Source organism: Telopea speciosissima, chromosome 4, assembly GCF_018873765.1.
Source record: "Telopea speciosissima isolate NSW1024214 ecotype Mountain lineage chromosome 4, Tspe_v1, whole genome shotgun sequence".
Lineage (NCBI taxonomy): Eukaryota > Viridiplantae > Streptophyta > Magnoliopsida > Proteales > Proteaceae > Telopea > Telopea speciosissima.
The window spans coordinates 58,978,911-59,050,999 of record NC_057919.1 but is presented as its reverse complement, the minus strand read 5'-3'; the positions used below and the strand labels follow the sequence as shown (position 1 = coordinate 59,050,999).

The window sequence follows — 72,089 nt, the reverse complement described above, 5'->3', positions numbered from 1 at the left end:
AGGCAGGTAACAATTCTGACCATCGTTTGACAGGTAGTTATGCCATATTTCTTGGGCCAAATCTCCTTTCTTGGCAATCTCGCAATCAAAAGACTGTTGCAAGATCGTCCACCGAATCTAAGTATAAGACCTTTGCGGATGCTTCAGCCGAACTTATTTGGCTCGAATCTCTCTTCAGTGAATTGGGATTTCCTCTCAATGGTCCTCATGTACTCTGGTGTGATAACATTGAGGCCACATATTTATCTGCTAACCCTGTGTTTCACTGCTGCACAAAACACAATGAAATTGGCTTCCATTTTGTTCGTGAATGGGTCATGAATCGACAGCTTACAGTTCAGTTTATTAGCACTGCTGATCAGCTGGCCGATACATTGACCAAGGCCCTGCCAATGGCACCGTTCCAATTTATGTGCGACAAGCTAAAGGTTTGCTCCGCAGGCCCTTCATCTTGAGGGGGTGTATTGACCGATATAGAGATGGAAATCTCTTATTCGGTATTTCCATTAGGTCTCCCATTAAGGCATGTGCTATCCATTAGGTCTCCCATTCCTTATTAAAATCAATCTCTCTAAGGCATGTGTTATCACATGCGATATCATTCTTGATCCTCAAGTATTGTATTAACGGCTAGGGCTGTAACTCTCTCTTGTATTTATATATTCTCCTATTGGAGATCAATCTCAATGAAGAAATAATATTCTCCAACAATGAGCAATATTGTAATCAATGGCTAATTCATTAGGGCTACTCTTAACCATGGTTATGAGAATGAGAGAATCAAAGGCAAGGGTACTGTTCAAGGGCCTTGGGATACCTTTACTTTTTTGTTGGACTTTAAAACTATGAGTAGTTGTTTTGACTTTGTAAATATTCTTAAGAAAGACAGGTGTATTGTCTCGACAACCTGTCACTTGGCTTTGCGAGTTTGGAAGGAAAAACTGTCAAAACATGTGATTAATGATGTATTATTTGAAGTTTTGTTTAGTAATTAATTTTTGGGTCGATGTTCTTTGTGGGGAAGTGTGGTCTCTGTATGTGCATAGGGACCAATGAGAGTGCACATTGGCTTAATGGGGGCAGGATTTCTGCCTTTCATTGAGACGCGGCAATCATTTCACCTCCTGTGTCTGTCTGGGTGTTAGATAAAATAGAACATTATGGATTGGTGAGGTGTAAAATTAGGGCCTGATTTAATCATATGACCCATATCATATTATCCTACAGCCCAGATTTGTCAACATTTTATAATCGTAATCATCATTTTTATTTATTAAATTTTGATATTTAGCCAGAATTATGCATTAAATAAGAGAGAATACAAAAAAAATTTAGCCCTACCTAATCGGCTTGTAGAACTCCTTCAATGCTGTCTATTTATAAACTCTGCACCTATTGAAAATGACGCGGCATATCTATTCCAATTCCCAACACCGTTTAAAATAAAAAAAAATATGTTACTTTATCTGACCAAAATACCCCTGCATATACTTATTATTTTTATGTTTCATCACTTTTTTGAAGGACAAATTTAATGGTAGTATCGATGGGACTTACTAATTTTCGATGTTAATGGGTTTCCATTTATTTTTTGGGAAAATTTCACGGACACCCCCTCAAATTATGGGCAAATTTCAAGGACACCCCCTATAACTATTCAAAATGACAAGTACACTCTAAATTTTGTCAAAATGGCAACCTTCCCCCTAATGTTAAGCAAGGTTAACCCCAAAATTAAAATGTCGATTTTACCCTCTTAGTAATTTAAATAAAAATTACTAAGATTCCATCATCTTCCCAAATCGAACTTCCTCATCATCGGCCACCACTGTCTCTCCGACCACCACTGATTTCACCCAGAAGCCCATAAACAGGAAAGCACGACACGGTGAGCAGTAGCACAGCCGGCGACGCTCTCTGCGACCGGAGAGAATAAATTCCGGTCACAAAAAACTCTCATTTCATTTCTTTCCCTCTTCTCAACCGCCATAGCAAATCAACGAGCTTGCGCACATCGTTTTAAAACTCAGATTTGGAATCAGAGTTTGGAGCAACATCACCAACAGTTAGAATCATCCGAACCAATCGCATTCTCCGACAACAGCCATGGAAATTAAACCAGAAAAAAAAAATTGCAAAAACCCAACAAAAATAAATTCAATTTTCTCTGTCAAAGTCTCTACCGAACCCCTCACAACCCTCTATGTCTACAGACAAAATTAGGGTTTATCTCTTCAAAAAAAATTCCTAACACAGAGACTACTTTTTCTAGACCGAGATTTATAAATAGCATTCCATCCAAGAGTGCCAAGATATGAAGAGAGAAGCAAAGAAAGAACAAATTAAACTTTAAGTGCTTCTTTTAGATAAGGAAGAAGAAAGCGAACCTCCACTCCCCCCACCTTCCGTTTCCTTCTCAGTTCTTCTTCTTCTCTGTAACACACTGGCTGAGGCAGAACCGAAACATGCCCAAACCATCACCCTATTGCATCTCTAGAGGCCATATAGGGTGTGTCAACTTTCACAAGGTGTTCTGGTGGACTGCATCTAAATTTTCTTCTGGTGTTTTATAAGCTTTTGCTATGTGTTGTTCCAAGTCAAAATAAGAATTCTTCCATGTAATTGCTAGCCTGGACAGTGATTTTATCTTTTAGCTATTAAAAAAAAAATTGGAGCACTTCTTTTTCATGTATTGGTTTCTAGAACTCTGATTGTGCTAGCAACGGACTATGGGCAGAACAATATAAGAATACAAACAATAATAAAAGCATAAACAGCAGTACGAAACAAGAGTATAAATAGTCAAATAAATATACGTACTTGTTAGTTGCAGGATATCGCCAAAGGAGACAGTAGGTTGGATCGAGTCGTATCTAGATGACACTCTCCTTAAGGTCTTTAATCGCCCCTTATTAGTGCAGACCGGGAACAGTGCGATTATACCTCCAAGATGAAACGATCCACTAATCACTAAAGGCGGCACACCCAAAGTGATTATAGAGGGGGTCCGAAAGCTATACTCAACACACAGAGACAGTAAGAACGGACAGAAACACTCTCTGATGAAAAACAGAGAAGAACCACTCCTTGAGAAGCAACAAAACAGGAAGAGACTAAGTGAAGTTACCCCTGCCAATACCCTTGTATATATAGAATATGTAGAGGCAGGTTGTAAAGGTACTATACGTATGCAGGCATCCCTGTATATGTACAGGTACTTTAGGTGTCTCCTTATGTACAGGTACTAATACACACTCGTATAGGTACTGTAGGTGTATGTATAAAAACAAAAATAAGATATTTATTTATACACACCCACACACATACCCGGACCCGGACCTGGACCGGGACTCAGACTCGGCTCGGCCTGGCCCGGCTCAGCTCCGCTCGGTCCGGCTCGTGTGCGCGCGCATGATGTAAAAGCTCCCCGGACCAACCCCCACAGAAGTGAGAGGACACACTTCTCTCTAAGGAACCCATGTCCCTTAAGGACCCATGAATACTTATAAGCAAGCTCACATCCTTGAAGCTAACCAATGTGGGACTAAGCAACATTGGTTCTTTTACAAATGCAACTCAAAATATGGAGGAAAATGAAAACTCAAATTTGAATAAGATTGGACAATGAAAAGACCTTTTAGACAAAAGACAAAGACCACATGTGACAAAGACCTTTTGAATCTTTAGTATAATGAGATATAATGAAATTGAATTGAATTTTATCCAACAATCCCCCACAAGATTCAAAATGTCGATAGAGTGACAAAAGTGTTGAGTATATTAGACATAATAGGACACATCGTTGCAGGTGTCTTTCGGACTTGAACCTACACTAGGTCTGATGAGCTTCCCTGCAGAGTACGGGTGAAGTCAGACTTCTTGAACCTTTTCTCATTGGTGTAGCCGGCAAGCTCACCACCCATATCCTATTAGTCGACTTTACGTGACGTACCCTTATAAATTAAACGGACATTTTACTCTGTTTTTCAAACAGAATCCAACCTTGTCCCATATCTTGGTATCATGGACGTTTAGAGAGTTCGCCTTTAAAACTCTCATCGGTAGGTGGCCTCGCCTCCTACATCCATTTAGGTCAACCCACAGTGTGCACCACAGATAACACACCCCCACATTTCGTGAGATTTGGTTTGATTAGGAGTTAGTAACTCAACCTCTTTTATTGTGGTGGTACTACCTTTCCATCTAACAGAATGAACAACCATTGGTAGTACTCATCAGATCATCCGGTGATTTCATTTGTACCCTTTGAACTTAATTTAGGAGTTAAACCTCTTCATAGGTTGGGTTTCCATCACATGGCCCATGTCACAGGCTTTAACCCCATTCCCTTAGATGATTCTATATAGATCTTTGTAGGCATTGGTTTTGTGAACATGTCTGCTAAATTACAGTCCAATTTCACAAAAATGATAGCTATCGTTCCCTCATTTATATACTGCCTTACAAGATTATATCGTAGACGAATATGCCTCCATTTTCCATTATAGACTCTACTTTTAGCTTTAGCTATGGCCGCCATGCTATCGCAATGAAGTGATATCGAAGGAACAGGTTTTGGCCATAGTGGAATATCTGCCACTAAATTTCTAAGCCATTCGGCTTCAGTTCCTGTCTTTTCCATGGCAATAAATTCTGCTTCCATCGTGGATCCTGTCCCATAGGACTATTTAACCGATTTCTACGAAATCGCTCCACCTCCAAGTGTAAATATATATCCACTAGTTGCTAACGATTCATTTGTATTTGATATCCAGTTAGCATCATAAAAATCTTCTAATACAGCTGGGTTTCCACTATAGTGAAGACCATAATTAATGGTACCTTTTAGATACCTCAATAGTCTTTCAATAGCATGCCAATGTTCGTTGCTCGGGTTATGAGTATATTGACTCAGTTTTTCCACAGCCAAAGCTATATCAGGTCTAGTGCAATTCATTAGATAAGAAACAGAACCAATTATCTATGAATATCTTTTCTGATTCACAGGGTCACCTTGATGTCGTTGTAAATGACATCCCATCTCAAAAGGTGTTTTGACCGATGATAAGTCAAAATATCCATACTTTTTAAGCATGTTTTCTATATAGTGAGCTTGTGATAAGATAATCGTTTTCTCCTTCCTGATGATTTTGATTCCTAGAATCACATCAGCCTCTCCCATGTCCTTGGTTTCAAAATTGGACATTAAGAGATTTTTAGTATGTCTCACTATATCTAGGCTAGTGCCCATAATCAACATATCATCTACATAAAGTAAGATGAACACACCTTTTTCGTGATGAAACTTACTGTATAGACACCTCTCGGCATCATTTATAAGAAATCCATTTGATATGAGTACCATATCAAGTTTTTCATGCCACTGCTTTGGCGCTTGTTTTAGTCCATACAAGGACTTAACATGTTTGCATACCTTATTTGATTGTCCAGGCACAATATAACCTTCCGGTTGCCTAATGTATATCTCTTCCTCTGAATCTCCATTGAGAAATACTGTTTTTACATCCATTTGGTGTATCACCAAATTGTAAATTGATGCAACAGCCACCATTACTGTTATAGTGGTGATTGTTGCTACTGGAGCAAAAGTATCAAAGTAATCATAGTTTTTCTTTTGCCTAAAGCCTTTGACGACTAGTCTGGCTTTAAATTTATCAAGTGATCCATCTGGTTTCAATTTCTTTCGAAATATCCACTTGGTGTCTAACACTTTGGAACCTTGTGGCAGGTTTACCAATTCCCAAGTATGATTGAAAAATAATGAATCAATTTCACTTTTTATTGCCTCTTTCCAGAAGACGGCATCTCGGGAAGTAACTGCCTCATTATACATAAGAGGATCCTTATCCATAATATGGGCAACCCAATTATATGATTTGGGATACTCGTTTATAGAATAAACAACCCAATCATTACCAAAGTGCTTAGCTTTCCTTTGCCTTTTACTTTTCCTCAAATGACTTTCTTCATTATCATTAGATATAGGATAAACTTGATAAACAGAATCATTTCTGTACTCTTTGATACAGCACCTTTGAAATTTAAATCACCACTAGCATTAGTAATACCCATTTCATTGGATTTATAAGGAAATACATCTTCAAAGAATTCTGCATCCCTAGATTCTATTATGCTATTTTCTTCACAAATACCATCTATGATTTTCAGAACCATAAAACGATAAGCATTACTATGCAAAGCATATCCTATAAAAATGCAGTCAAAGGTTTTAGGACCAAGTTTCCTTTTCTTTGACTCAGGTATTAATACTTTTACCAAACAGTCCCATACCCTTAAATGCTTTAAGTTAGGTTTTCTATCAAACCATAACTCAAAAGGTACTAAACCAATTTTCTTGTGAGGAATTCTATTTAAAATATAGCAAGCCGTTAGAATAGCTTCCCCCCACATATCAAGGGTTAACCCAGAACAGATAAGGAATGAATTCATCATTTTTTTTAATGTACGATTCTTCCTTTCGGCTATTCCATTGGATTGTGGTTGATATGGAGCTGTAGTTTCATGTCTAATACCATTCTCTTCAAAAAATTTATAAAGATTAAAATACTCTGAACCTCAATCGGTTCGAAGTCTTTTAACTTTACTCCCTAGTTGATTTTCAACTTCTCTTTTATAGGATATAAAGGCATCATGTGCTTCATGTTTTGATTTCAGTAAATACAACATAGTAAATCTTAAGTAATCATCAATAAAGGTAACAACATAATTTTTTCCACCTCTTGATTCATATGATTTAAAATCACACAAATCACTATGAATCAAGTCAAGGTGACCACTTTGCCTCGTTACTGACTTATGTGGCCTCTTTGTCAGTTTGGCCTCTACACAAGTAGTACATTTAGACACCGGTGGCTTTCCAAGGCTATCAATAAAACCTAACCTTGCATAATCTAGACAAATAAGGAGCACTAATATGTCCTAATCTATTATGCCACAAATTAAAAGAGTCAACAATATAAACGGAAGAAGCACTTGGCTTATCTTTTATTACGTTTAGAACACTGATTACAAAAAGACCATCACTTACATAACCCTTTCCAACAAAAACATCATTCTTCAACAGTACAAGTTTGTCAGATTCAAAGGTGAGTTTAAACCCAGCCTTATTGAGACGTGGACCCGAAACCAAATTTTGCCTGATGTTTGGAACATGAAGCACTTCCCTTAAGACAAGTGTCTTACCCGAAGTGAGCTTCAATGAGACGGTTCCTTTACCGATAACATTAGAAGATTGAAAATTTCCCATAAAAACTTGATCACCCGAATTAACAACAGAGTAAGTACCAAATGCATTGCGATCTCCACAAATATGTCGAGTTACACCCGTATCAAGTATCCAATCTTTTGGTTTTTCAACCAAACTTACTTCTATAATCATGGCGGTGAAAATGTCCTCCTCTAGTAAATTAGCCTTCACTTTCTCAGATTTCATGGACTTCTTATTCCGACAATCTCTCTTGAGATGACCATGCTTACCACATGTGAAGCACTTCACTTTTGACCTCTTGAAATTCTTGCCTTTCTTTACTTGAAGACCTTTTTTGAAATGACCTTGTTTGTTTGATTCGACAAGGTTGGCTTTGAGTCTTGTATACCCAGGAGGCTTTCCACCATTGTCCTTGTTCCTGTTCCTCTCCTCAATCTTGATTCTGATCACAACCTGTTCAAATGACCATTCCTTTCTCTTGTGTTTCATATTATTTTTGAAATCAGTCCAAGAGGGAGGGAGTTTTTCAAGGAGGGAACTTGTGACGAAAACATCAGGAAGAATAACATTTTCCTTAGATAACCTTCCCACCAAGATTTGAAACTTATCAATTTGGGAAGAGAGGCTTTCGTCGTCGGTCACTTCAAAATTCAAGAAATTTGCTACCACATATTTCTTGCTGCCTGCATCATCAAGAGTATACTTTTTGCATAAAGCGTTCCAGATCATATATGCATACTCGTATGAGTTATACACATTGTATAGATCAATGGAAAGCGCATTCAATATCCAATTTTTACACTAAAAATCAGCTTGAATCCATGCAATCCGTTTTACATCTTCTTCCAGAACCTCACTTTGTGGTGGTTTGGGATCCGACAATGCAAAAACAACCCCTATTTGGGTTAAAGCAAAAAGAAGCATTTGGCTCCATCTCTTGAAATTCTGCCCATCAAATTGTTCGATCTTATTGAACTCTCCAACAATACTCATCTTCTCCAATGTGGGTTGAAGAGTGGTAACAGTAGGGACCACATTAGTTGGAATGGGATCAACATTTCATGTGTCCTTTTGACCAAGTGTATCTTGTCCAGCCATAGTCTTAAATCTGTTTATAACAGTATTAAGATCCACTATTAGAAACAGTCACAATGTATTTAAAGACCTTAAGATTGTTAGCAACGGACTATGGGCAGAACAATATAAGAATACAAACAGTAATAAAAGCATAAACAGCAGTACGAAACAAGAGTATAAATAGTCAAATAAATATACGTACTTGTTACTTGCAGGATATCGCCAAAGGAGACAGTAGGTTGGATCGAGTCGTATCTAGATGACACTCTCTTTAAGGTCTTTAATAGCCCTTATTAGTGCAGACCGGGAATAGTGCGATTATACCTCCAAGATGAAATGATCCACTAATCACTAAAGGCGGCATTCCCAAACTGATTACAGAAGGGGTCCGAAAGCTATACTCAACACATAGAGACAGTAAGGACGGACAGAAACACTCTCTGATGAAAAACAGAGAAGAACCACTCCTTGAGAAGCAACAAAATAGGAAGAGACTAAGTGAAGTTACCCCTGCCAAGACCCTTGTATATATAGAATACGTAGAGGCAGGTTGTAAAGGTACTATACGTATGCAGGCGTCCCTGTATATGTACAGGTACTTTAGGTGTCTCCTTATGTACAGGTACTAATACACACTCGTATAGGTACTGTAGGTGCATGTATAAAAACAAAAATAAGATATTTATTTATACACACACACACCCACACCCGGACCAGGACTCTGCCCGATTCCGTTCGGTTTGGCGCGCGTGCGCGCGCGTGATTTAAAAACACCCCGGACCAACCCCCACACAAGTGAGAGGACACACTTCTCTCTAAGGAACCCATGTCCCTTAAGGACCCATGAATACTTATAAGCAAGCTCACATCCTTGAAGCTAACCAATGTGGGACTAAACAACATTGGTTCTTTTACAAATGCAACTCAAAATATGGAGGGAAATGAAAACTCAAATTTGAATAAGATTGGACAATGAAAAGACCTTTTAGACAAAAGACAAAGACCACATGTGACAAAGACCTTTTGAATCTTTAGTATAATGAGATATAATGAAATTGAATTTAATTTTATCCAACAGATTGTTCATTTCAGGAGTTCCGCACATCTTCGAGGAATATGACATCATTCATGCTCAAAAAAAAAAAAAAAAAAAAAAAAATCTCTCCTGTTCAAGTTTTGATTGATTAATAGCATCATGGCAGTTTCCAACTGCGCTAGGGTTCTTCCTTGTTCTTTTGATTGCCCCCCAGATCCCCATTTCACTGGCAACCTTCGCCCTAAGATACCCTCGTTATCTTCTAGCAAGGCCCGTTCGCTTCCTTTCCAAGGAGGATCATCGCCTTCCTATCCCTTCTTTGGCTCGGGTTTGCCTTCTCTTATCCTCAAGTTCCCTCCCAATTTCGTCCCTCAGCTCAGCAACAAAGCTCAGAGGAATTGCAGCAACATCGGCGTGGCCCATGTCGTGGCTGCTGCTTGGTCGAACAATCCTTCTTCTGCTGTACCTGCTTCTGCTACATCACAACCACCACCACCTCCTCTGCTTCTCCCAATTTCTAGACCGAGCATGAAAATGGGTCAATAATGGCATCTATTGTAGGTGGAGGAATTCTCTCTTCTTGCTTCTTCCACCTTCAGCCAAGCAAAAACGATGAAGAAAATCTGGTTTGTATTTGGGATATTGGGGATTTAACCTTAAGGGTATAATAGGAAGTTCACCTTATGGTAAGGGTAATTTCACCATTATAAAAGAGTTAACAACCACTTAACTGCACAGACCTAATGGAGTGGACTAAGTTGAAATAAAAATATAAAATAAGGGTAGTCTGTGCCATTTTGACAAAATTTAGGGTGTCCTTATCATTTTGAATAGTTATAGGGGGTGTCTGTGAAATTTGCCCTTATTTTTATGTTTCATCAATTTTTAGAACGACAAATTTAATGGTAGTATCGATGGGACTTACTAATTTTTTATGTTAATGGGTTTCCATTTTTTTTTGGGAAAATTTCACGGAGACCCCCTCAAAGTATTCATTATGTCACGGACTTACAAATCTTGGTCAAAATGGCAACCTTCCCCCTCACGTTAAGCAGGGTTAGCACCCAAAGTTAAATTGTCGATTTTACCCTCTTAGTTATTTAAATAAAAAATGAGTAAATGACACTTAAGACCTAACGTTTGATAAAATTATAAGTTGGGTATCCAATGTTTGACAAATTCCATTTAAGGTATTAAACCATCACCATTCACCACTGCCGCCGCCACCACCACACCCTCGTCTTCCCGCACGACCACCACCACCCCACCCCCTGCTGTCGACTACCCGTGACGCCCACCCAACTAAAATTGCCGTGTCCATGATTTGTTTATTCGTTTCCGTAAAGCCGCTCTACGATTCCATCCCTTCCATCCTTCAATTCGCTTCTGGAATCCAAAGAGTCAACAGAGATTGCCGTGTCCATGAAATTTCAGACATCCACCCCTTGAATTCCTTAAAATCAATCTAAAATCATCATAGTCCATTGTAAAAAATAACCTCCGATCTCCAAATTTCACCTGATTTTTCCCACTGGAAATTGTTGGAAGACCTAGAGGTTGGATTTCATACAATTTGCAAATTGATCCGATTAGATAACGTTAAGAAAAACAAAATGAGGTCGTTAACATCATTTAACCTGCAAAAACCAGGGAAAGAAGTGGTGGCAGGGGTTTTGAGTTGGGGTAAAGAATGAAGTGAGGAAGATGGGTTTCGTTTTGGGGGTTTGGGAAAGGGAGTGGGTAACGACGATGATGAAAATTTAGTTAATGGAAGGGAAATAGAGGTGAATTTTGAAGTTCAGTGGAGAGATGGGTTCGGTTATGGTGTATGGAGAATAATAAGAATAAGAAGAAGAAGAAGGGGAAAGAGAGGGTGGTTGGACGACGGCTGTGAACAGGTAATAAACAAAAAAACAAAATGGTCTTCAATATTGCTTCATTCTTATCTCTAATAATCTGTTTGATTTCTGATCTAAAATTGAAGAAATTCAAAAGCAACAAATAAAATCGCACAATATGGGTACCTTTGGTTGTGGAGGGAGTAGATTTGGTCAGGACAAACATTAGCGAGCACACTGTTGAATGCCATGGAAAAGGTATTACTGGGATGGGAAAAGAGGAAATCCTTGAGAATCTCCTCTGGAAAAGGTATTACTGGGATTAGTCTTTTCAGCACTCCTTGAAGAATCAGGGGTGCAGCTCCTTTGGTTGATGAGCTACTGCCTTGTTAAGATCGCCAATATCTTCTTCTTCTTCTTTGAGCTTGGAACAATCAAATTGAGATTCGAGAAACTAAAACTCGAAACAGGAACAGAGAAATTGAATGAAAATAAAAGAGGAATCGATGAATAGAAGAAGATGGAGATATGTAAAGTGTATTTATAGGTTGATAGACATGCGAGCCTGGGCATTGATTACAATGGTCCGTCTAGGTGCTGCCATGAAAGTCATTGACATTGGTGGTGGTCGGAGGTTGCAGTGGTGAACCAGAAAGAAACGAAGAAGAAGAAGAAATGGTGGGTCCCATGAAGAGAATGGTTTGTATTTGGGATTTTACCCTTAAGGGTTTTATGGGGAGTTCACAGGTAAGGGTAATTTTACCATTTAAAAAGAGTTAATAGCCACTTAACGGCAGAGAGCTAGCAGATTGGACTAAGTTGAAATTAAGTCATAAAGTAGGGGGTGTCTGTGACATTTTGACCAAGTTTGGTAAGTCTGTGATATATTGAATATGAATATGAATTAATCTTTCTCTCTCTCTACACTTTATATACACGTATTACGTAACACTGCCCTCCCCAAACAGAAAACTAACAACGAGATCAACAAGAGAGAGAAAGAAGAAGATGGGATCTGAAGGGAGAATAAACGAAGAGATGGGATGGAAAGCACCTGAAAGCCCTTCTTGCTGTGCAAACGGATGTGGTTTCTTTGGCAGACCAGTAACCCTTAACCTCTGCTCCAAGTGTTATAGGGACTTCTCTCTCCAACAAGCCAAACGCTGCTCTCCAATAAAAACTTCAAAAACGGTGCAACTGCAGCAGAAACACCCACAACAACTATCACTTCTCCCCTCATCGTTTTCGGGAAGTCCTGTTGAGATTTCTAATCCCAGTCCTTGCCGGTGCCATTATTGAATCATCTCCGGTGTTGGTGATGAAGAATATAAGTGTATGAGTTGCAGTAAGAAAGTAGCTAGGGTTACTAGGGTTCAACTGCAGGTGTGGAGGTAGTTTGTGCTCAAAGCACAGGTACCCTGGAAGTAGTTGTGGGTCAAGAAGCTATTGCTAAAGCTAATCCTTTGGTCAAGTCTGAAAAGATTGAGAGGTTATGAGTTCCAAGTTTCAACTTCTACATCTTTCATAGTTCATAGTAGATCTCATTATTTTCTATTTTTAGATTGTAGTTTTCTTTTTTGTTATCTACAGAGTAAGAATTTGTAATACGGACATTTACTACTATTGAAAAATTAAAGAGAGAATAGTACAATACATGGTGGTCACTATGATTTGAACTTTAGGAATTCTTGATTTGCTTGCTATAAGGAATTTCATTGATAAATTAATGAGAAAAGTTTGGCCAACCCATGATGGGTCATAGAGGATTGGGTTAACCGAGCAAATTTGGTGTGTGATGAGTTGTGGATTGGATTTGCTATATTACATCATATACCAGAATCTGTACCTCCTAAGAAACATATCAAGATAATCAATCTTATACATACAATGAGTATCAACAAAATATGACACCATGGTTGTTTAAGAAGAGGAATATATCTTCCCTTTCTTTCATACTTGTGACCATACCCGATCAAAACCAACATTTTCTCCTCTTTTTTTTTTTTTTTCTTTTTTATTTAAAAAAATCGAAACTGATTTTATTGATCTCTATAACAATCTTTTCTCTAGCATTCTAAAGTTGTGTTTTCTATGCATTCTTTGGAACTCTGGATCAAGAGTGTGCTCTAGATTATAAAAAAAATGTTGTTTGATAAACGTTTCATTCTCAAATCCTTGGTGTAGATTCAAGAAATATTTCTATTGCCTTAAACATTCTCGATATACAATGGTAGAGATTATTGTAGTTGGTAACCATTACAATGGAAGTTGGATCGGAATAGAAGTCTACATGTGATAATAACATAAACTCCATATAGGAGCCGAATATAGAGTTTCATTGTGAGAGGAGACTCCATATTGGTCAATACACCCTGTCAAGGGGAATAGTCAAAGCAGGAATCTTCAACTTGTAATGCATAAACTAAAAACGAGTAGTAAGTAGCACCTTGGTTAGAACAACGGCTTGCTGATCGGTGGTTGAGATAAACTGCACAGAAAGCTAGCATTTGGCAACCCGATCGCTAACAAAGTGAAAATCTATCTCAACATGTTTCGTATGGGCATGAAAGTCGGGGTTGGTAGATAAATATGTAGAGCCAATATTGTCACACCATAGGATAGGCGGCCCACGCAAGGGAAAACAAGTTCCTTGAACTAGGATTCAAGCCATATGAGTTTTGCAGAAGCATCAATTAGGGCCTTTTATTCAGACTCCATGGAGGAACGAGCCATAGTTTTCTTCCAAATAAAGTGCAAAACTTTTGGGGGAGTTTTTGAAGACTAAATTACATTCCATGCAACCTTGGATATTGAGCAGCTCTTGGATAATTAGGATAAGCTGGGACCCCAATCGGTAAGCTGACATCACAGAAAAAGTACCTTTAGTGTGGGGCCCCCAACAAGGAGAGTCCTGGTCTCCCTCAGAGCTCAGAGGGATCCTAAGGATGGCCTCCACTTCTAAAGGGGGGAAAAAGAGACCACAGCTTTGAAACATCCCATATTGAGTCCCCTACAAGCAAGTCAGAGACCAATCAAGAGAACAAAGAGGCACACAAAATGCGGATATCTCTACCATTTCCAACACCCCACAAGGTTGCAGGAAGGGGAGGGCCTGAATGGTTCGAGAAGTGCGTAGTTGAAGGTTGTTGGGAAGGAAGGGAGGAGGTTCTCACAAGGGTAGGATTGCAAGTTACAGTAACAGGACCTGTGGGAGGTGGAAAATGAATGGAGGTTATGGGGTTAAATTGATAATTTTCTTTCTGACCCATTCCAGTCCATGCATTTCCTTCCCCTCCCCATGATCAGGGCCAATTAGGGTTAACCCGGCCCGACCCAACCCTGAGGACAAGTAAGGATTGGATTTTTCTGGCCCTGAGTTAGGATTGGGTCGGGCCTGGGCCCAACTAAGGGGACTTAGGGTTAGGCTAGGGTTCTATAAAGCCCGGCCAAACCCGACCTTGTTGCAACCCTAATCATAATCATTATTTTTATTTATTAAATTTTGATATTTAGCTAGAATTATGCATTTTTTTTGGATGGATAAATAATTCAATTAACAAAGGGAGAAGAAAAGGGGGAGGGGATACAAGAAAAAGCCGCCACAAGCCCTACCAAAATCAGGGACAAGACAAGGGGCAAAGCCCAACCCAAAAACACATTCAAAAATAACAAGCCAGGCAAACCAAAGAACCAGAGAACCAAGTTGGGCTCGAAAAAGGCCAACTAACCCAAGACAAAAGGCTCATCGCATAGAGCATCAATCACCTAAATATAAAATTGACCTTCTTCCCATTCAGGTTGAAGGGAGGAATGGGAGGAACCACCCATCTCCCACTTTGATTCTTCAAAGCAGAGGAAGGACCATAAGATGGGCCATTGTCTATTGCTTCCGAAACAACATCAACGGGATTAACTTCAAGCACTACATGGATTTCACCACCTCGAGCCACAGAAACTTCATCGAAGTCTTTGGCATTGTGCTTCTCAAATGGCAAAAGCCTCAAGCTTGATTCGTTGGTGACCTGCAGCTGGCTTCCAACGTGGGTAGGAGTCCTATGAGTTCTTGGTTGACCCTCTCCAACTGGAAGGAACTGACCTTCAGCCTAGTAGTGGGGTGCACTATGTCCGATCACATTTGCAAATTGAAGCACCTTTGAGACTATGGTGATTACATTGGAAGGAGTATGCGGATCTGAAAAAGGGTCCTTCCCTCCCTTACACAAACTGTCGGACGTGTGGATGTCTGATTGGGAAGACAAATCCACTAGCAAAGGATCTTATCGATGCAACACTTTGGCAGTTTCAACGACAGGGTGTTGACTGACATCGACCCACTTCTGTAGCATTAATTCTGTATCAGTCACACCCTCTTCACACGCAAGAGTTGTAAACCTATTGTGGCTATATTCGGGCATGAGAACTGGCTCTTGGTTCAAAGGAGATGGTTGTTGATCCAAAAACATGCAAGTTTGGGCCTGCAAAGATCTGCATTCTTCCCATTGTTGCAGCTCATCCACCATTCCCACTCTCTCATTCGGCATCAAATCAGACGCAAGAGCTACATCAGCATCTTCTTCAACACTTCCTGCACATTGAAACGTCCCTGATTTCTCCGGCATGTGAGTAACACCTTCATCCCGCACAAGTTTCTCCAAACTATCGACTTCCAATCTCTTGGGACCAGTAGCCATCCAAGTCTGATGCCTATGCCTCACAGCGGGCTTTGAGAAACCCATTTCATTAGAGGGAAGATTAGAAGATACCCCCTTCTCATCGCAGCTTGAGAAGCAACAAGAGTAGATGGGCCAGTACGAGAGCACTGGTTGTTCCCATGCCCAAACACAAGACAGTGGGAGCAGCGAGACGGCTGCCAATCATAGAGCACCGATTGAGTGAAACTCTGGCCATCTTCATCGGCAATGGTTATGGAGGATGGAAGATCACTAGCCGCTGAAATTTCAATACAAATCCGAGTAAATGAAAGTCTTGCTTGTGATTTGGTCCAGTTATCCGAGTACAGTGGAGTTCCTAGAGTGCTTCCAATGATGCTTAAGGCTTTCTCTGTTCACAAGTGGAAAGGGAGATTAGGTAAATTTACCCAAATGGGAACAGAAGAACAAGAAATCTGGGATAAGCAAGAATGAGGAGACCATGGCCTAAGAAAGATTTGTTTCTTTTGAACGAACTAGGGTCCCTCCTCTAAGGCACAAATTTTATCATCTTTTGAGGTGAATTTGAAGATGAAGATACCACTCTCCAGTAAGAAGACTTCAACAGAACCTACAGGCTTCCATTGCCTAAGAAGGACATCTCGAGTAAGCATAAACGGCAATTTTTGGCCCAAGAAATAACCTAGGAGAGTGTTGTATCATTGGTTAGCTCCCTCTTGTAAGATATCCTTTGGGCATATTGCTACAAGCTTCCCTTCCACCGACGTAGGCGAGACAAAGTGGAGTTTAAATCCTCCTTCCACACCAGAGTTTCGAGAGAACAAGGAGGACCAGTTGTTTCCTCCACCACCAACAATACCAGACTGAGGGGAAGAAGGGGAAGAAGAAGCCAGCCCAGCCCTGTGCGGCAACCTCTCAGCAGATCCAGAAGCTCCCACCTCGGAAGACACCTGCTGGTTTTGAAAAGCATCACCCGCATCCCTCACCTCACTAATCTGAAGAGAAACCTTCAGAGGCTTCTTCACTTGATCGGAGGGAGATTTCGATGGAGCCTCTTTTCAGTCGCCGAAATGCCACTTCAAATTTTAGAAGCAAGCAAATAAGAGATGAATTATGCATTAAATAAGAGAGAATAAGAAAAATTTATCCCTACCTAATCTGCTTCTAGAACTCCTTTCTTCTGTTTATAAACTCTGCACGTACCTATTCACAAATGACGCGGCATATCCATTCCAATTCCCAATACCGTTAAAGTAAAAAACATAATTTCCGATTTTAATGGGTTTGCATTTCCAAATCCGAGTATGAATAATTGAATATGAATTAATCTCTCTCTCTACTTTATATAAACGTATTATGTAACACTCCCCTCTAATAGGAATACAGCTGAGTCTGTTACAGTTGCTAGTTGCTAGTTGCTAGTTAGTTTGTTCATTTTTCTGTTTCTGACATCATAATCCACTACATGGTACCCTAATGTCCACGTGTAGGCACCATATGTAACTTAAGCTATTTGCTGTTTCTATATAAATGAAAGCAGTTTGTCTTCTCAAGCTCTGCATGCATGTGTCAGAAACATTCCCAAAATCTCTGTGTCTTCTCATTTCCTCTGTGTCTTCTCATTCCTTGATACCCTCCCAAATAGAAAACTAACAACGAGAACAACAAGAGAGAGAAAGAAGAAGAAGATGGGTTCTGAAGCGAGAAAAAACGAAGAGATGGGAGGGAAAGCACCCGAAAACCCTTCTCGCTGTGCAAACGGATGTGGTATCTTTGGCAAACCAGCAACCCTTAACCTCTGCTCCAAGTGTTATAGGGACTTCTCTCTCCAAGAAGCCAAACGCTGCTCTCCAATAAAATCGTCAAAACCCCTGCAACTACCACTCCTCCCCTCATCGTCTTTTGGAAGTCCTGTTGAGATTTCTAATCCCACAGTCCTTGCCGGTGCCATTAATGAATCATCTCCGGTGGTGATGATGAAGAATAATAAGTGTATGAGTTACAGCAAGAAAGTAGGGTTGCTAGGGTTCAACTGTAGGTGTGGAAGTACTTTCTGCTCAAAGCATAGGTTCCCTGAGATGCATGTCTGTTTCTTCAACTACAAGGTTGTGGGTCAAGAAGCTATTGCTAAGGCTAATCCATTGGTCAAGTCTGAAAAGATTGAGAGGTTATGAGTTCCATTTCATGATTATATCTGGTAAGTCCCCTCATTTTGACCCTCGTTTTTATTTTTGCATGCTACATAATTTAAGTATGGGAAGGGGGGATTCATCGAATTGTAGTCTTTACTTTGGTTCAAGATCGAGTGTGTAGCCTTTTTAGTTTACTTTTCTGAAAGACTTTGAGAGCATCCAACATACCATGCACTTTCAAGTAATAAAAATTCCGCATTGAGGAGGGAATTGGAATATAGCGATCAAAGGGATTTTAAATTCTTTGAAAGTACACTGTCTACTGAGAGAGCCGATTTTGTTAGTCATCCTGTTTACACTATTTTTGGTTAGGTGCTAAGGTTGAACCATGATACACTTGCATGATATATATAGTTGATTGCCAAGAAAAAAAATTTATTTGCTCTTTGATCCAGTCTTGGCTTGTAGCATATTTAGTTTGAATAAGTAAGCCCGAGGGGTGTTTTACACCTAATTCCTTAAAGCCGTCTGGTTTGAGATTAATTGGCCTAAAACTCGCTACAAGAGCCACCTAGAAAGCTTAAGAGGTCAAGACATTGCACGGATTAGAGGAGAATAAAAGAAACAAAAAAATAAAAAAAATTTTGAACTCATGCTGCATCAATGTCTAAAGCCACAATGTGTCAATCAAATGATATATGCACTGAAAATCTATTCCAACACTACTTAGTAACTTGGGTGTCTGGTGCAAGCCCTGCATGTCATTCAAGCCAATTGTAGTGGAGGGACATTTGAGTTCAATACTTGGAAAAATATGGCAAGTAAAATCAAAGTGAAATTGAAATTGTGCATGTGTTTAAAGGTTCTAGCAAGGTTCCGAGCTGAAATCTTTTGTAGCCTAGATGACCTACTCGATCTAATCTCAAGGAAAAACAGCAACTCACCCTACCCCAAACCTCCCTAAGTTAGATGTATGACAGTTCTCCAACTCACAGTGGGATAATAAAGTTCAAGTGTGGGGAAATATCTAGAAATTCTCAAAGTAAATAATTTTGGAGTGGCCGCATTCTTTATCTTGGCCATAGTATTGATTTACAATAAGAATTTATTTGTTCTTTCATCCAGTCTTGACTTGTAGCCTATTTGGTTTGAGTAAGAAAGCCCGAGGGGTGTTTTACACCTAATTCCTTAAAGCCGTTTGGTTTGAGAGTAATTGGCCTAAAGCTCACTACAAGAGCCACCTAGAAAGCTTAAGAGGTCAAGATATTGCACGGATTGGAGTAGAATAAAATAAAAAAAAAAGTTTGAACTCATACTGCTTCAATGTCTAAAGCCACAATCACTACAACAAAATACACTTATAGCTACGGATACTTTACTGCGGTTTTTTAAAACCGCAGCTATAAATGTCTTAAAACTGCGGTTTCTTTATATGTAGTAATATGAGATACTTATTGCTGCGGTATTTAAAAACCGCAGTAACAGAGGACCTTGTAACTGCAGAAACAAAATTGCAGTTAAAAATTGTAGTAATATGGAACACTTATTGTTGCGGTATTTAAAATCGTAGTAATCGAGGACTGGTAACTGCAGAAACAAAACCACAGTTAAAAGCCGCAGTAATATGAGACACTTTTTACTGCAGTATTTAAAACCACAATAACAGAGGACCCTATAACTACGGAAACAAAGCCGTAGTTAAAAACCGCAGTGATATGAGATACATTTTACTGCAATATTTAAAATTGCAATAATAGAGGAATCTATAAATGCGGAAACAAAACTGCAATTAAAAATTGCAGTAATATGAGATACTTATTGCTGCGGTATTCAAAATCGCAATAAAACAGAGGACCTTATAACTACGAAAACAAAATCACAGTTAAAAAGTGCAGTAATATCTGGTACCTATTGTTGTGGTATTTAAAATCACACTAATAGAGGACCCTATAACTATGGAAACAAAATCGCAATTATATGGAATACTTATTGATGTGGTATTTAAAACTACAGCAATAGAGGACCCTATAACTGTAGGAACAAAATCTTAAAAATCGTAGTAATATAAGATACTTGATGTGGTATTTAAAACTGTGGTAACTACATCTCTCCCCCAACCTATGACCCCTAAATTCATTCTCACCCAAACCTACCTGCAAACCGTTTCCTTCGCTCACTCTCACTCTCCAATAACCCTGTTCACTCTAGACTTTCGATCTATTGCATCGACGACCGCGACGAAGGCAATCTCTCTCTCTCTCTCTCTCACACAGAGAGAACCCTCTCCCATAGTCATTACCTTCAGCCAGCACCATAGTTAGTAAAATCGTGTATAATATGCATACACGTACATATCACTAAAAAAAAACATTTTTTTAACCGGAACTGGGTGCAAGGGTGTGCATACGTGTATAGCTTTTGCCTAGTTGCTTAAGAGTGTCAAATTTGAACTAGTTTCGAATAAGCCAAACCGAATCGAATAAAATGTTTTCTTCAATTTGAGTATCGAATTTCATAACCGAATCCAAACTGATTTTGGATATTAGTATATTATAATGAATTAATATAGGGAGAAAGAATGCTACTTGGTCACGAATGGCGTGCAACCCCTATGCCGAGACACATAGCCGCACAAAATGACCGTCGTGTCCCATGAAAAGGCGGAAATCCTTGAGGGTGCAACGGTCATTTTGTACAGCTCTCTGCTTGGGTGTAGGGGCCACGCACTGGACAAGACAAGGTAGCGTTCTCTTTCCCATTAATATATTATAGTATATTAATATATTATAATACTAATATATTACAGTATATATATATATATATATACAAATACATATTTATATTACTAGAAGTATTTTTAGATTTTATATACTATACTATAGTATAATAGATTATATTATATATTATATATTATAATATATGGACCGAGTATAAGAACCAGCTGAACCGTATAAATTGAAAATTGAACCGAACAATTCAGCTTAAATTATAATTTCAAAATAAACATGTGATTGGCTCTGAGATGTACGTTCGTCTGCACGTACATGAAGATGATCGATTCTCAATATAAATTGTGTTGAATATCTTTTTCTTTCCCGCCTTAAACCCGAGCCCCATTCCCTTCCCGCTTCTTCCTACCAAAAAGAAAGAAAAAAAAATCCATTCCCGCTTCCAGTCACCTGTGCGCCCCTTTCTCAATCTCTCAAATCTCTCTCCCCGCCTTTACCAAAATTAAAAAAAATCTCTCTCCCCGCGCACCCCTCTCTAATTCTCTCAAATCTCTCTCAACCCTATCTATTCCCTTCCGCTTCCAATCACCTCCACGCCCCACTCTATTTTTTTTCGGTAAATCCCACCCAGATGCTCAAAACCCCCAGTGGCGCCTCGGAAGAGCTCAAGAACGAATCAGCCGTTGAGAACCATCATCTCCATGGATTTGTTGCTACTGAGAGAGATTGGTCCTTCGTAGTAGGCTTGAGCCTTCTCCTCAACCTCCCAGATAGAATCGAGGTAGAGATTCACGTCTTGATGGGTTCGATTCAGAACCTGATAGAGAGAACGCCACTTGTGACGATCCATATCTCGGAGGTTCTTCCGACCGTGATGGTAAGGACCCAGGGAAATGATTTGTGGGACAAAGGCCTTGTCGGCCTTGCCGTAATCGTCGCCCACACGGAGGTACTGTGGGACTCGGTAGATGCAGAGCTTGGCCCATGAGGCAGCTTCATGATCTTGATGGGCTTGCTCTAGCTTTTCTCTAATGGAGATCGCCCAATCTGATTCCATTGGATTCGTTACTTCTCTTTCTTCTTTAACATTTTTGTCGTCACCATTGATTAATGTCAAATGCGATTGCGAAAAGGAGGATTCTTGCAGCGTCAGCCGCTGCTGCTCCGGAGGTGGCTGTGTATGGGATTGTCGCCAATGCAGTGGTCCCAATTGAAGGTCACGTGAAGGGATAGAACCAGGTGAGTTTGCGATTCCAGCTTTCACTGTTTCCCTCAGTTTGAGAGTGATGAGATACCAACTTAAAAGCTCCTTATTAAACACTGCTACCATTTTTCTAAGACTACAAAAGGTTTTTATGCTTTGAAATCAAGTTTTTTAGTTTCTTTCAGGAGCAATAGAGATAGCAGCCAAGAAGAAGGGGTGGTGAATTAGCTTAAAGGGAGGGATCTTTGCCATGTCCGGAATGCCATTTTCTAGAAGATAGGTTTTCTGGATTGAAATCTGAAACCCGTTTGGCGATATCTCTCTACCTGTCAAACTTGAAATGTTTGGGTGATTATAGCTAGAAGAGAGTTTTCGTGGTAAGTGCTTAGAATCTTAGTATGGGTGTAGGTGTATAACATTAGCATGATTATTTCTTTTATCCTGTCCATAATATAAAAGAGCTAAATCTATTTAAATCTCTCTCACTCTCTCTTTGCACTTTCCTCTGCATTTCAGTTTTAGTGGGATTCTCTTCTTTTGCAATATAGCTTCATTTTATTTGTTGCCTTTCTTGGGCTCAAGACGACTCTTTAGTGCCAAAGGACATTTAGATTTTCTTTCCATGATGTCTTCATTGTCTGAAATTGAACAAATGCTTTAGATTCTTTTTGTAGGGGAAGCAAAGTGGCTTCCAGCACACTTTGACTGTTTTGGCTAGGTTTCATAGCTGCTTGTCTGAGAGTAGATTGATTTCCAAAGGTAAGTTCTCTAGTTGCTTTAGCTAGGATATAGAGCTGTTAATGGGAGCTCCAACCCACCCCCCCCCCCCCCCAACCAAAAAAAAAAGGAAAAAGAATAGCATTATGATGTTGTAGATGCTTACTGCAATGATACCTATAGATTGTTTGTTTCTTTTTCTTTTGTAAGCTTAAGGGATAAATTATAGTTTTTGTTAATTCCTCACATGAGGGTTGGATGACTAGTTGATTATTCATTGTTTTTCAGGTCATGTTTGTATGTGGTTCCGATCTACTTTAATCTTTTAACATCCCTGGAGCTTGGATCTATGAGCAGGTATGTTTCTTGGAAGTCATGTTCTCTGCTTTCACTAAGAAGTTGGTTAGTTGATAAACTAATTAATTTTGATCATATTGATTCTCAACTTGCAAAATTTGTTGAAGTTACAAAATAATATTTGCATGCTTTTATCCGTATAGTTACTGTCCTAAGTAGAATATGTTCCCCATCATGTTTCTGTTTTATACTGTGAATTAGATTAGTGGCTCATTGTCAGATCCACCGTCCCTCTAGCAGCAAGTGAACAACAACAGGTGTACTCTAGCATTTGGATATGAGTAGTTTTGTTGCATATTATTTTTTTTTTCTGTTCTACCTCAAATTTAGATTATGAAATCACTTAAATCTAATTTAGTAACAATGTAGAAAGTGAAATCTGAGTTCAGAATTGATATCTATCAAAATGTCAATTTGAGATTAGAAGATCTGAATTTTAACTTGGTGGAAGGTAATAATCAGAATCTGAGTAATAAATCCAACTGATTTATGTGAAATCAACACATAATCTGTTTTGGCCCCCTTTCCTTTTTCTCATTAGAAACTTTGTTGATCCCAATTCCCAAATGCTTACAACTTTATACATGTGGTAATGATTGTTGTACAGGTTATAGAAGTATAGTGAACAATTTTAATAGATTTTTGGATCAACTCTCTGTCCTTTTCCATGGATTTCAAAGGCTACTTTGTATTGATTGTCAATTTGAAAGCTTAATATACTAGATGCTTTTAGGGTGCTAGTCTTAAAAGTTATTTTTATATTACAGTTTTTTTTATTTCTATTATAATTTATTGGTCATTATTTTTAACTATTATTTATTTCGAGAATAATCATTTGTTATCTATATATGTGTGATAGGTACCTGATGCCTATACTGGTCACAATGAGTCAACACTACAAGGGAATCGCTCTTCTTTAGCTAGTCATAATGCTTCTTCATCTCAACAAGGTAAAGTGATATATAATTTATGGTTTTATCATGAGTATTTATTAAATAATTGTTTAACAATTAATTTTATTAATATTGATTATAGGAGGTATCCCATAAACTCAAAATATAGTCAATCAAGAAGGTGGTAGACCATTGTAGAGTTCCCCATCAGCATAGCACTTGGGAGGCTGAGACTCGATCAAGATCTAAACAACAAGGAGCACTCAACTACTAGTCGAGTCTAGTAGAGAAGTTGTTTTTTTTTTTTTTTGGCGTACAATATGAATTGTTGGGAGTTGAGTGTTTTTAGGATACTACTATTGATTTGTTAGGTATTTTGGATTTAAGTGATTCGGATGGTGAACATGATTTTTATTTTAGATGTATTTTGAATTTAAGTGATTTGGATGATAAACACAATTTATGCATTTATATATATTTTGGTGTTAAACAATTATGTGTATTGAATGGTTTTTTATTTTAGCCATATTAGGTGTTGAATGGATTTTTATTTTAAATGTATTGTCTAATGAATGGATTATGTGGATTCAAGAAACAGGCATAATCTAAAATTTTCATAACTAAAATCCACAACTATAAATTTTGTTGCACAAAAAGTTGCCGTTATAATTTATAGTTATAGATTTTGATGCACAAAAATCCGCAACTAAAATCCATAGTTACAAGTTTCCTAAACAAAATCCGTAGCTAATATCTGCAGTTATAGCCTTTAATGCACAAAAATTTGCAATTGCAATCTGCATCTACATGTCTATAGATTTTGTTGCACAAAAAATCCGCAATTAAAAAATGTAGCTATAAATTTTGGGACGCAAAATTGTGTAGCTAAAATTTGCAACTATAGATTTGTTGCGGAAAAATCCACAACTAAAAGTCTGCAATTAGATATTGACTACGAAAAAATCCACAATTAAAATCCGCAGCAATAGATTTACTACGAAAAAATCCACAGTTAAATATCCGTAGCTAAAAAATATGCAGCTATAAATTTGTTGCTAAAAAATCCACAACTAAAAATCCGCAGCTATAGAGTACCCTTTTCCTGCGGTAGGATAACCGCAACTACAGACTTAGCGACGGCACTTGTACCTGCAGATAAAAAACCGCAGGTAATCTATAGTTATAGGCTATTGCTACGGATTTTTGGGCCTATTACTGCGGAAAAAAATGCAGTTATAAGCCCTTTTTGTTATAGTGAATGTGGCAATCAAATGATATATGCACTGAGAATCTATTCCAACACTACTTAGTAACTTGGGTGTTTGGTGCAAGCCCTACATGTCATTCAAGCCAATTGTAGTGGAGGGACATTTTGAGTTCAATACTTGAAAACATATGGCAAGTAAAATCAAAGTGAAATTGAAATTGTGCATGTATTTAAAGGTTCTACCAAGGTTCCGAGCTGAGACCAGGGATTCTAGTCTTTTTTTTTTTTAGAGGTTGACCAAGTGCCACCTGTCTGTCAAAACGACCGACCCCGGACGTACCCACCCTTGTGGGGAACCGGGTAAACAAAAGCCGCGATTAGAATAAAGGGGGTTCACTTGGATTGTAGTTAATTTACCTTTCCAGAGGTGTTGGTTCGAGTCCAACTGGGGGCATGGCCTTGGTCATATAGACATCTCGACGATCTTGCTTGGACCATATTTTATACCTCATTTTAACGTATTATTTACTGTCATTTTATTCCAAGAACAGTGCTACTCGGGTATTTTTTGTCATTTTTCAGGTTTAGGGGCATTTTGGTCAAAATGGAGAATACATGTCTAATTGGACCGCCAAACGCCAAATAATAAACCAACTTCGACTAACATCAATAACTCTTTTAAAATCAAAACAAAGTTGACTTGTTAATAATGGAGAGGAAGGAAGATGGGAAAGATAGAAGAATAACTAAAAAAAAAACTTGTAAATTCCTTGTACATGCAAAGCTGGTTTCCATCTTCTTCACTTGGCAAGGTTGAGGAATTTGTCCTACTTTTAGTTCTCTGCCTTCTTCAACAGCTCTGCATCTTCCTTTTTCTATTTGATTTTAACAATGGAACAGTTATTTCCCATCTTTTCTTTTTAAGAAAATGTTACTTTTCTTGCTTGCATCCACATGTGCATTTTTCAATATTTTTGTTGAGCTTCTGCAAGAGAGGGCGAAAAGTTAAGATATATTATTGAATAATTCACTCTCAAGGTGCCAATAATAATAACCAAATGATTGAGTCTCCAGATGTTTAAGGGTTTATCCAATAATCCATGTAATAGGTGAAGTTCTAACGTCACAACAACAAAATAAAGAATTAGGCAAAATATAAAGAAAAAAAATGGGGTGGGAAAATTTTAAATGTAATGGATAAATTTAAGTTATCCGGAGGACAGAAGAACTATCATCATATTCCCTTTTTTTTGTTTTTTTTTGTTTTATTTGTTTTTTTTAATTGTGTGGGTGTATGGAAACTTTTTTTTTTTTTTTTGCCAAAAGGTCATGTATATTAAGAAAAAAAAATAAAGTACAAAAGGAGCTGGTCGAGCTGGTAATCAACAAAAATCGAGTAGAAGCAAACTCCACCTACGACAAAGCCATCAGACGGGAAAGCAACTAAATGAACCAAACAAAATAAAGAAACAAAACTAGAACAGATTAAGACAATCTGAATCTAGGCCTTCTCTGAGCATTCACCCTCAGCTCCTCCTCCACATGATCAGGCCGTGAAAGAATCGGAGTTGAGACTTCAAACTGAGCGGCTGACTTTGCAAGGAAATAAAGCATTGTTTAACATTCCTTAATATACTATGTCCTATTGTAATGTGATACAAGGGATTCTCTTATTGAAACCCTACAAGGGGTCAAATAATTTGTAACTTTACTTTTTTTGCTCTTTTAGCTAGTATAAAACTCCATTTGGGAGGCTAGCTGCATTTGGGTGCCTAGAATTTGCAGATTAAGGAAGGAGTAGTGGGGCGTTCGGTGGAAATGAAACTTGAGTTTTCCTATAGTTGTTTGGTTGCTCGAGAAACTATATCTAATGTTGCAACAAATAACTTTATTATTGTATTTGGTTCTCTAGAAAATGACAAAAAAAAAAAAAGAAAAGATAAAAATTTGGAAAGGGGAAGGTTGGTAGGAGGTAACAACCTTCATCATCTTCGCTCCTAAAATTTATATTTTTTAATAGGACCCAGTTTTTATGCATGGCCGTGTACGTATAAGGTTGTGCCTTTCAACCGTTGCATGGTGGCGGACAAAAATATAATAACTTATTTCCCTCTCTCCCCATCCAATAGTTGAAGGCTAGATCGAGTACATAAATCGGCCATGCATAAAACCTTTTGCCTTTTTAATATGAAATCTAGAGGAAAAAAGAAAAGAGAAAAGAGAAAATAATATAAAGGAATATATACAAAAAATCTGTGGGTGAATATTTTCTACTTCTAGAAACATATAAATATAAGATTGTGTATAAGGGAGAGAGGGAGCGTGGTGTGGCGGCGGCTAGGGTTTTTTCTAGGGTTTGTCATGCAAGCAGCGGTTCCCATCATGCGACGGTGGCCTTGGATGCATCAGAGGCACCTGTGATCAATGGAGGGGTCAAGGATGGAGTTCCTGCTGGGGAGGAGGATCTAGGTTCGGCTGGGGTTTCCTTACAGCGATCGTTTGCAGCGGTAGTTGGAGCTCAGATTCCCATTGTGGAGAATCTCCCCCAGCCAGTGAGGGATGGCAGTATGATTTGCATCAAGATTCCCCAGTCAGCCTATGAGGAGCAGATGGATCGGCTTAGGTTTTTGTTGATTGGAAGGTTAAATTTCAGGTATCTCTCGATGAACGATGTGCGTAGATTCACACGGGATTCTTGGGCCCTTGAAGGGACTGTGGAGTTGAAAACCCTTGGAATAGGATTTGTGCTTTTCAAGTTTGATCATAAAGCAGATATGACAAAGATCTGGAGACGGGGTCCTTTTCGCATTGAAGGGCAATTGTTAAGGTCCCATCGATGGAGCCCTTATTTTAATGTGGAAACTCAGCAGATGACCCATCGGCTAACCTGGATCCAGCTACTGGGACTGCCGCAGGAATACTGGCATGATGAGATCTTGTTCTCAATCGCTAATGCAGTGGGGCGACCGGTAGCCATTGATAGGAAGACAAAGGACTCGTTCTACGGCCACTTTGCTAGGGTTTGTGTGGACGAGGATGAAACCCTGCCTAGGGTTACAGAGGTATTGGTGGAGCTGGAACAGCCGGGTAGTGCTGAGTTATTCCTCTTCAAACAGCCTGTTGTGTTCAAGGATCCGCCGTCACGGTGTGGGGAATGTAGGAAATTTGGCAATAAATCGGATCATGCCCCAACAATGTGCATGAGCCATGAGAGGAGCCCACGATCCCGGGTGTAGTTTATGTCGATGATCATGAAAAGCCACACCATGGGCTATGGAGAAGGAAAAGGAAGGCGGCTTCTCCCCCAATCCATGTCGTGGGGAGTGGGGCCACATGATCAGGAGAGGAGTGCATGGGGGTGGAAGTTTCATAGGTGCAGATGGTTCAAGAGGGCTCTGTGGGTGCTTTGGAAGTGGTGCTACACCAAGGGGTTGTTATTGAAACCCAGCCTGTTCATACAGATTTGGGGGGTTCTGTTGAAGTAGTGTTGGAGTGTCCTAGTAGTAAGGACCTTATGGAGAAGTCTAAGGAGGTGGATGAAGTGGAGCAGCAGGATCAAGGGGATGCAGTTTTATCGTTGAAAGGCCAGGGGAGTGGGCATGATCCATCGGCTTCGGTGACGGCCTTTGATGAGGTCAGGCAGGTGGATGCGGTTTTAGCTGGTACTTTTACACCAATAACGAGCAAAAATGCTGGAAAGCAGCCAACAAAGGCTTGGAATCAACCACGCAGAGCTGCAACGGAAGCCACAAAAACATTGGTTTTAAAATAAAGGTAATCTTTTGGAATTTGTGTGGAATTCTCAACAGCCGAACAAAGGCTGCTTTAAGAATTCTAGTCAAAACTCATGCACCTGATGTGTTATGTATAGCTGAGCCAATGATTGGTCCAAAAAAGTTCCCAAAGTTATTTTTTAAGCATATGGGGTTCTCGGTTGAGTGTATACACAATGAAAGAGAAGGAAAGAACCCGAACCTGTGGATCACTTGGAGGAACTGCATTTAAAAGCCTATGGTTATTAGCTCCTCTAACCAACAAATTACAGTGTTCTTATAGGTGGGAGGGGTGAAAGTTTTTCTCTCGTCGGTTCATGCTAGTAGCTTCCGTGCACGGAGGAGAGATTTGTGGTCAGACCTGTCGAGTCAACCTTTTTTGGTAATGCCCTGGTTAGTGATTGGAGATTTTAATGCTACCCTTCTAGCTGCAGAGAAACGGGGTCATGGTGCGTTTAACAATGGCTCTGCAATGGAGTTTGCTGCTTTTTTAGATGCCTCCTCTCTTATCCAGCTGCCTTCAAAAGGAAATAAGTTCACTTGGAGCAATAATAGGAAGCGAGGGAATGCGACAGCCTTCTTGGATAGAAGTTTTTGTACTGCAGCGTGGTTAGATGTGTTCAGTGATACTTTCCAGCGTGTCCTGCCTCGTTCAGTTTCTGCTCACTCCTCCATAGTGGTATCTTCGGAAGTGGTGCCTAAGCCAAAGAACTGCCCTTTTGGAATGCAACGTTTTTGGCTGGAGCATAATGATTTTACTTTGGTTGTTGAGAGGTCATGGGCCGAGTATGTTTCGGGTTCCCCTTTCTTTGTGGTGGTTCAAAAGCTTAAGCGGGTAAAGGGGGTACTAAGAGCCTGGTCTAGGTCAGCGTTTCCCAATGTGAATGTGGAGGTGGACCGATCTAGAGTTGCTTTAGAAGATGCACAGGAAGTTTTGGAGACAGTGGGAAGCTCGGAGTTCTTAGTCCAGTGTGAAGAACAGGTAAAGAAGGATTATGTCTCAGCTATTACCCTTCAGGAGAAGTACTGGGCGGAGAAATCTAAAGTCAGGTACCTCTCATGTGGTGATCGTAATACAAAATTTTTCCACCTTGCTACAAAAATCAGACTGTTAAAGGGCCTTATTAGAATGTTGAAGAAGCCAGATGGCACTATTCTCACTGAAAACACTCAGATTGGTAGTTTTGTTACAGAATTCTATGAGGCGTTTCACAAGCGAGGTCCCTCTGTGGCCCGACCTGAGATTCTATCGTCCATTCCCCCTGTCATTTCAAAAGAAGACAATGCTTTCCTTACTGCAGTCACTGGCAGAGAAGAGATAAAGGCGGCAGTTTTTTATTTGGATCCAGATAATGCCCCTGGGCTTGATGGATTCCCTGGGGCTTTTTTTAGACACTGTTGGAAGATCATCGAAAGGGATGTGTGTAGAGCTATTATGAGTTTTTTCCGTGAGGGCATTATCACGAAGGGGCTGAATAATAATTTCATCACCTTAATCCCTAAAGTGGAAGAAGCTGTTACCCTGGACAAGTTCCGTCCTATTTGTCTGAGGAATATTTTGTATAAGTTGATACCAAAAATCTTGGCTACTCGATTGTCGGGGTTCCTGTCTAAGCTGATCTCTGAGGAGCAAGGGGCATTCCAGAAAGGGATGGTGATCTTTTCCATTATTTGTGCTGCGTTTGAGCTGACAAATATGTAGCATGTTAAATCTTATGGGGGAGGAATGGGCCTCAAACTGGACATCCAAAAAGCTTATGACACAATGGAGTGGGACTTTATGTTTGATGTCATGAGGAAGTTCGGGTTTTGTGCATCATGGGTAAACATGATACATCAGCTCCTTTCTTCAGCTAAGCTCTCTATCTTGTTGAATGGAGGACCTGTGGGATTTTTTGGTGTTGAGAGGGGACTCAGGCAAGGAGATCCGTTGGCACCTCTTCTATTTATTATTGCAAAGGAAGCTTTATGCAGGGGGTTCACAAAATTAAAGGAAGAAAAGAAGATTTTTCCACTCCAAGGGCCACGTGGGGTAGTGGTTCCCACCCATTTACTTTTTACTGATGATGTTTTCCAATTTGTTAAAGCAGGTACTCGCTCTGTTCGATGCCTGAAGGATTTCTTGGAAGAATATCATGAGTACTCGGGGCAGAGTATAAACATTCATAAGAGAAAAATGTTCTTGTGTAATGTAAGTACTGTTAGAAGGGCGAAGATAAAGGACATTGTCGGATTCCCTGAGGGTAATTTTCCTACCAGATATCTAGGGATCGACATTTTTAAAGGAAGGGTCAAGAAGGATGCTATCTCGACATTGATGGACAAATTCAAAGCCAGATTGGCGGGATGGAAAGGAAAGCTAATTTCTTTGGCAGGGAGAGTCCAACTGGTCAGGTCAGTGATGTCTAGCATGCCAATTCATACCTTCTCAGTTTATTGGTGGCCTATCTCTTTAATTTCTTTAATGGAAAGATGGGTTCATAATTTTAGTTGGCGCGGAGATCCAGATGTTTCTAAAGGAATTACAGTGAAATGGGAGTGGGTGTGTAAGCCTTGCGAAGAAGGGGGTCTGAGCATCAGGAAATTAAGGGAGGTTAATAAGGCTGAGAATTCCCTTATTAGTACCTTCCTTCGAGCAAGATTCACTTCTAAGGGCAGAATTAAACACCAGATCAATTCTTCTTCTTCGATTTGGCTTGGCATCAAGAAGATGTGGGACTTTGTCTCGGATCATGAAGCTTGGGTTGTGGGGGATGGCTCAGCTATAGATTTCTGGCACGATCGTTGGCTTAATGGAGATATTGTTGCCGAACACCCTGGGTTTCAAGCTTGGGAGAATTGGTTAAAGACCTTTCACACACCACTGGCTAGCTTCATCTGAAACTCAAAGTGGAATTTCCCTGTGGTAGACACCCCAGTGCCTCAACAGATTATCAATCTAGCCTCCTCCATACCTCTTCCATCAGTCAAGGCTAAGGACACAAGATTTTGGACCCTATCCAAACAAGGTGAATTCACAGTTAAATCGGAGTGGGAGGGCCTTAGAAGAGATGAAAATCAGATAGCCTGGCATTCAGTGGTATGGGCACCTTACTTGCATCCTCGACATTCAATGTTTGGCTGGCGGATGATGCAGCAGAAATTTCCAACTGATGAGCTGGTTGCCCAGAAGGGCATCCCATTGGCCTCATGCTGTAACTTATGCTTGAAAGCTACTGATTCTCAAAGACACATTTTCCTTGAATGTTCTTTTTCTTTGAAATTGTGGCAGGGGTTTCGCTCCTTGTTTCAAAGAGCATGGCCAGCGAAGGATTCCATGCATGATTTGTTCATTTGGTGGAAGGAGAAAGCAGGTACTAGTGTTCTACCCAAGGTTTGGCTTACGAGCTTCATCTTCGTTCCTTTGGATATATGGAGTGAACGAAATATGAGGCGGTATGAAGGGAGCTGCAATAGGTCTGCCTCAGTCTGACGGCTACTAATATCAGACCTCAGGGATGCCTCAACACTAATGAAGTGCTCCATCAAGTCTATGCAGGATCTGGTTCTAGCTCGTGATATCGGTTTTTCCTTTCCAAATGCCCAGGCCAGAAGGATCATGGAAGTTCAGTGGAGAAAACCTGAAGAAAACTAGACGAAGCTAAACATTGATGGTTGCTCAATAGGGAATCCGGGAAATTCTAGTGCAGTAGGGATCTTACAAAACTGCCAGGGACATCCTAAGGGAAGCTTTGCTCAGTTCCTGGGGGTGTCTACAAATTTTACTGCTGAGTTCTCGGCTTTTTTCCTTGGAGTTAAAATGGCCAAGAAAAAAGGAATACAGAGGCTGTGGATAGAGTGCGATGCAAAAGTAGTTGTTACATCAATAAGAAACAGTAAAATACCTTGGTTGTTCAAACAATCATGGCTGGAAGTTGCAGGATACCTTAAAGACATTATGTGGAATATTACACATAGTTACAGGGAAGCAAATACTATAGCAGATCTTCTAGCCAAAAGGTGCGCCTCTTCAAATGTCTCTCAACGATGGGAGGAAGCCCCAAGCTATGCAAGAATTGAGATAGAGTGGGATATCCTGGAAAGGAGTAGGTTTCGGTTCTCATAATAGATCAACTGAGGGACTAGGGTCTTTCCAATGGTTCCTAATTTTATGTTTGGTATTGATGGTTGATGGCCATAGGTGAGAGGCTTTGATTTTGCCCTGACTCTTCACGTTGGGGACCTCTCCAATCTTGTATTATGTACTCTTTTATTAGTTAATATACACTTTGCTGACCTTTAGCAAAAAAAATATATAAGAAAATTTTGAGGATGAATATTTTCTACTTCTAGAAACAAATGAACGAAAAATTAATCTTCCATCTTCCATTTCTTTACAAAAATAGTTTAATATTCCATCAAAGTACTCATTTTTCTGATTTTCTACATGAAAATATTGTACTGTTCAAGAAAACCAAACCCGTCTTTAGGGCTTGAAACCATCAAGCTACATTACAGTGTAATTCAATTAATAGCATGTAATAAGGCATAGCTTCATCAAAATATAGAGTAAATAAAAAAAATAAAAAAACAGGAGGGTTTCTAACACTGGCATAGTAAGAAGGAATCTGCATACTATAACAATGAGGGGTTGGAAAATGGTATCATTCATATGGAGCCTTCGTAGAACTCATATAATCAAAATAAGAGAGTAAATGTCAATGTAGACCTAGGGATGTAAACGAATTGTATTCGGCTCAGATAGTGCTATATCCGCATCTGCATCTTGTTAGCTTTCGGACGGATTCAGATAGTGCTAAACGAATATGGACACGGATACGGATCGGATATTTTATCTGTTTACATGTAAATATAGCTTTTCGGATAGCTATAGCCTATCCGTATCCGCATCCGTTTAGCTTTCGGATGGATTCAGATAGTGCTAAACAGATACAGACACGGATTCGGAAACGGATTTCGGCTATTCATTTACACCCCTATGTAGACCCCACTGTTTATTATGTGAGAAGAGTATAAAAAAAAAATATTTATATAAAGGCGGCGCATGCTTCCTTTCCAATAAAATAAACTTTAGTTTTTCATGTGTCTAGAAAATTAAAGTAAAGCACAAATTGATTTCGTGTGTGAATTTTACTGATCCTAATGACTTCATGTTTTTATTTTCTCACACCTTACAAATGAATTAATTTTTAACGAACCTGCACTTGGCCCTAGAGGCATTTGATATGTTGCACTGCCAAATCCAACATGTTTGCCATATTTGTTTGCTGCAATGACATTCAAATTTAGATAGGTTTCTTGGACATAATACCATTTGTAGGTTAATGTGTGTGTGTGTGCATGTGTGTGTGTGAGTGTGTGTGTGTGTGTGTGTGTGTGTGTGTGTGTGTGTGTGTGTGTGTGTGTGTGTGTGAGAGAGAGAGAGAGAGAGAGAGAGAGAGAGAGAGAGAGATATTAGGGTTATTTATAGGTTAATGAAAGATAGAGAGAGAGGGAGAGAGAGAGAGAGAGAGAGAGAGAGAGATTAGGGTTATTTGTAGGTTAATGAAAGAGAGAGAGATTAGGGTTATTTATAAGTTAATGAAAGAGAGAGAGATTACGGTTTTTTTTTTTTTGGTTCGAAGAGATTACGGTTATTTATAGGTTAATAAGATACAGAGAGATAGAGAGATTAGGGTTATTTATATGTTAATGAGAGAGGGAGAGATTAGGAAATATGCGGTGGGTGCTCCAATAGGGAAGTTCCCTACTAGGGGGACTGTGTCAGCCTTTTTTTTTTTGCCAAAGGGGGAGAGATTAGTTGGTGTTGCCAGCAATGCCAAAGGGGGAGATTGTTGAGTTTGGGCAATGTTTGAAGGGTATATGTTGTCATTCTTGGCAACAGGACAGTAGTGTTATTGTTTGGAAGGTGCTTGAAATGTTGAAAATGTGTTTGGAATGGTTGCACATGTTTCTTGTATGATTTTGATGTGTTTTGATGCCCAAGGGCATTTTGGTTAATGTGGTGGCTTAGACAGTGGCATTGGTTTGGATGATGTGGCCAAATATTTAGGCCACATGGCCTTTTGAAGTAGTGGCAAGGCCACCTGGGCAGCAAGGGCTCGTGCTTGGGCAGCACAAGACCACGCGCATGGGCGTCACGAGGCACACGTGGTCGGGCATCAATAAGGCCACCAAGGGCCATAATTGTCGGAGCAGCAGTAAGGGGCATGGCCCCCATGCGCATTGGGCGGTATGCCCGAAGAGGTCCCTGCGAGCACGACTGGCTATGTCGGGTTGTTGGCTGGCTCGCAAGGCATTTCCATGCCTCAATCAATTTTCTAAGGTTTTCAGTTACAGAATGCTTTGGACCATTTTTCCTGTAAAAAGCTCTTTAATGTAATTTTTAAAAGTCAAAAGACCCTAAAAGAAATGTTTAAAAGTCATAGGGATGTTGGAATAAATATCAAAAAATGATGGAAGGGCCTGGTGGTAATTTTAAAAAGTTTGTATTTGGTCCATAGTGATGTTTGGGGTCCATCTCATGTTATTACTTCTGTTCAAGTACATAAATATTTTTGTAGTTTTTGTTGATGACAATACCAATTTTATATAGTTTTATCCTCTCTTACATAAGTTTGATGTTTTTTCTATCTTTCTCACTTTTCAATCTTTGGTTGAACGCTAATTCTCATGAAAAATTAAAGCTGTTTAAATAGATTGGAGAGGGGAATATCGGTGAAACCGGTCTTTCACTCCCCGCTCATGCCTCTGTCCCTATGTATTATTGGAATTATGCCTTTGACAGTGCTGTCTATTTAATTAACAGAATGCCCTCCAAAGTTTCAAATAGAGTGACCCCCTTTCAACTTCTTACACCTAGGACCCTGACTATTCCTTCTTACGTATTTTTGGGTGCCTTTGCTATCTTTATCTTTGACCCTATAATCATCACAAAATGCAGTTTTGATCAACTCCATGTGTTTTCTTGAGTTATAGTCCTACTCATGTTGGTTATCATTGACTGGATCTTTCCACCAATCGAATATATATACCACGACATGTTCGGTTTAATTGAGAGTGCTTTCCCTTTTGCTAATAAAAATCGTGGTGCTTCCCCTCCTTCAGTGCAACCATCCCCAACCCCGTGGGGTTCCATCCCCACTCGTGTGACACCCTTACCAGTGCCAGTTGCTGCTATACCAGCACCACACACCCCACCCTCACCGATGCCAACTCCCCAAAATCCTAACCCATCGTCCCCTATTTCTATCTCTCCTCCTTGTCACACCAAGCCCTTATCTGACCTGTATAATACCCTTCCTCCTATTAACCCTCCTATACCTTCCCCACCCATACCATCCTCATCAGTCCAGTCTTCCATAGCCCAACCCTTAACCAACTCATCTCCTGCAAGATCACATCCCATACGTTTAAGATCACATCCCCATGCTCTATCCACTGTTAAACCCCCATATGATGAGCGTACCAGCTACTCTCAAGCCCATAAAAAATACCCTGAATGACGCAAAGCTATGTCCAATGTGTTCAATGCTCTTCTAAAAAATGGCACTTGGTCCTTGGTTCCCCCTTCTCCCGGCATGAATCTGGTTGGCTGCAAGTGGGTTTACAAAATTAAAAGGAAAGCTGATGGGACATTGGAACGTTATTAAGCAAGGTTGGTCGCCAAGGGGTTACATCAACAGGAAGGCCAAAAAGATCCTGTCCAGCACCCTGCCTGGGCTGCTTGTGCAGTGCCAGACAGAGTGAGGCATGAAAAGACCGCCTCACCCTTGCTCAGGCAAGGCGCTCGGGTAGGGGTGAGGCGGTCTTTTCATGCCTTACTCTGTCCGACGCTGCATGTGCAGCCCGGGCAGAGTGCTGGATAGGTGCCAAGTCCACAGGAAGGGCTGGACTACTCTAAAACATTTAGCCCGGTTATAAAGCCCACCACTATTTGCACTATTTTGACTATTGCAGTTTTCCAAGGGTGGCATATGCGTCAACTTGATGTGCATTTAATATAATGCCTTTCTTCACGACATTCTCAATGAAATAGTTTATATGGCTTAACCTCAAGGCTTTGAGGATCTCACTAAGCCCAAACATGTGTGCAAGCTTCACCGGTCTTTATATGGCCTTAAATAGGCGCCTCGTGCTTGTTTCACAGGCTGTCCCAATATTTACTACAAAAGGGATTTACTGCTTTTAGAACCGATCCGTCTCTTTTTCTCTACAGATCGGGTTCCACCATTGCTTATATGTTGGTGTATATTGATGACATCATCGTTACAAGCAACTCTCCAGCTCAGGTGACTTCCCTACTGCAGCAATCGGCCACTAAGTTCTCCATCAAAGATCTTGGTCCTTTGCATTTTTTTCTTGGGATTGAAGCTCTTCCTCAGTACAATGGGTTATTACTCTCCCAGTCCCGTTATATAGATGATTTGCTACAACACTCTGGTATGCTTGACTATAAGCCCATCATGACACCAATGTCCACCACATCCTCCACATCTGACTCAGGGGGTGCTCTTATGGATGATACCAAACGATATAGGTTTATTGTTGGTGCTCTACAATATGTCACCTTGACCCTACCGGATGTGGCTTTTGAAGTCTATCCATCAAGGATACCAAGTCTATCATGACACTATGTCTCATAGGAAGACAACCAATCAAGGATGAGCCCTGCTACTCAGGGACTCTAACAACTACGAAGACTACCCACCATCAACCGAGACTCTCCACACTGCCACACCCCACTCTAAAAGGGAAGGTACTGTACCCATCTAAGGCATCTTGAATACTATTATTCATGTGTTTGCTCAGGAGATCTGACTTTGGCATCGGAGGGTCCTAGGCCGGAATCACACCGGTTCTCCTTTGTCACCCCCTGATCCTTTTACAGGTTACGGCACTCGAAGGACCGCCTGATGATTTGTTGACGAAACAGATTGGCACTGTTTATGGGAATGATGCTAGCCATCGTACCTACTAGCTTGTTCTCATAATCATACCATGGCACCACATGGCAAGAAGACCGTTCCCTCTACCAACAATGCTGCAAGGGAGGGGAACCGATCACCTCCTCTAGGGAGCTCACATTGCAAAGCCACTGACCATGTCTCTCAGGAGAGGGGGGTTCCGGAGAACCAACTGGTTGGGGTAGTCAACCTCAACCCTAAATTAGCCATTGAAGCCCCCGTGGGGCCAGCACTTGATCCTAATGCACCAGCGACTGTGGGTCAGATCAATGACTTGCAATGACAGATCCTCCACGAACAACAACTCTTCTGCGACTACCTGAGGCAGCTTACAACATCACACCATCGTAGGAGAGATCCTCGACAGGAGTAGAGCCCTAGGAGGTCACCTCCCAGGGGTAATAGGTCTGAAAGGTACACCAGGCAACGAGGGGAGCCTTCCCAACCTCCCAGGAGAACAGTGGACCTTCCAGTGCGATCGGACCGTGGGAGAACACCATCACATTGATCCGTGGTACCCAACCCAGAAGGGTCAATCAGGAGACCGATGTTCCAAAGTTGACTAGGAGGAAGTCATACACCAAGGTGAAGCTAGACCTATCGAGAACAAAGCCCCTCACGTTCACGTCAAGGTTCATCACGACGTGACCCTTCACCATTTCGCCAACATTCAAGGCGGGAGGGGACTTCGAGGAGAGGACATGAACGACGTCCTAATAAACGTCTTGCCAGGCGTGAGGGATGGACACGGGATGAAGAGCTCGATAAGAGACTCTGAGATCTGGATGAGAAGCTGGAAGGGTTGAAGAAACAGACCAAGGGCGAAACACACTCAATACCCGGGCAATGCCCATTCTCAACAGAGATCATGTCAGCCACACTCCCCTCCAGGTTTAGGTTACCCACCTTCGAACTCTATAATGGTACCATGGACCCTAATGACCACATCAACTATTTCAATAGTATGATGACACTGTGGTGGATCGGACGTGGTCTCCTGCCGAGCATTCCCTGCATCCCTCAAGGGTGTAGCTACTTCCTGATTCTCCAGACTACTTCACGGTTGATAAGTTCGTTCCTAGAACTGTGCGAGCAATTCGTTACCCACTTCCAGAGCAGCGTCAAACAGAAGAAGACCACTATCAATCTACTGAACGTGGTACAGAACCCTGGGGAGTCCCTCAGAGCGTATATCAACAGATTCACCAAGGAGTCCTTGGAGGTCCGAGATTTTGATGACCAGACCCATCATGCAGCCTTGGCTAGGGGCATCCGAGACCTAGACTTGATCAAAGACCTAGCACGTCATGAGACCAGGACCATGAAGGAGCTTCTGGAGCGGTGTAATGAGTTTGCCAACATGGCCGAAGTACTACAAGCTAGGAAGAAGATGATCGAGGCCAAGCCATAAGACAACAAGAGGTCAGCGCCAGATGACCGTAAAGAAAGTAAGAGATCGAGGATTGAACGTCGACAGGAGAAGGATGACCGCCCATCTGAAAGAACTGACCGTCATCCAGAGAGGAGTAAGAGAGCAAGCAATCCTGAGTTCACACCACTGAACACTACTAGGTCTCAGATCCTCATGCAGATTCAAGACCGTCACCTATGGAGAAGTAAAAGGAAGGTGGCTTCTCCCCCAATCCATGTCGTGAGGAGTGGGGCCATAGGAACAGGAGAGGAGTGCATGGGGGTGGAAGTTTCATAGGTGCAGATGGTTTAAGAGGGCTCTGTGGGTGCTTTGGAAGTGGTGCAACACCAAGGGGTTGTTATTGAAACCCAGCCTGTTCATACAGATTTGGGGGGTTCTATTGAAGTAGTGTTGGAGTGTCTTGGTAGTAAGGACCTTATGGAGTAGTCTAAGGAGGTGGATGAAGTGGGGCAGTAGGATCAAGGGAATGCAGTTTTATCTTTGAAAGGCTAGGGGAGTGGGCACGATCCGTCGGCTTCGATGACGGCCTTTGATGAGGTCAGGCACGTGGATGTGGTTTTAGCTAGTACTTTTACACCAGTAACAAGCAGAAATGCTGGAAAGCAGCCAACGAAGGCATGGAATCAACCACGCAGAGCTGCAACGGAAGCCACGAAAACATTGGTTTTAAAATGAAGGTAATCTTTTGGAATTTGCGTGGAATTCTCAACAGCCGAACAAAGGCTGCTTTAAGAATTCTAGTCAAAACTCATGCACCTGATGTGTTATGTATAGCTGAGCCAATGATTGGTCCAAAAAAGTTCCCAAAGTTATTTTTTAAGCATATGGGGTTCTCGGTTGAGTGTATACACAATGAAAGAGAAGGAAAGAACCCGAACCTGTGGATCACTTGGAGGAACTGCATTCAAAAGCTTGTGGTTATTAGCTCCTCTGACCAACAAATTACAATGTTCTTACAGGTGGGAGGGGTGAAAGTTTTTCTCTCGTCGGTTTATGCTAGTAGCTTCCGTGCACGGAGGAGAGATTTGTGGTCAGACCTGTCGAGTCAACCTTTTTTGGTAATGCCCTGGTTAGTGATCGGTGATTTTAATGCTACCCTTCTAGCTGCAGAGAAACGGGGTCATGGTGCGTTTAACAATGGCTCTGCAATGGAGTTTGCTGCTTTTTTAGATGCCTCCTCTCTTATCCAGCTGCCTTCAAAAGGAAATAAGTTCACTTGGAGCAATAATAGGAAGCGAGGGAATGCGATAGCCTTCTTGGACAGAAGTTTTTGTACTGCAGCGTGGTTAGATGTGTTCAGTGATACTTTCCAACGTGTCCTGCCTCGTTCAGTTTCTGCTCACTCCTCCATAGTGGTATCTTCGGAAGTGGTGCCTAAGCCAAAGAACTGCCCTTTTGGAATGCAACGTTTTTGGCTGGAGCATAATGATTTTACTTCGGTTGTTGAGAGGTCATGGGCCGAGTATGTTTCAGGTTCCCCTTTCTTTGTGGTGGTTCAGAAGCTTAAGCGGGTAAAGGGGGTACTAAGAGCCTGGTCTAGGTCAGCGTTTCCCAATGTGAATGTGGAGGTGGACCGATCTAGAGTTGCTTTAGAAGATGTACAGGAAGTTTTGGAGATAGTGGGAAGTTTGGAGTTCTTAGTCCAGTGTGAAGAACAGGCAAAGAAGGATTATGTCTCAGGTATTACCCTTCAGGAGAAGTACTGGGCGGAGAAATCTAAAGTCAGGTACCTCTCATATGGTGACAGTAATACAAATTTTTTCCACCTTGCTACAAAAATCAGACGATCAAAGAGCCTTATTAGAATGTTGAAGAAGCCAGATGGAACTATTCTCACTGAAAACACTCAGATTGGTAGTTTTGTTACAGAATTCTATGAGGAGTTTCACAAGCGAGGTCCCTCTGTGGCCCGACCTGAGATTCTATCATCCATTCCCCCTGTGATTTTAGAAGAAGACAATGCTTTCCTTACTGCAGTCACTAGCAGAGAAGAGATAAAGGCGGCGGTTTTTGATTTGGATCCGGATAGTGCCCCTGGGCCTGATGGATTCCCTGGGGCTTTTTTTAGACACTACTGGAAGATCATCGAAAGGGATGTGTGTAGAGCTATTATGAGTTTTTTCCGTGAGGGCATTATCACGAAGGGGGTGAATAATAATTTCATCACTTTAATCCCTAAAGTGGAAGAAGCTATTACCCTGGACAAGTTCCGTCCTATTTGTCTGGGGAATATTTTGTATAAGTTGATACCAAAAATCTTGGCTACTCGGTTGTCGGGGTTCTTGTCTAAGCTAATCTCTGAGGAGCAAGGGGCATTCCAGAAAGGGAAGGTGATCTTTTCCATTATTTGTACTGCGTCTCAGCTGACAAATATGTTGCATGTTAAATCTTATGGGGGAGGAATGGGCCTCAAACAGGACATCCAAAAAGCTTATGACACAATGGAGTGGGACTTTATGTTTGATGTCATGAGGAAGTTCGGGTTTTGTGCATCGTGGGTAAACATGATCCATCAGCTCCTTTCTTCATCTAAGCTCTCTATCTTGTTGAATGGAGGACCTGTGGGATTTTTCGGTGTTGAGAGGGGACTCAGGCAAGGAGATCCATTTGCACCTCTTCTATTTATTATTGTAGAGGAAGCTTTATGCAGGGGGTTCACAAAATTAAAGGAAGAAAAGAAGATTTCACCGCTCCAAGGGCCGCGTGGGGTAGTGGTTCCCACCCATTTACTTTTTGCTGATGATGTTTTCCTATTTGTTAAAGCAGGTACTCGCTCTGTTCGATGCCTGAAAGATTTCTTGGAAGAATATCATGAGTGCTCGGAGCAGAGTATAAACATTCATAAGAGAAAAATGTTCTTGTGTAATGTAAGTACTGTTAGAAGGGCGAAGATAAAGGACATTGTCGGATTCCCTGAGGGCTATTTTCCTACCAGATATCTAGGGATCGACATTTTTAAAGGAAGGGTCAAGAAGGATGCTATCTCGACATTGATGGATAAATTCAAAGCCAGATTGGCGGGATGGAAAGGAAACCTAATTTCTTTGGCAAGGAGAGTCCAACTGGTCAGGTCAGTGATGTCTAGCATGCCAATTCATACCTTCTCAGTTTATTGGTGACCTACCTCTTTAATTTCTTTAATGGTGAGATGGGTTTGAAATTTTATTTGGTGCGGAGATCCAGATGTTTCTAAAGGAATTACAGTGAAATGGGAGTGGGTGTGTAAGCCTTGCGAAGAAGGGGGTCTGGGCATCAGGAAATTAAGGGAGGTTAATAAGGCTAAGAATTCCATTATTAGTACCTTCCTTCGAGCAAGATTCACTTCTAAGGGCAGAATTAAACACCAGATCAATTCTTCTTCTTCGATTTGGCTTGGGATCAAGAAGATGTGGGACTTTGTCTCGGATCATGAAGCTTGGGTTGTGGGGGATGGCTCGGCTAGAGATTTCTAGCACGATCGTTGGCTAAATGGAGATATTGTTGCAGAACTACCTGGGTTCCAAGCTTGGGAGAATTGGTTAAAGACTTTTCACACACCACTGGCTAGCTTCATCTCAAACTCAAAGTGGAACTTCCCTGTGGTAGACACCCTAGTGCTTCAATAGATTATCAATCTAGCCTCCTCCATACTTCTTCCATCAGTCAAGGCTAAGGCCACAAGATTTTGGACCCTATCCAAACAAGGTGAATTCACAGTTAAATCGGCGTGGGAGGGCCTTAGAAGAGCTGAAAATCAGATAGCCTGGCATTCAGTGGTATGGGCACCTTACTTGCAACCTCGACATTCAATGTTTGGCTGGCGGATGATGCAGCAGAAATTGCCAACTAATGAGCTGGTTGCCCAGTAGGGCGTCCCATTGGCCTCATGCTGCAACTTATGCTTGAAAGCTACTAATTGTCAAAGACACATTTTCCTTGAATGTTCTTTTTCTTTGAAATTGTGGCAGGGGTTTCTCTCCTTGTTTCAAAGAGCATGGCTAGTGAAGGATTCCATGCATGATTTGTTCATTTGGAGGAAGGAGAAAGCAGGTACTAGTGTTCTACCCAAGGTGTGGCTTACGGGCTTCATCTTCATTCCTTTGCATATATGGAGTGAACGAAATAGGAGGCGGTATGAAGGGAGCTGCAATAGGTCTGCCTTAGTCTTATGGCTACTAATATCAGACCTCAGGGATGCCTCAACACTAATGAAGTGCTCCATCAAGTCTATACAGGATCTGGTTCTAGCTCGTGATATTGGTGTTTCCTTTCCAAATGCCCAGGACAGAAGGATCATGGAAGTTCAGTGGAGAAAACCTGAAGAAAACTGGACGAAGCTAAACATTGATTGTTGCTCAATAGGGAATCCGGGAAATTCTAGTGCAGCAAGAATCTTACAAAACTGCCAGGGACATCCTAAGGGAAGCTTTGCTCACTTCCTGGAGGTGTCTACAAATTTTACTGCTGAGTTCTCGGCTTTTTTCCTTGGAGTTAAAATGGCCAAGGAGAAAGGAATACAGAGGTTGTGGATAGAGTGCGATTCAAAAGCGGTTGTTACATCAATAAGAAACAGTAAAATACCTTGGTTGTTCAAACAATCATGGTTGGAAGTTGCAAGATACCTTAAAGACATTATGTGGAATATTACACATAGTTACAGGAAAGCAAATACTATAGCAGATCTTCTAGCCAAAAGGTGCGCCTCTTCAAATGTCTCTCAACGATGGGAGGCAGCCCCAAGCTATGCAAGAATTGAGATAGAGTTGGATATCCCGGAAAGGAGCAGGTTTCAGTTCTCATAATAGATCAACTGAGGGACTAGGGTGTTTCCAATGGTTCCTAATTTTATGTTTGGTATTGATGGTTGATGGCCATAGGTGAGAGGCTTTGATTTTGCCCTGACTCTTCACGTTGGGGACCTCTCCAATCTTGTATTATGTACTCTTTTATTAGTTAATATACACTTTGCTGACCTTTAGCAAAAAAAATATATAATAAAATTTTGAGGTTGAATATTTTCTACTTCTAGAAACCAATGAGCGAAAAATTAATCTTCCATCTTCCATTTCTTTATAAAAATAGTTTAATATTCCATCAAAGTACTCATTTTTCTGATTATCTACATGGAAATATTGTACTGTTCAAGAAAACAAAACCCATCTTTAGGGCTTGAAACCATCAAGCTACATTACAGTGTAATTCAATTAATAGCATGTAATAAGGCATAGCTTCATCAAAATATAGAGTAAATAAAAACAATAAAAAAAGAGGAGGGTTTCTAACAATGGCATAGTAAGAAGGAATCTGCATACTATAACAATGAGGGGTTGGAAAATGGTATCATTCATATGGTGCCTTCGTAGAACTCATATAATCAAAATAAGAGAGTAAATGTCAATGTAGACCTAGGGATGTAAACGAATTGTATTCGGCTCAGATAGTGCTATATCCGCATCTGCATCCGGTTAGCTTCCGGACGGATTCAGATAGTGCTAAACAGATATGGACACGGATACGGATCGGATATTTTATCTATTTACATGTAAATATAGTTTTTCGGATGGCTATAGCCTATTCGTATCCGCATCCGTTTAGCTTTCGGATGGATTCAGATAGTGCTGAACGGATACGGACACGGATTCGGAAACGGATTTCGGCTATTCATTTACACCCCTATGTAGACCCCACTGTTTATTATGTGAGAAGAGTATAAAAAAAAATATCTATATAAAGGCGGCGCATGCTTCCTTTCCAATAAAATAAACTTTAGTTTTTCATGTGTCCAGAAAATTAAAGTAAAGCACAAATTGATTTTGTGTGTGAATTTTACTGATCCTAATGACTTCATGTTTTCATTTTTCTCACACCTTACAAATGAATTAATTTTTAACGAACCTGCACTTGGCCCTGGAGGCATTTGATATGTTGCACTGCCAAATCCAACATGTTTGCCATATTTGTTTGCTGCAATGACATTCAAATTTAGATAGTTTTCTTAGACATAATACCATTTATAGGTTGATGTGTGTGTGTGTGTGTGTGAGAAAGAGAGAGAGAGAGAGAGAGAGAGAGAGAGAGAGAGAGAGAGAGAGATATTAGGGTTATTTATAGGTTAATGAAAGAGGGAGAGATTAGGGTTATTTATAGGTTAATGAAAGAGAGAGAGAGAGAGAGAGATTAGGGTTATTTGTAGGTTAATGAAAGAGAGAGAGATCAGGGTTATTTATAAGTTAATGAAAGAGAGAGAGATTACGGTTATTTTTTTTTTTGGTACGAAGAGATTACGGTTATTTATAGGTTAATAAGATAGAGAGAGATAGAGAGATTAGGGTTATTTATATGTTGATGAGAGAGGGAGAGATTAGGAAATATGCGGTGGGTTCTCCAATAGGGAAGTTCCCTACTGGGGGGAGTGTGTCAGCCTTTGGTATTGTTGCCAAAGGGGGAGAGAGCAGTTGGTGTTGCCAACATTGCCAAAGGGGGAGATTGTTGAGTTTTGGCAATGTTTGAAGGGTATATGTTGTCATTCTTGGCAACAGTACAGTAGTGTTAGTGTTTGGAAGGTGCTTGAAATGTTGAAAATGTGTTTGGAATGGTTGCACATGTTTCTTGTATGATTTTGATGTGTTTTGATGCCCAAGGGCATTTTGGTTAATGTGGTGGCTTAGACGGTAGCATTGGTTTGGATGATGTGGCCAAATATTTAGGCCACATGGCCTTTTGAAGTAGTGGCAAGGCCACCTGGGCAGCAAGGGCTTGTGCTTGGGCAGCACAAGACGACGAGCATGGGCGTCACGAGGCACACGTGGTTGGGCATCAATAAGGCCACCAAGGGCCATAACTGTCGTAGCAGCAGTAAGGGGCATGGCCCCCACGCGCATTGGGCGGTATGCCCGAAGAGGTCCTTGCGAGCACGACTGGCTATGTCAGGTTGTTGGTTGGCTCGCAAGGCATTTCCATGCCTCAATCAATTTTCTAAGGTTTTCAGTTACAGAATGCTTTGAACCATTTTTCCTGTAAAAAGCCCTTTAATGTAATTTTTAAAAGTCAGAAAACCCTAAAAGAAATGTTTAAAATTCATAGGGATGTTGGAATAAATATCAAAAAATGATGGAAGTGCCTGGTGGTAATTTTAAAAAGTTTGGATTTGGTCCATAGTGATGTTTGGGGTCCGCCTCATGTTATTACTTCTGTTCAAGTACATAAATATTTTTGTAGTTTTTGTTGATGACAATACCAATTTTATATTGTTTTATCCTCTCTTAAATAAGTTTGATGTTTTTTCTATCATTCTCACTTTTCGATCTTTGGTTGAACGCTAATTCTCATGAAAAATTAAAGCTGTTGAAACAGATTGGGGAGGGGAATATCGGTCCTTAACTCAATTTTTTCAACGACTTGGTATTTCTCATCGTGTCTCTTGTCCACATACTCATGAACAACAAGGTTTTGTGCAAAGGAGACACCACCATATCGTTGAAACCGGTCTTTCACTCCCCGCTCATGCCTCTGTCCCTATGTATTATTGGAATTATGCCTTTGACAGTGCTGTCTATTTAATTAACAGAATGCCTTCCAAAGTTTCAAATAGAGTGACCCCCTTTCAACTTCTTACACCTAGGACCCTGACTATTCCTTCTTACGTATTTTTGGGTGCCTTTGCTATCCTTGTCTTTGACCCTATAATCATCACAAAATGCATTTTTGATCAACTCCATGTGTTTTCTTGAGTTATAGTCCTACTCATGTTGGTTATCGTTGTCTGGATCTTTCTACCAATCGAATATATATACCACGACATGTTCGGTTCAATTGAGAGTGCTTTCCCTTTTGCTAATAAAAATCGTGGTGCTTCCCCTCCTCCAAGGCAACCATCCCCAACCCCGTGGGGTTCCATCCCCACTTGTGTGACACCCTTACCAGCGCTAGCTGCTACTATCCCAGCACCACACACCCCACCCTCACCGATGCCAACTCCCCAAAATCCTAACCCATCGTCCCCTATTTCTATCTCTCCTCCTTGTCACATCAGGCCCTTATCTGACCTGTATAATACCCTTCCTCCTATTAATCCTCCTATACCTTCCCCACCCATACCATCCTCATCAGTCCAGTCTTCCATAGCCCAACCCTTAACCAAACCATCTCCTACAAGATCACATCCCATACGTTTAAGATCACATGCATCCCCATGCTCTATCCACTGTTAAACCCCCATATGATGAGCGTACCTTCTACTCTCAAGCCCGTAAAAAAATACCCTGAATGACGCAAAGCTATGTCCGATGAGTTCAATGCTCTTCTAAAAAATGGCACTTGGTCCTTGGTTCCCCCTTCTCCTGGCATGAATCTGGTTGGCTGCAAGTAGGTTTACAAAATTAAAAGAAAAGCTGATGGGACATTGGAACGTTATTAAGCAAGGTTGGTCGCCAAGGGGTTACATCAACAGGAAGGCCAAAAAGATCCTGTTCAGCACCATGCCCGGGCTGCCTGTGCAGTGCCAGACAGAGTGAGGCATGAAAAGACCGCCTCACCCTTGCTCGGGCAGGGCGCTTGGGTAGGGGTGAGGCGGTCTTTTCATGCCTCACTCTGTCCGACGCTGCATGTGCAGCCCGGGCAGAGTGCTGGATAGGTGCCAAGTCCACAGGAAGGGCTGGACTACTCTAAAACATTTAGCCCGGTTATGAAGCCCACCACTATTTGCACTATTTTGACTATTGCAGTTTTCCAAGGGTGGCATATGCATCAACTTGATGTGCATTTAATATAATGCCTTTCTTCACGGCATTCTCAATGAAATAGTTTATATGGCATAACCTCAAGGCTTTGAGGATCTCACTAAGTCCAAACATGTGTGCAAGCTTCACTGGTCTTTATATGGCCTTAAACAAGCACCTCGTGCCTGGTTTCACAGGCTGTCCCAATATTTACTACAACTAGGATTTACTGCTTCTAGAATCGATCCGTCTCTTTTTCTCTACAGATCGAGTTCCACCATTGCTTATATACTAGTGTATGTTGATGACATGATCATTACAAGCAACTCTCCAGCTCAGGTGACTTCCCTACAGCAGCAATCGGCCATTGAGTTCTCCATCACAGATCTTGGTCGTTTGCAATTTTTTTCTTGGGATTGAAGCTCTTCCTAAGCACAATGGGTTATTGCTCTCCCAGTCCCGTTATATAGATGATTTGCTACAATGCTCCGGTACGCTTGACTGTAAGCCCATCATGACACCAATGTCCACCACTTTCTCCACATCTGACTTAGGGGGTGCTCTCATGGATGATCCCAAACGATATAGGTTTAATGTTGGTGCTCTACAATATGTCACCTTGACCCGACCGGATGTGGCTTTTGAGGTGAATCAAGTTTGTTAGTTTATGCGTTCTCCTACAAATGATCATTGGTCTTTGGTGAAACGTACTTTGCGTTATCACAAGCATACACAGACTCATGGGCTGTTCATTGAACGTTCACCTAGTGCCACTTTGTAGACCTTTTCTGATGCTGATTAGGCAGGTAACAATTCTGACCGTTGTTTGATGGGTAGTTATGCCATATTTCTTGGGCCAAATCTCCTTTCTTGGCAATCTCGCAATCAGAAGACTGTTGCAAGATCGTCTACCGAATCTAAATATAAGGCCTTTGCGGATGCTTCAGCCAAACTTATTTGGCTCGAATCTCTCTTCAGTGAATTGGGATTACCTCTCAATGGTCCTCATGTACTCTGGTGTGATAACATTGAGGCCACATATTTATCTGCTAACTCTGTGTTTCACGCCCGCACAAAGCACAATGAAATTGACTTCCATTTTGTTCCTGAATGGGTCACGAATCGACAGCTTACAGTTCAGTTTATTAGCACTGCTGATCAGCTGGCCGATACATTGACCAAGGCCCTGCCAATGGCACAGTTCCAATTTATACGCGACAAGCTAAAGGTTTGCTCCGCAGGCCCTTCATCTTGAGGGGGTGTATTGACCGATGTAGAGCTCTATATCGGTATTTCCATTAGGTCTCCCATTAAGGCATGTGCTATCCATTAGGTCTCCCATTCCTTATTAAAATCAATCTCTCTAAGGCATGTGTTATCACATGCGATATCATTCTTGATTCTCAAGTATTGTATTAACGGCTAGGGCTGTAACTCTCTCTTGTATTTATATATTCTCCTATTGGAGATCAATCTCAATGAAGAAATAATATTCTCCAACAATGAGCAATATTGTAATCAATGGCTAATTCATTAGCGCTACTCTTAACCATGGTTATGAGAATGAGAGAATCAAAGGCAAGGGTACTGTTCAAGGGCCTTGGGATACCTTTACTTTTTTGTTGGACTTTAAAACTATGAGTAGTTGTTTTGACTTTGTAAATATTCTTAAGAAAGACAGGTGTTTTGTCTCGACAACCCGTCACTTGGCTTCGCGAGTTTGGAAGGAAAAACTGTCAAAACATGTGATTAATGATGTATTATTTGAAGTTTCGTTTAGTAATTAATTTTTGGGTCGATGTTCTTTGTGGGGAAGTGTGGTCCCTGTGTGTGCATAGGGACCAACGAGAGTGCACATTGGCATAATGGGGGCAGGATTTCTGCCTTTCATTGAGACGCGGCGATCATTTCACCTCCTGTGTCTGTCTGGGTGTTAGATAAAATAGAACATTATGGATTGGTGAGGTGTAAAATTAGGGCCTGATTTAATCATATGACCCATATCATATTATCCTACAGCCCAGATTTGTCAATATTTTATAATCGTAATCATCATTTTTATTTATTAAATTTTGATATTTAGCCAGAATTATGCATTAAATAAGAGAGAATACAAAAAAATTTTAGCCCTACCTAATCGGCTTCTAGAACTCCTTCAATTCCATCTATTTATAAACTCTGCACCTATTGAAAATGACGCGGCATATTTATTCCAATTCCCAACACCGTTTAAAATAAAAAAAATATATATGTTACTTTATCTGATCAAACTACCCCTGCATATACTTATTATTTTTATGTTTCATCAATTTTCAGAGGGACAAATTTAATGGTAGTATCGATGGGACTTACTAATTTTCGATGTTAATGGGTTTCCATTTTTTTTTGGGAAAATTTCACGGACACCCCCTCAAAGTATTCATTATGTCACGGACTTACCGATCTTGGTCAAAATGGCAACCTTCCCCCTCACGTTAAGCAGGGTTACCACCCAAAGTTAAAATGTCAATTTTACCCTCTTAGTTATTTAAATAAAAAATGAGTAAATGACACTTAAGACCTAACGTTTGGTAAAATTATAAGTTGGATATCCAATGTTTGACAAATTCCGTTTAAGGAACTAAACCATCACCATTCACCACTGCCGCTGCCACCACCACACCCTCGTCTTCCCGCACGACCACCATCACCCCACCACCTACTGCAACGGCCCGCCCCCTCGACTACTCGTGACGCCCGCCCAACTAAAATTGTCGTGTCCATGATTTGTTTATCCGTTTCCGTAAAGCCGCTCTACGATTCCATCCCTTCCATCCTTCAATTCGTTTTCGGAATCCAAAGAGTCAACAGAGATTGCCGTGTCCATGAAATTCCAGACATCCACCCCTTGAATTCCTCAAAATCAATCTAAAATCATCATAGTCCATTGTAAAAAATAACCTCTGATCTCCAAATTTCACCTGATTTTTCCCACTGGAAATTGTCGGAAGACCTAGAGGTTGGATTGACCTAGAGGTTGGATTTCATACAATTTGCAAATTGATCCGATTAGATAACGTTAAGAAAAACAAAATGAGGTCAATAACATCATTTAATCTGCCAAAACCAGGGAAAGAAGTGGTGGCAGAGGTTTTGAGTTGGGGTAAAGAATGAAGTGAGGAAGATGGGTTTCGTTTTGGGGGTTTCGGAAAGGGAGTAGGTAACGATGATGATGAAAATTTAGTTAATGGAAGGGAAATAGAGATGAATTTTGAAGTTCAGTGGAGAGATGGGTTCGGTTATGGTGTATGGAGAATAATAAGAATAAGAAGAAGAAGAAGGGGAAAGAGAGGGTGGTTGGACGACAGCTGTGAACAGGTAATAAACAAAAAAACAAAATGGTCTTCAATATTGCTTCATTCTTATCTCTAATAATCTGTTTGATTTTTTATCTAAACTTGAAGAAATTCAAAAGCAACAAATAAAATCGCACAATATGGGTACCTTTGGTTGTGGAGGGAGTAGATTTGGTCAGGACAAACATTAGCGAGCGCACTGTTGAACACCATGGAAAAGGCATTACTGGGATGGGAAGAGAGGAAATCCTTGAGAATCTCCTCTGGAATTGGATTAGTCTTTTCAGCACTCCTTGAAGAATCAGGGGTGCAGCTCCTTTGGTTGATGAGCTACTGCCTTGTTAAGATCGCCAATATCTTCTTCTTCTTCTTTGAGCTTGGAACAATCAAATTGAGATTCGAGAAACTAAAACTCGAAACAGGAACAGAGAAATTGAATGAAAATAAAAGAGGAATCGATGAATAGAAGAAGATGGAGATATGTAAAGTGTATTTATAGGTTGATAGACATGCAAGCCTGGGCATCTATTACGATGGTCCATCTAGGTGCTGCCTTGAAAGTCATTGACATTGGTGGTGGTCAGAGGTTGCAGCGGTGAAGCAGAAAGAAATGAAGAAGAAGAAGAAGAAATGGTGGGTTCCATGAACAGAATGGTTTGTATTTGGGATTTTACCCTTAAGGGTATTATGGGGAGTTCACAGGTAAGGGTAATTTCACCATTTAAAAAAAAGAGTTAACAGCCACTTAACTGTAGAGACCTAACGGAGTGGACTAAGTTGAAATTAAGTCATAAAGTAGGGGGTGTCTATGACATTTTGACCAAGTTTGGTAAATCCGTGATATATTGAATACTTAGACGGGGCGTCCGTGAAATTTTCCCCTTTTTTTTTTTTTTTTTGATGAGAATGGGTTTCCATTTCCAAATCCGAATATGAATATGAATTAATCTCTCTCTCTCTCTCTCTATACTTTATATACACGTATTACGTAACAGTCCCCTCCCCAAACAGAAAACTAACAACCAGATCAACAAGAGAGAGAAAGAAGAAGAAGAAGATGGGATCTGAAGGGAGAATAAACGAAGAGATGGGATGGAAAGCACCTGAAAGCCCTTCTTGCTGTGCAAACGGTTGTGGTTTCTTTGGCAGACCAGTAACCCTTAACCTCTGCTCCAAGTGTTATAGGGACTTCTCTCTCCAACAAGCCAAACGCTGCTCTCCAATAAAAACTTCAAAAGCAGTGCAGCTGCAGCAGAAACACCCACAACAACTATCACTTCTCCCCTCATCGTTTTTGGGAAGTCCCGTTGAGATTTCTAATCCCACAGTCCTTGCCTGTGCCATTATTGAATCATCTCCGGTGTTGGTAGTGAAGAATAATAAGTGTCTGAGTTGCAGTAAGAAAGTAGGGTTGCTAGGGTTCAACTGCAGGTGTGGAGGTGGTTTGTGCTCAAAGCACAGGTACCCTGGAAGTAGTTGTGGGTCAAGAAGCTATTGCTAAGGCTAATCCTTTGGTCAAGTCTGAAAAGATTGAGAGGTTATGAGTATCTACTAAGAGATCCTCTCTCTCTCCATATTTTCTCCACTTACCATGCATGTGCATGCTATCTTAAGCAATATCACATGTGGCAAATCCTTGGATATGAAGACTTACCTTTCACAGACTTACCGTTCACAGTGTTATCATATGTGGCATTTCCTTGGGTACCAAGACTTACCTTTCAAAGTATTATCACATGTGATAATACCCCTTGTAGTATAATATCTTGTATTATTCTCTAAGATCCTAGGAGATCACAATGTAATCCTGTATATATACTCTACTATTATGGTAGAGATAATTAAGGTGAATGAATATACAATCCATTCTCAACATGGTATTTAGAGCCAAATGCTCAAACGAGCCCTCTCCCTGCAACTAAAATCTTCTTTTTTCTCTCATCTTTGCTCTCCCCTCCCACATTTTGGCCTCCATGGATAATCAAGGTAGCTCCATTGCAGGTGTCACCGTCCCCTCCCCATCTCCTATTGTGCCCGCTACAATTGGTTCAGGTGCTCACCATTTTCTTTCAATCAAGCTTAACTCCACGAATTATATCTATTGGAAGACGCAGGTTGTCCCCTATTTGATTGAACAACGCCTCTATGACTATGTCACCAACGACAAACCATGCCCCGATGACCCTGAGAAAGCCGCAGATTGGCGCATTCAAGATGCTGCCATTATGAGTCTTCTTATTACCTCCCTGGACAAAGATGCTCTACCACTTGCTGTGGGCCGAGTGAGCAGCAAAGAGATCTGGGATGCCCTCACGGCAGCTTTCAGTAATCCAAACACTCCACGCCTCCTTGTTCTCAATTTTTCTCTTCAAAATTTGGTACACAAACATGATGAAACCGTTTCTCAGTTCCTTCATCGGGCAAAGGAACTCTCTGATGAACTAGCAGCTTCAGGCAAGCCACTTCCTGCAGAGGACTTTAATATTCACATTTTCAGATCCTTACGCGAGGAGTACCAATCTGTCGTTCCTACCATGATGTATCGTTAGCCGCCTCTCACTTACTCTGAACTACATGAGCTCCTCATGAGTCATGAGTCTTTGCTCACTTCGAGACGTGCTACTATTGACCCCTTTACTGTGGCCTCTGCTAATCTCACACAGCATGGCCATGGCTTTGGCTCTTCTTCCTCTGGCCATGGCGCCCCTAGAGGCCGGGGTCGTGGACGTGGCTTTGGTCGTTTTAATGCTTATGCACACAGCCCTTGCACAGTTTGTGGCCGCACCAACAATTAGGCATCTATGTGCTATTATCGCCAGCAAGCTCCCATCACCAATCAAAAACCACCCCTCCTCCCTACCCCATCGCCATCTTCTTACCCTCAACCAACGCACCAGCCCACGGCCTACTACACCCACTACCGTTATCCTTCCACTCATAACTCTCAACCGGCCATTCCTCACACCCACACCCCAACCGTCCCTTCCCAACAACCCTACGTCCCGACCCAATGGATCCCTGATATAGGTGCCACTCACCATTCCACCCCTGATCTGCAATCTTTCACTACCTATGATCCATACGCAGGTACCAATCAACTTCAAGTAGGTAATGGTAATGGTCTACCCATTGTAAACATAGGTTCAGTCTCTCTTCCCTCATCTAATCGTTCTTTTTTATTATCCGATGTTCTTCATGTTCCTTCTCTCACTAACTCTTTAATTTTTGTTCAAAAATTTTATCATGATAATCGTGTCTTTTTTGAGTTTCATTCTTCTTTTTTTCTTGTGAAGGATCTGTTCACCAAGGCGATCCTCTTTTCTGGACCCAGTAAGGCTGGCTCATACACCTTTTCCACTGCTCCTCCTCCTTCTGCAAACTTGGCGTCTGCTTCCTCCTATGATCGTTGGCACCATCGTTTGGGACACCCACATGATCGTTCTCTTCATCTTATGGTTCCGGATCAGCGCCTCCCTCGGACTCCTCATCTTCGCTCCGCTTGTCAAATGGGCAAGGCCCATCGTTTATCTTTGTCTGAAACTGTTTCTCGTAGATATTTTCCTTTAGATTTAATTTTCAGTGATGTATGGGGAGCTCATCCAACTGCCTCTTCTGAAGGCAATCGCTACTTTTTTATTTTTGTTGATGACTTTAGCAAGCATATTTGGTTCTATCCCTTAAAATTAAAATCTGTTGTTTTTCCCTGTTTTCTTAAGTTCAAGACCTTGGTAGAAAAATGTCTCCAGTTCGATCCTGGGCAGCATCAAAACAAATCCTTATTTAATCATTATGGTGCAAATTTTTCCAAGCGAAATATTTCAAAACTGAACACGCAGCTCTGGTAGGGGAAAGAGTGAGCGGATCAGCGGTCTGGAGGAGGGTATTGCGGTGGTTGTTATCAAAATCGCAATGGCTCATTGGAAAGGGGAGGTTCTATTTTGGTTGGACAACTGGTCAGGAAAGGGTGCTATAATGGATTTTGTTGATGGGGCGCTAAACCTGGATCTGGAAACTAGTGTAAAAGATGTCCTTAGCCGGGATGGAGCATGGAACATGGAGATTTTGAAACTGGAACATGAGCCCTCAATAAAGTATGGGGAGGGGGGGATTTCATCGAATTGTAGTCTTTACTTTGGTTCGAGATTGAGTGTGTAGCCTCTTTAGTTTATTTTTCTAAAAGACAAGCATCCAAAATACCATGCACTTTCAAGTAATAAAAATTTTGCACCGAGGAGAGAATTGGAATATACCGATCAAAGGGATTTTAAATTCTTTGAAAGTACACTGTCTACTGAGAGAGCTGATTTTGTTAGTCATCCTGTTTACACGAGTTTTGGTTAGGTGCTAAGGTTGAACCATGCTACACTTGCATGATATATATAGTTGATTGCCAAGAAAAAATAATTTTATTTGCTCTTTGATCCAGTCTTGGCTTGTAGCCTATTTGGTTTGAGTAAGTAAGCCCGAGGGATGTTTTACACCTAATTCCTTAAAGCCATCTGGTTTGAGAGTAATTGGCTTAAAGCTCGCTACAAGAGCCACCTAGAAAGCTTAAGAGGTCAAGGCATTGCACGGATTAAAGTAGAATAAAAGAAACAATAAAATAAAAAAAAAGTTTGAACTCATACTGCATCAATGTCTAAAGCCACCATGTGGCAATCAAATGATATATGTACTGAGAATCTATTCCAACACTACTTAGTAACTCGGGTGTTTGGTGCAAGCCCTGCATGTCATTCAAGCCAATTGTAGTGGAGGGACATTTGAGTTCAATACTTGAAAAAATATGGCAAGTAAAATCAAAGTGAAATTGAAATTGTGCATGTGTTTAAAGGTTCTACCAAGGTTCCGAGCTGAAATCTTTTGTAGCCTAGATGACCTACTCGATCTACTCTCAAGGAAAAACAGCGTGAGTCACCCTACCCCAAACCTCCCTAAGTTAGATGTATGACAGTTCTCCAACTCAAAGTGGGATAATAAAGTTCAAGTGTGGGAGAATATCTAGAAAATCTCAAAGTAAATAATTTTGGAGCGGCTACATTCTTTATCTTGGCCATAGTATTGATTTACAATTGAATTTTGTGTGCATATTCATTGTTACATGAGTTTTGGTTAGGTGCTAAAGTTGAACCATGATACACTTGTACGATATAATTAATTGCCAAAAAAAAAAAAATTTATTTGCTCTTTGATCCAGTCTTGGCTTGTAGCCTATATGGTTTGAGTAAGTAAGCCCGAGGGGTGTTTGACGCCTAATTCCTTAAAGCCTTCTGGTTTGAGAGTAATTGGCCTAAAGCTTGCTACAAGAGTCACCTAGAAAGCTTAAGATGTCAAGACATTGCACGGATTGGAGTAGAATAAAAAAAAAAAAAAAAAGGTTTGAACTCATACTGCATCAATGTCTAAAGCCACAATGTGGCAATCAAATGATATATGCACTGAGAATCTATTCCAACACTACTTAGTAACTTGGGTGTCTAGTGCAAGCCCTGCATGTCATTCAAGCCAATTGTAGTGGAGGGACATTTGAGTTCAATACTTGGAAAAATATGGCAAGTAAAATCAAAGTGAAATTGAAATTGTGCATGTGTTTAAAGGTTCTACCAAGGTTCCGAGCTGAAATCTTTTGTAGCCTAGATGACCTACTCGATCTAATCTCAAGGAAAAACAGCAACTCACCCTACCCCAAACCTCCCTAAGTTAGATGTATGACAGTTCTCCAACTCACAGTGGGATAATAAAGTTCAAGTGTGGGGAAATATCTAGAAATTCTCAAAGTAAATAATTTTGGAGCGGCTGCATTCTTTATCTTGGCCATAGTATTGATTTACAATTGAATTTTGTGTGCATATTCATTGTTACATGAGTTTTGGTTAGGTGCTAAAGTTGAACCATGATACACTTGTACGATATAATTGATTGCCAAAAAAAAAAAATTTATTTGCTCTTTGATCCAGTCTTGGCTTGTAGCCTATATGGTTTGAGTAAGTAAGCCCGAGGGGTGTTTGACACCTAATTCCTTAAAGCCTTCTGGTTTGAGAGTAATTGGCCTAAAGCTTGCTACAAGAGTCACCTAGAAAGCTTAAGAGGTCAAGACATTGCACGGATTGGAGTAGAATAAAAAAAAAAAAAAAAGTTTGAACTCATACTACATCAATGTCTAAAGCCACAATGTGGCAATCAAATGATATATGCACTGAGAATCTATTCCAACACTACTTAGTAACTTGGGGGTCTGGTGCAAGCCCTGCATGTCATTCAAGCCAATTGTAGTGGAGGGACATTTGAGTTCAATACTTGGAAAAATATGGCAAGTAAAATCAAAGTGAAATTGAAATTGTGCATGTGTTTAAAAGTTCTACCAAGGTTCCGAGCTGAAATCTTTTGTAGCCTAGATGACCTACTCGATCTAATCTCAAGGAAAAACAGCAACTCACCCTACCCCAAACCTCCCTAAGTTAGATGTATGACAGTTCTCCAACTCACAGTGGGATAATAAAGTTCAAGTGTGGGGAAATATCTAGAAATTCTCAAAGTAAATAATTTTGGAGTGGCCGCATTCTTTATCTTGGCCATAGTATTGATTTACAATTGAATTTTGTATGCATATTCACTGTTACGTGAGTTTTGGTTAGGTGCTAAGGTTGAACCATGATACACTTGTGTGATATAATTGATTGCCAAAAAAAATAAAATTTATTTGCTCTTTGATCCAGTCTTGGCTTGTAGCCTATTTGGTTTGAGTAAGTAAGGCCGAGGGGTGTTTTACACCTAATTCCTTAAAGCCATCTGGTTTGAGAGTAATTGGCCTAAAGCTCGCTACAAGAGCCACCTAAAAAGCTTAAGAGGTCAAGACATTGCACGCATTGGAGTAGAATAAAATAAAATAAAAGGTTTGAACTCATACTACATCAATGTCTAAAGCCACAATGTGGCAATCAAATGATATATGCACTGAGAATCTATTCCAACACTACTTAGTAACTTGGGTGTCTGGTGCAAGCCCTGCATGTCATTCAAGCCACTTGTAGTGGAGGGACATTTGAGTTCAATACTTGGAAAAATATGGCAAGTAAAATCAAAGTGAAATTGAAATTGTGCATGTGTTTAAAGGTTCTACCAAGGTTCCGAGCTGAGACCAGGGATTCTGGTCTTTTTTTTTTTTTAGAGGTTGACCAAGTGCCGCTTGTCGGTCAAAACGACTGACCCTGGACGTACCCACCCTCGTGGGGAACCGGGTAAACAAAAGCCGAGATTAGAATAAAGGGAGTTCGCTGGGATTGTAGTTAATTTACCTTTCCAGAGGTGTTGGTTCGAGTCCAACTCGGGGCATGGCCTTGGTCATATAGACATCTCGACGATCTTGCTCGAACCATATTTTATACCTCATTTTAACGTATTATTTACTATCATTTTATTCCAAGAACAATGCTACTCGGGTATTTTTTGTCATTTTTCAAGTTTAGGGGCATTTTTGTCAAAGTGGAGAATACATGTCTAATTGGACCGCCAAACGCCAAATAACAAACCAACTTCGACTAACATCAATAACTCTTTTGAAATCAAAACAAAGTAGACTTGTTAATAATGGAGAGGAAGGAAGATGGGAAAGATAGAAGACTAACTGGAAAAAAAAACTTGTAAATTCCTTGTACATGCAAAGCTGGTTTCCATCTTCTTCACTTGGCAAGGTTGAGGAATTAGTCCTACTTTTAGTTCTCTGCCTTCTTCAATAGCTCTGCATCTTCCTTCTTCTATTTGATTTTAACAATGGAACAGTTATTTCCCATCTTTTCTTTTTAAGAAAATGATACTTTTCTTACTTGCATCCACATGTGCATTTTTCAATATTTTTGTTGAGCTTCTGCAAGAGAGGGAGAAAAGTTAAGATATATTATTGAATAATTCACTCTCAAGGTGCCAATAATAATAACCAAATGATTGAGTCTCCAGATGTTTAAGGATTTATCCAATAATCCATGTAATAGGTGAAGTTCTAACGTTACAACAACAAAATAAAGATTTAGGCAAAATATATAGAAAAAAATGGGGTGGGTAAATTTTAAATGTAATGGATACATCCGATTCTTGCTTCTACTAGGCTGTCTGTTTTAATTAATGGCGGTCTGGTGGGCTTTTTTGGTGTGGAACGGGGGCTGCGTCAAGGGGATCCACTCTCCCTGATGTTGTTCATCTTGGCGGAGGAAGTACTGTGTAGGGGATTGCAGGGGCTCAGGCAACGAGGTTACCTTAAGGGAATCCCTGGCTCGCGGAAGGTACTCTCTCCCTCTCATTTGCTTTTTGCTGACGACCTGTTCATTTTTATGAATGCGGACTTGCGAGGTGTTAAGAAGCTTAAGGGCTTTCTGGAGCAGTATCATGAGTACTCTGGGCAGGCTTTTAACTTGGAAAAAAGCAAACTTTTTTTGGGTTCACTGCCACTAGTGAGGAAGCTGCACATTAAGGAGGTCCTGCAGATTCCAGAGTGCTCTTTTCCTACCCGCTACTTGGGGGTTCAGATCTTTCAAGGTAGAGTTATGAGAGACTTGGTCCTCCCTTTGATTGACAAGGTTAAAGCGAGGCTGGCAGGTTGGAAGGTTCGTTTGCTATCGATGGCGGGTAGGGTTGAATTGATGAGGTCAGTCATTTGCAGTATGCTGATTCATTGCTTTTCAGTTTACTTGTGGCCAGCTTCTTCAGTGGCTATTATGGAGAGATGGATGCGTAATTTTATTTGGAGTGGGGAGGCCCAGGCATCCAGAGCCATCACAGTGAGGTGGGATGCAGTGTGTAAGCCTAAAAAGGAGGGAGGTTTGGGTATTCGCAGGTTGCGAGACTTCAATCTAGCCCTCCTGGCTAAGTTGGGTTGGTTCATTAAGACGGACAGATCAGGGCTCGCTGCATTTTTGAGAGGGAGGTTTGTGCAGTCGGATGGGTTGCTACGCAAGCTGAAGTCATCTTCTATTCTCCCTGGTTTGAGAAAGGTGTGGTCTTTTGTGGATGAGGCGGAGCGTTGGATCATTGGGGACGGTTCCTCCATCAAATTCTAGTATGATCGGTGGGTAGGGGGCGACAAAATTGTGAATCTTATTGGGAATAGTGTGCAGATTGCTAGGAATTTGAGAGCCTATGTGGCGGATTTTATTCAAGAGGGGAACTAGTGTTTGCCAGTAGTGGCATCAGATCCTTTGGACGATGTTTGCAAGAATATAATGGAAATTAGGCTGCCAACGGTGAAGAGGGAGGATAAGAGGATCTGGTCCTTGACAGAATCTAGCTTGTTTACAGTGAAATCGGCTTGGGAAGGGCTCAGACAGAAGGCAAGTTTGAGAAGCTGGGTGGGGTGGTGTGGTTGAAGGGGCTGCAGCCTCGTCTCTCAACTTTTGGCTGGCGGTTGGCGTGGGATTGTTTGCCAACAAATGACCTGGTGAGGAAGCGGCAGGTGTACTTGGTTTCAAGGTGTGACTTGTGCAGGAAAGCTCAAGAATCAATACACCATGTGTTTCTTGATTGTGAATTTAGTATGGGTGTTTGGACTGAACTGCTTAAGGGGTTTGAGGTAAGGTGGGAGGGGCTTCCCCTCGATGCAGGAGCTTTTTTCATGGAGGAGGAGGAAGGCAAGGACGGTTCTTTTGCGAAAGGCATGGCTACCTTTAGCAATTTTGATTCCATACCAGCTATGGAGGGAGCGGAACAGAAGGAGGTTTGAGAATAGGGCTGGTTCACACAAGATGGTTATTAAGCAAGTGCTAGCATCTTTGGCGGACTTTGCTGCTATTACTCCTATAAATGTGAGGTCGGTATCTGAATTGGTGCTCTCAAGAGCGCTGCATGTGAAGGTAGTGCCAAACTCGTTGCAAAGGATAATTGAGCTAGGTTGGTCCCCCCCCGTCCAGGAGGGTGTCAAGTTAATTATAGATGGCTGTGCTCTTGGGAATCCAGGGCGTACAGGTGCGGGAGGCATCCTCCGTGATCATAAGGGTAACCCCATGAGTTGCTTTGCAAGCTATGCAGGTGTGGGATCAAATTTCTATGCAGAATTCGAAGCTTTCTTTGTAGGAATCCACCATGCTATGTCCTTGCAGGTGGTAAACCTATGGGTGGAATGCGACTCACTTGTAGTGGTGAGGTGCATAACCGAACAACATATTCCATGGATTTTTCAGCAAAGATGGTGGTACTACAAGGGGTACCTAGATAGCAGCGCTTGGAGGATTACACACTGCTTCAGGGAGATAAACACTATGGCGGACAGGCTTGCAAATCATGCAGCTTCATCTTCAACCAGCAATGTGTGGGACAGGCCCCCAAATTTTATAATAAGGGAAATTGAGTGGGATGCTCTAAAGAAACCGAGATACAGAATCTTGTAAATTTTCTTCTTGGTTGGGTGCTGTCCGCTAAGGGCTATGCCATAAGTGGATCAGCTACCTGAAGACTCTGTAATATGTTTGGTTGGTTTGGATATATAATACACCTCATCTGCTGATGCTTAGCGAAAAAAACAACAAAATAAAGAATTAGGCAAAATATATAGAAAAAAATGGGGTGGGTAAATTTTAAATGTAATGGATAAATTTAAGTTATCCGGAGGATAGAAGAACTATCATAATATTCTCTCTCTTTTTTTTTTTTAATTAGGTGGATGTATGAAAATATATTTTTTTTGTGGCTAAAAGGTCATGTATATTAAGAAGAAAAAATAAAGTACAAAAGGAGCTGGTCGAGCTGGTAACCAACAAAAATCGAGTAGAAGCAAACCCCACCTACGACAAAGCCATCAGAGGAGAAAGCAACTAAATGAACCAAACAAAATAAAGAAACAAAACTAGAACAGATTAAGACAATCTGAATCTAGGCCTTCTCTGAGCATCCACCCTCAGCTCCTCCTCCACATGACCAGGCCATGAAAGAATTGGAGTTGAGACTTCAAACTAAGAGGCTGACTTTGTAAGGAAATAAAGCATTGTTTAACATTCCTTAATATAATATGTCGTATAGTAATATGATACAAGGGATTCTCTTATTGAAACCCTACAAGGTGTCAAATAATTTGTAACTTTACTTTTTTCGCTCTTTTAGCTAGTATAAAACTCCATTTGGGAGGCTAGCTGCATTTGGCTACGTGCCTAGAATATGCAGATTAAGGTAGGAGTAGTGGGGTGTTCGTTGGAAAAGAAACTTGAGTTTTCCTATAGTTGTTTGGTTGCTCGAGAAACTATATCTAATGTTGCAACAAATAACTTTATTATTGTATTTGGTTCTCTAGAAAATGACAAAAAAAAAAAAAGAAAAGATAAAAATTTAGAAAGGGGAAGGTTGGTAGGAGGTAACAACCTTCATCATCTGCGCTCCTAAAATTTATATTTTTTAATAGGACCCAGTTTTTATGCATGGCCGTGTACGTATAAGGTTGTGCCTTTCATCGTTGCATGGTGGCAGACAAAAATATAATGACTTATTTCCCTCTCTCAACATCCAATAGTTGAAGGCTAGATCAAGTACATAAATCGGCCATGCATAAAACCTTTTGCCTTTTTAATATGAAATCTAGAGGAAAAAAGAAAAGTGAAAAGAGAATAATATAAGGGAATATATACGAAAAATCTGTGGGTGAATATTTTCTACTTCTAGAAACATATAAAAGAAAAAAGAAAAAAATATAAGATTATATATAAGAAAATTTTGATGAATATTTTCTACTTCTAGAAACAAATGAACGAAAAATTAATCTTCCATCTTCCATTTCTTTACAAAAATAGTTTAATATTCCATCAAAATACTCATTTTTCTGGTTTTCTACATGGAAATATTGTACTGTTCAAGAGAACCAAACCCATCTTTAGGGCTTGAAACCATCAAGCTACATTACAGTGTAATTCAATTAATAGCATGTAATAATGCATAGCTTCATCAAAATGTAGAGTAAATAAAAAAAAAAAAAAAAGAGGAGGGTTTCTAACAATGGCTTAGTAAGAAAGAATCTGCATACTATAACAATGAGGGGTTGGAAAATGGTATCATTCATATGGTGCCTATGTAGAACTCATATAATCAAAATAAGAGAGTAAATGTCAATGTAGACCTAGGGATGTAAACGGATTGGATTCGGCTCAGATAGTGCTATATCCGCATCTGCATCCGGTTAGCTTTTGGACAGATTCGGATAGTGCTAAACGGATACGTATCGGATATTTTATCCGTTTACATGTAAATATAGCTTTTCGGATAGCTATAGCCTATCCGTATCTGCATCCATTTAGCTTTCGGACGGATTCGGATAGTGCTAAACGGATACGGACACGGATTCGGAAACGGATTTTGGCTATTCATTTACACCCCTATGTAGACTCCACTATTTATTATGTGAGAAGAGTATAAAAAATATATATATATCTATATAAAGGCGGCACATGCTTTTTTTTTCCGCTAAAGGGTCATTGCATTAAGGAAATAGAAAGAAAAAAGGAAAACAAACCAAGGAAAAGGGCGTAGCCCCTTACAACGAAGGAAACAGCTATAAAGAAACCAACCAGGCAGAGGCGGACACTCTACCTGGCCCTACAAAAATCTGTAGCTTGGCAAACCCATAGCATCACGGCCTAGAAGCTCATTAATATGGCTAGGGAAGGTATGGCTATTCAGGAATGTGCCCGTTTTTGCCGCTTGCTTAGCCAAGTAGTCCGCAATATGGTTCGCTTCTCTGAAACAATGCGTAATTTTCCATTTGCAGGAGTCAAGGTACAGATTAATCACCTGCAACCTTTGGAGAGCAAACCAGGGAATATTAGATTTCTGAATAAAGAGAACAAAAGCCGCCGAATCCGATTCGATCCAAATTTCTCTGAACCCACTCTCCCTAGCAACAAAGAGCCCCTCCATCAGAGCTTCAATTTCAGCTTCGAAGCTATTGGAAATGTCCGGTATTTTCCATACCAGAACACCACTTGGGCCTGGTGGTTGCGAAACACGCCCCCCACCCCAGCCCTGCCAGGGTTGCCCAAGGAACTGCCATCAATGTTGAGCTTGACCTAGTTTGGATCCGGCTTACACAAAAACACTTCCAAGATCCCCCTACTTGTGTCATTAGAAGAAACCAAACCAATGTTGAGCTTGACCCAATTTTGTATTTTCTTCTTTCTATTTTTTTCTTTTTCTTAGGATTCAAGGCATTGTAAAAGAGGAAGGAGAAGAGAATATTCTCTTTTCTTAGGGAATATTTCTCCTACACTTCCCTCTTCTCTCTTCTCCTCTCTTCCCCCTATAAATACCCCTACCCTCTCCTTTGTAATATTGTTCATTCACTTAGTGAAATTTCTTCTCTTCTTCTCCTTCTAATTTGTGATTTTTGGCTTTTCTAAGTTCTAGTTTGCTTTTATGATTTTTAGTTAATGGTTATAATAGGTTTAGTTTATGCTTTAATTTCCATTTAAGTCTTCAATTGGGTTATAATTTCTTAATTCTAGTTTAGGTTTTAAGCCTTTTAGTCTAAGTTCTTAAGTTGACGACAAGACTTGAAGATTTAGAAGAGGAGGCCATGGTAAGTTTATGCAAGTATTCAAGCTTTTCAATTACATTCATGCAAGCACATCCAGGTTTTACTATCTAAACTCTCAATCTCATTCTCCATCACCTCTATCTCTCTCTCTATCTTCTTCTTCTTCTCCCTCTATTTCTTTTCTTTTAATTTTATATGGTCGTTATTTGTGGATGCATTTTTATTCCGTTAGTTCTTTTTATGTGGTTAGTATGTGTAGCTGCATTTTTATTCCTTTCAATTCGCTTTAGTTTGATAGGTTAATTAGATGCTCATGTGTTAGGACGCCGATTTAATCCCTTAATTTTGTTCGAGGCTTATGAGTTAGGATGCATTGATTTTTGTTAGTTTAATTAGTTTAATTTAACACATTAATTTGGTTCACTTTGCATTACTTTTAAGTTAGTTAAATAGAGTGGCGTATATCTCCTTGTGTTCGACCCGTAGCTAAGATTGACCCGTACGCTTGCGCTAATTTTTTAACAAAAACAACCACCAAGGCACAATGCCACCAAGGTCCGTAGACCACTAAGGCACAATGCCACCAAGGTCCGTAGACCACCAAGGCTCAATGCCACCAAGGTCCGTAAACCACCAAGACGCAATGCCACCAAGGTCCGCAGACCACTGAGGCGCAATGCCACTAAGGTCCATGGACCACCAGCGTCCACAGACCACCAAAGTTTGAAAACTATCAAGTCTCAAGGCTACCAAGGTTGAACGACTACCAAGGCCTATCGGCCACATACGAGGGATGAGGAACAACAACACCCAGAAGGGAGACTACTTACTTGGGCCGTACTTCCCCAACTTCAAGCCGCCAACCCAGGAGAATGGAAAGCGAACTGCAACGACCAACAAGTGAACCCATAAGGTACCCATCAAAAAAAAAAAAAGGGCCACGGCCAAGGGCCGTAGGCTACAAGCCATGGACATGGTCGAGGTTCGAGGTTCGAGGTCCAAGGTCCGAGGTCAAAGTTCGCGAGGGATTGAGGTCAAGGTTCGAGTAAAGATGTGTCTATGGCCAAAGACCAATTCGACTCAATACAAAAAAAAAAAAAAAAAAAATGCCACGGCCTAGGGCCGTAGGTGACAGGCCATGGGCATGGTCCAAGGACAAGGTTCGAGGTCCGAGGTCGAAGTTAGCGAGAAGTCGAGGTTAAGGTTTGAGTAAAGATGTGTCTATGGCCAAAGACCAAGGGAGAGCAAATATTTTATATACCAGAGAAGACAGGCATGGACCAATGGAGATGGGCGCGGAATCGACTCGAACGAGCGTCACCAGGCTCAGATCGAATCGAATGAGCGTTGTCGAACGTGGATCGAGCCGAGCAGCCTATGGGCGAGAATTGAATGAGCGTCGGGCCATCGATCGATGGGCGTCGCCCAGGCACGAATCGAATGAGCATTGTCAGACGCGGATAGGATCGAATGGGCGTCAAAAGGCACGGATAGGATCGAATGGGCATCAAAGGGCGCGGATCAGGATCGAATGGGCATCACCAGGCATCGATCGAAGGGGCGTCAATGGGCGCGGATAGAATGAGGGCGCCATCAATGGGCTTTGACTCTTAAGAGAGAAGAAAAAAAAAAAAAATCCATCAAGGGCCATGGTCTATGGGCGTCAACCCCTTAGGCAAGGAGAGCAAAGGAAAAAAAAAAAAAAAAAAGTCAAGGGTCCAAGCCCAAAGGGCCACGGGCGCGGACTCATGAGTGAGAGCAAAGGATGAGTGGAGAGAAAGGAGAGACAAAACAGAGTGAAAAAAAAAATTCATGAATGGGCGCCATCCATCAATGGATGCCGCCCAAAAGCAAAGGAGAAGAGAGAGAGAGAAGAGAGAGAACGAGAGTTAAAAAAAAATAAAATAAAAAATTTTTATGAATGGGCGGCATCCATCAATGGACGCCGCCCAAAAGCAAAGGATAAGAGGGAGAAGAAGAGAGAGAAGGGAGAAAAAGTAGGAGAGAGAAAAGAAGAAACGAGAGAAGAAAGAAAAGGGTTTTTGGCCACGCCCAAGAGCCACGGTCGAGCAGTGGCAACGGGCACGGACGGCCTACAGGCGCGGATCGATGGGCACGATAGACGCCAACCTAGCTTGACAGGCGCGGATCGAGATGGGCGTGGATCGGGACAGGAGCGGATCAAAACAGGCACGAATCGAGACCGGCGTGGATCAAGACAGACACGGATTGAACAGGCACAGATCGAGATGGGTGTGGATAGAACAAGAGCGGATCGGACAGGCGCAGATAGTCAAGCGGCGCCAACGGGTGTGGACGAGCACAAACAAGCCGAGGTATGAGCAAAGAACATGAGACCAAGGTATGGGCGACACGGGCACAAGGAGGCGACAAGCTCATGACCGAGACCGTGGACGTGATCAAGATCATGAGTAAGCAAGCCACTAGGAAGGTGAAGGGCTAATAGCCAAGAAAGGAAGAAACCAGAAGAGAGCAAGGGAGACAAAGTTTCAAAACAAAAATGAAAAAGATACTCTCTTGAGCACTGCGTTCCAAGAGAGTGGAGGGCAAATGATAAACCCAAAATCACCCTGACCAACCAGGGACTGCCATGTGTCCTAACCTAGGAAGGAGGGCCAGCTCAGGACCAGAACCAAACAGGTGAACCAAGGAGAGATTCGACCCAGACCGGACCCGGGCGGGACCGCGGACCCCAGGCGCAGACCGTAGACCCCGGGCACGGACCACAGGCCTTGGGCGCTGACTGAAGATCCCAGGCGCAGATTGCAAGCCCTGGGCGTGGACCGGGCATGGATCCCCTCAGGCGCAGTCATCCTTGGGCGTACTCTCCCTGAAACACGGCGGCGTCCACCACCATCAACAAGACAAGTCACATAACAAAGGATTCTAGGCTACCGCCTATTAGTCACGTAGTCTGAGCGGACTCATACACCAGGAACCTCATCTACCGCGTCGATAAGTCTATCCATCAAGGATACCAAGTCTATCATGACACTATGTCTCACGGGAAGACAACCAATCAAGGATGAGCCATGCTACTCAGGGACTCTATCAACTACGAAGACTACCCACCATCAACCGGGACTCTCCACACCGTCAAACCCCACTATAAAAGGGAAGGTACTCTATCCATCTAAGGCATCTTGAATACTATTATTTATCTGTTTGCTCAGGAGATCTAACTTTGGCATCGGAGGGTCCTAGGCCGGAACCACACCGGTTCTCCTTTGTCACCCTCTGGTCCTTTTGCAGGTTACGGCACTCGAAGGACTGCCTGACGATTTCTTGATGCAACAGATAGCTTACAGTTCAGTTTATCAGCACTGTCGATCAGCTGGCTGATACATTGACCAAGGCCCTGCCAATGGCACAGTTCCAATTTTTGCGCGACAAGCTAAAGGTCCGCTCCACAAGCCCTTCATCTTGAGGGGTTGTATTGACCGATATAGAGATTTCCTCACAATGGAAATCTCTTATTTGGTATTTCCATTAGATCTCCCATTAAGGCATGTGCTATCCATTAGGTCTCCCATTCCTTATTAAAATCAGTCTCTCTAAGCCATGTGTTATCACATGCGATATCATTCTCGATCTTCAACTATTGTATTTAGATATTCTCCTATTGGAGATCAATCTCAATGAAGAAATAATATCCTCCAACATTGAGCAATATTGTAATCAATGGCTAATTCATTAGCGCTACTCTTAACCATGGTTATGAGAATGAGAGAATCAAAGGCAAGGGTACTGTTCAATAGCGTCCAAAAAGCCAAGCAACTAGGTGTCACAACCGTACGTGACCGGCCATTTGAACTCATGGTAGCGAGGTGGTGATTTTTCTTCAACAAGAAATGGACCAGCAGCCTTGGGATACTTCTACTTTTTTTGTTGGACTTTAAAACTATGAGTAGTTTTTTTCACTTTGTAAACATTCTTAAGAAAGACAGGTGTTTTGTCTCGGAAACCCATCACTTGGCTGTGCGAGTTCGGAAGGAAAAACTATCAAAACATGTGGTTAATGATATATTATTTGAAGTTTCGTTTAGTAATTAATTTTTGGGTCGGTGTTCTTTGTGGGGAAGTGTGGTCTCTGTGTGCGCATAGGAACCAATGAGAGTGCACATTGGCATCATGGAGGCAGAATTTCTGCCTTTCATTGGGACGCGGCGATCATTTCACCTCCTGTCAGGGTGTGATATAAAATAGAACTTCTACAAAAAAAAAAAAAAGAGATAAAATAGAACATTATGGATTGGTCAGGTATAAAATTAGGGCCTGATTTAATCATATGACCCATATTATATTATCCTACGGCCCAGATTTGTCAAAAATTTATAATCGTAATCATCTTTTTTATTTATTAAATTTTGATTTTTTGTCAAAATTATGCATTAAATAAGAGAGAATACACAAAAATTTTAGCCCTACCTAAGCTGCTTCTAGAACTCCTTTCTTCTATTTGCAAACTCTGCACCTATCCATTCCAATTCCCAACACCGTTAAAGAAAAAAAATTAATTACTTTATCTAACCAAAATCCCCCTGCATATACTATTATTGTTATGTTTCATCAATTTTTAGGACAGCTTTAATGGTAGTATTGTCAAGGGGCCCTATTGTCAATATATAATAATAATCAAAGTAACAAATCCGAGTATGAATATGAATTAATCTCTCTTTCTCTACTTTATATAAACGTATTACGTAACACTCCCCTCTAATAGGAATACAGTTGTTAGTTAGTTTGTTCATTTTTCTGTTTCTGACATCATAGTCCACATGGTCCCCTCATGTCCACGTGTAGGCACAATATGTAAGTTTAAGCAATTTGCTGTTTCTATATAAATGAAAGCAGTTTGTCTTCTCATGGTCTGTGTGAGAAACATTCCCAAAATCTCTGTATCGTCTCATTTTGCTCTGTATCTTCTCATCCCTTGATACCCTCCCCAAACAGAAAACTAACAACGAGATCAACAAGAGTGAGAAAGAAGAAGATGGGTTCTGAAGGGAGAAAAAACGAAGAGATGGGAGGGAAAGCACCTGAAAACCCTTCTCGCTGTGCAAACGGATGTGGTTTCTTTGGCAAACCAGCAACCCTTAACCTCTGCTCCAAATGTTATAGGGACTTCTCTCTCCAAGAAGCCAAACGCTGCTCTCCAATAAAAACGTCAAAAACCGTGCAACTATCACTCCTCCCCTCATCGTCTTCTGGAAGTCCTGTTGAGATTTCTAATCCCACAGTCCTTGCCGGTGCCATTAATGAATCATCTCCGGTGGTGATGATGAAGAATAATAAGTGTATGAGTTGCAGTAAGAAAGTAGGGTTGCTAGGGTTCAACTGTAGGTGTGGAAGTACTTTCTGCTCAAAGCACAGGTATCCTGAGATGCATGTCTGTTTCTTCAACTACAAGGTTGTGGGCCAAGAAGCTATTGCTAAGGCTAATCCATTGGTCAAGTCTGAAAAGATTGAGAGGTTATGAGTTTCATTTGATGATTATATCTGGTAAGTCCCCTCATCTCGACCCTCGTTTTTATTTCTGCATGCTGCATAATTTAAGTATGGGAAGGGGGGATTCATCGAATTGTAGTCTTTATTTTGGTTCGAGATCGAGTGTGTAGCCTCTTCAGTTTATTTTTCTGAAAGACTTTGAGAGCATCCTAAATACCATGCACTTTCAAGTAATAAAAATCTCGCACTGAGGAGGGAATTGGAATATAGCGATCAAAGGGATTTTAAATTCTTTGAAAGTACACTGTCTACTGAGAGAGCCGATTTTGTTAGTCATCTTGTATACACGAGTTTTGGTTAGGTGCTAAGGTTGAACCATGATACACTTGCATGACATATATAGTTGATTGCCAAGAAAAAAAAAATGTATTTGCTCTTTGATCCAGTCTTGGCTTGTAGCCTATTTGGTTTGAGTAAGTAAGCCCGAGGGGTGTTTTACACCTAATTCCTTAAAGCCATCTGGTTTGAGAGTAATTGGCCTAAAGCTCGCTACAAGAGCCACCTAGAAAGCTTAAGAGGTCAAGACATTGCACGGATTAGAGTAGAATAAAAGAAACAAAAAAATAAAAAAAAGTTTGAACTCATACTGCATCAATGTCTAAAGCCACAACGTGGCAATCAAATGATATATGCACTGAGAATCTATTCCAACACTACTTAGTAACTTGGGTGTCTGGTGCAAGCCCTGCATGTCATTCAAGCCAATTGTAGTGGAGGGACATTTGAGTTCAATACTTGGAAAAATATGGCAAGTAAAATCAAAGTGAAATTGAAATTATGCATGTGTTTAAAGGTTCTACCAAGGTTCCGAGCTGAAATCTTTTGTACCCCAGATGACCTACTCAATCTAATCTTAAGGAAAAACAGTGTGACTCACCCTACCCCAAACCTCCCTAAGTTAGATGTATGACAGTTCTCCAACTCAGAGTGGGATAATAAAGTTCAAGTGTGAGGGAATATCTAGAAAATCTCAAAGTAAATTATTTTGGAGCGGCTGCATTCTTTATCTTGGCCATTGTATTGATTTACAATAAAATTTTATTTGCTCTTTCATCCAGTCTTGGCTTGTAGCCTATTTGGTTTGAGTAAGTAAGCCCGAGGGGTGTTTTACACCTAGTTCCTTAAAGCCGTCTGGTTTGAGAGTAATTGGCCTAAAGCTCGCTACAAAAGCCACCTAGAAAGCTTAAGAGGTCACGACATTGCACGGATTGGAGTAGAATAAAATTTAAAAAAAAAAAAAAAAAAAAAGTTTGAACTCATACTGCATCAATGTCTAAAGCCACAATGTGGCAATCAAATGATATATGCACTGAGAATCTATTCCAACACTACTTAGTAACTTGGGTGTCTGGTGCAAGCCCTGCATGTCATCCAAGCCAATTGTAGTGGAGGGACATTTTGAGTTCAATACTTGGAAAAATATGGCAAGTAAAATCAAAGTGAAATTAAAAAAAAAAAAAAATTTATTTGCTCTTTGATCCAGTCTTGGCTTGTAGCCTATTTGGGTTGAGTAAGTAAGCCCGAGAGGTGTTTTACACCTAATTCCTTAAAGCCATCTGGTTTGAGAGTAATTGGCCTAAAGCTCGCTACAAGAGCCACCTAGAAAGCTTAAGAGGTCAAGACATTGCACGGATTGGGGTAGAATAAAATAAGAAAAAAAGTTTGAACTCATATTGCATCAATGTCTAAAGCCACAATGTGGCAATCAAATGATATATGCACTGAGAATCTATTCCAACACTACTTAGTAA

General features: G+C 40.9%; 3 protein-coding genes and 2 long non-coding RNA genes across 5 annotated transcripts; 2 read left to right on the top strand and 3 right to left on the bottom strand.

Moving 5' to 3' along the window:
- Positions 1–17,588: 17,588 nt before the first annotated feature.
- Positions 17,589–18,044, top strand: LOC122659466 (zinc finger A20 and AN1 domain-containing stress-associated protein 7-like). Its single transcript, XM_043854573.1, has one exon. It carries the CDS (start codon positions 17,589–17,591, stop codon positions 18,042–18,044), a length of 456 nt encoding a protein of 151 aa, XP_043710508.1.
- A 3,363-nt stretch (positions 18,045–21,407) lies between these two features.
- Positions 21,408–22,061, bottom strand: LOC122659465. The gene has a single exon (XM_043854572.1). The coding sequence runs from the start codon at positions 22,059–22,061 to the stop codon at positions 21,408–21,410; it is 654 nt and encodes a 217-aa protein (XP_043710507.1).
- Positions 22,062–26,032: 3,971 nt separating this feature from the next.
- LOC122657461 lies at positions 26,033–45,203 on the bottom strand. The gene is made up of 2 exons (XR_006332311.1): positions 45,155–45,203; positions 26,033–26,094 (listed from the first exon to the last, which is right to left on the bottom strand). It is a non-coding gene; the product is annotated as an uncharacterized LOC122657461 (long non-coding RNA).
- A 6,228-nt stretch (positions 45,204–51,431) lies between these two features.
- Positions 51,432–63,829, bottom strand: LOC122657398. The gene is made up of 3 exons (XR_006332300.1): positions 63,818–63,829; positions 52,477–52,481; positions 51,432–51,603 (listed from the first exon to the last, which is right to left on the bottom strand). It is a non-coding gene; the product is annotated as an uncharacterized LOC122657398 (long non-coding RNA).
- Positions 63,830–69,853: 6,024 nt separating this feature from the next.
- Positions 69,854–70,309, top strand: LOC122659463 (zinc finger A20 and AN1 domain-containing stress-associated protein 7-like). The gene has a single exon (XM_043854571.1). It carries the CDS (start codon positions 69,854–69,856, stop codon positions 70,307–70,309), a length of 456 nt encoding a protein of 151 aa, XP_043710506.1.
- The last annotated feature ends 1,780 nt before the right edge of the window (positions 70,310–72,089 follow it).

What these genes read in the sequence shown, in the direction of transcription:
- LOC122659466 (XM_043854573.1), top strand. Translation starts at nt 17,589, where the DNA reads ATGGGAGGGAAAGCACCCGAAAACCCTTCTCGCTGTGCAAACGGATGT.
- LOC122659463 (XM_043854571.1), top strand. Translation starts at nt 69,854, where the DNA reads ATGGGAGGGAAAGCACCTGAAAACCCTTCTCGCTGTGCAAACGGATGT.
- LOC122659465 (XM_043854572.1), bottom strand. Translation starts at nt 22,061, where the DNA reads ATGGTAGCAGTGTTTAATAAGGAGCTTTTAAGTTGGTATCTCATCACT.